The sequence below is a fragment of the Fundulus heteroclitus genome, chromosome 24, assembly GCF_011125445.2.
Source record: "Fundulus heteroclitus isolate FHET01 chromosome 24, MU-UCD_Fhet_4.1, whole genome shotgun sequence".
NCBI classification, from domain to species: Eukaryota; Metazoa; Chordata; class Actinopteri; order Cyprinodontiformes; family Fundulidae; genus Fundulus; species Fundulus heteroclitus.
The window spans coordinates 27,858,721-27,930,445 of NC_046384.1; the positions used below are offsets into that span (position 1 = coordinate 27,858,721).

Sequence of the window (71,725 nt, forward strand, 5' to 3'; positions counted from 1 at the left end):
TATAAATACAACTGAATTGAATAGAGGGACAATCTGCACATCCATATCAAGTTCAGTACCAAAGCTGTCTCCGACTGGAATTGATTTTGTCAAAATGTCCCAATGCTGCCAAATAAGCTACAAAAGTTGGAAAACATTGTAAACCAACTAAACCCCTCCTCTTGCTGTCTGGGTTTAAAGAAACCCACAGCTTTCTTTCAAAGGAGCAATGAGTGAAATCTCATTATTTTAAATAAAAAAGAACCCGAAAATAGCGATGTGAAGAACTGAAGGTAGTATTTCAGATGAACTATGGTATGATGTCACTCCGCATCTCTGCTGTCCTAAAATGCCACCGTTAGAGCAGCAGAGCTTTGGAGCAACATGGCGGAGAGTACCCCCAGCATATTTCTTGCTAACAGTATTATAAAATTATGAGTTACTTAAGGCTCTCACATACATTGGGCATACTGTGAGCTGTATGCTCGAGTAACTGTGGTTACTTTTTAACCTTGCAGATATGTTCTTAGGAGGCGATGGTTGAGAAGGGAAAGCAGGGGCCGGCTTGCAGCTAAAGTGAAAGTAGAGAGAGGCGTGGGTTATTGTAAGTCTTCTTTTGGTCTACAGACAGTGCTCAAGCACCACCTGGTGGTGAAATATGGCGTGTTGCTCCTTTAAAAAAAGTTTTGTCTTTGAGAGTGTCTAATTTGATATGAGTGAAAAACACACCCTTTTTGTCAGGTGTCTTCCGCAGGACATAAAAACAGCAATCATCTAACCTTGTTCAAAAAGAACAATTTGGACAAATTACTTCTGCAGAACTACAACCCCACCTCAAACCTCACCTTTATCTTTAAGATTATTGAAAAAGCTGTGTTTGAACAATTACAATGTCCAGCCGTCTTCCAGTCAGGTTTCCGTGCTCACCACAGTACAGAGATCGCCCTGGTCAAGGTGTTTAATGACATCCATATAAATGCAGACTGTGGAAGAACGACAGAGCTAGTATTATTAGACCTCAATGCAGTATTCAATGCTGTTGATCACTCTGTTCTATTGTAGCACCTGGAAAAGTGGGTCAGCCATTCTGGTACTAGACTAATTTGAACTTTACTTAAAGGACAGGGACTTTTTATGTCATTAGGAAACTTTACATCAGAGACCACAAACAAAACATGTGTGGTTGGGGCTCCTCCTACTCTATCTAAATGCCCCCCTAGCACAGATTATAACAAACAACAAGATACTTCATCATAACTATGCAGATCAAACACAGCTTCACATCACAATGTCACCAGAAGACCAGAAACCCATTCAATTTCAGGGTAAAATTAATAGAATAAATCAATGCATGGATCTGGCATAATTTTCTTCAGCTGAATAAAAACAAATCTGGTATAATTTATGGACCAATAGAAGAGCGATCAATAATTAGCACACATTTTCAGTTGCTATAGCTAGATACCACCGATCAGGCCCAAAATCTGGGTGTAATGAAGGACTCAGACCTGAACCTTCGAGGCAAAGTCTGTCTTCTATCACCTCAAAAACATTTCCTGAATTTTTATTCCGATTAATGTCCGAGCAGGATCTTTAAATAACTCATCCATGCTTTAATCTTTAGCCCAACTGATTATTACAAGGGTGTCTTCACAGGTCTGTATAAAAGGTCGATCATTGGGCTGCAACTGATCCAGAACACTGCTGCTCACGTCCCCATTAAGGCTTAGAAAATAGAGCAGGGACTCCCCCAGCGTATTATAAGCCTGGCAGACCACCAGGCTTAACTCCCCTCCCTCCCCACCCTGCCAGGTTGTCTGTTTATTTTAAATCCACTATCTGCGTGCACACTTCCCAGAGCCCACAGCGACACCTAACGGCAGGATTAGCCCATTTTCTGAGGGAACCCCTGTAGAGCATATCAGCCCAGTTCTAAAGTCCTGACACTGGTTCCCTGTAGCTCAGAAAATAGGCCATAAAATATTTCTGTTAGTCTATAAATTGCTGAATGGCTTAGCACCTAAACACATTACAGATTTGTTATACAATAAGTGCATCAACCCTCCAGACCACTCAGTTCTTTTGGTTCAAGTCTACTTTGGACACCAGAACCAGAACCAAACATGGAGACGCAGCATTTATTTCTTATGTTCAATTTATCTGGACCAAACCTCCAGAAGACTGTAAAAGTGCTGAAATTCGATGTTCTTTTCAGTCAAGGTTAAAACCCTGTTTGTTCACAGTTGTCTTTGACTGTTCTATTTAAAGCATTAACTGAAACATCACTCATTTAAGTTTGTAGTCCAACTTTTCTTTGCCTGGCTTTAATATGTCACTGCACAGTAAATTTGTTGGAGTAAGATTTATTTAATTTGAAGAAAAGTTACAGTGAAAATTATGACATTTGGTCCTTTTAAAAAGATTTGTTCAATTTGAGTAAATTTTACTCAGACAAATTCCCTGTCTATAATGGACTTTTTTCTAATGTTCTATTTGTGCAAAGCACTTTGAATTGTCTAGTTACTGAAATGTGTTACATTAATAAACTTGCCTTGCCTTGCCTGATACAGAAATGGCTTGTGTGTCACTGTTTACAATTTATTCTCAGAAAGAAGTTGAATCAGAGCTAAAATTACTTTTAGGAGAAAATTAACAAAAATACATGCAGTCCACTCTGTGCCTCACACATATCCACACAGATGGTGTTTGTATTGAAAAAAGCAAGCCCTCCTCCTGTCTTTCCCAGAATCCATTGTTGGTTCTCCCAGCATGCCTGCAGGTTACATGTAGAAGGGGGCGGCACTAAAATGTCAGGGGTCGCTCGACAAATTTTTTTTTGCTCTTTCCACCCTCTGCATCCTTCTATCATTGTAGATTTTCACGACCCCCTCCTCTTTGATTCTTGCCAGACAGTCACTGTTTTCTTTTACAGCAAAGGAGAAAGGGGTCCCTAAGCATGCACGTGCAGTACAACATGCTATTTCGAGTCTCAAAGCCTTGTTTTAGAACTACAATGTTTTCATAAGTTTTTAAAAACTTATTAGATCACAAGGCATGTTATTATGGATTTTAGTTGTGCAATGACACTCTAATTATCACCAGTTGTGATAAAGGTTCTTTAGCCAGACAAATTAGGTTTTGGCACAAATTCAGTTTCACGTCAAATCTTTGGGAATGCAATTGATTTCAAAACTTCTTCCATGAATGGATTTGTCAAAGTCTAATGCGGTTTACTCAACATAAGTATTTCAGTATATAGTCTGAGTAATATTTTACTGATTTCTGAAATATTACATTATATTATATCTCAGGGACCTAATGGGTCAGAGTTATTAAGCTTTGAGGCCAAATACTCAAGCTCATTCTGTCTGTGGTTTAGGGATTCAACAATGGTAAATCTTTAGCACCATCTTATGGAGGAAAATACCATAAAGCATACCACTCTTTGGGTTTTACTTATATATTTAATAATATGAAGGTTATTGACTATTTCAAGTACTGTTTCATGCATTTCGTTTTGTTCGTCTTAAAATGGATTCAAATGCCCTTCTGTCACATTTTCCAAATTAAAATGTAAGAACTAGTTTTTGAGAACTCAATGTTTCCCCTACTGAGGTTTCCAGAATCCCTTGTTTAGCAATTAGTAATAACAAACCAGGTACGGTATGGCAAATGTGCAAGCAATCCTAGAACAGAGGGTCATATTTTCTTTGCAATTCACTTTCTTTTTGGGCTAAAGTGTGTAATTTAAACCAGGTAGGGTGGGTGGCTCTAGACATAGCCATGTTCAGGAAAACCAACTTGCAGTGCAGTGGAGATCTTATATTGTCAGTATATAAGAATTTAGGTTGGGTTCTGCTTATCTAAGATTGGGTCAGAAGGGAGTAAGAGATCCAGAAAGGAAACCCAGATATCCTTCCCCCAGCAAAACTTACCTACTCATTCAGGGTGGCCCCAAGGTGTTGCCAAACCAGAAAATATTTGGTACCTCCAGCAAGTTCAGGTTCAGCTCTGAGAAATTCCTGGAAAACCTCTGATGGGATGCACTCTAGGTGGTCTCATGAAGGAGAAGCAAAGGCGCAGCAACGTTTTCAACACAGTTTCTACTTAAATACATCCACAGAACCCGCAACAAAATGTCTCGAGTTGGAGGCATTCCCCAGATCCATAGCCACCAGCCCCCCCAAAAACCACACAGCTACTATTAAATTTGAGCTTCAATAATGGGTCAAAGCCTTGTTTCCAACACCCTGAAACAGTGGTGTCTAGACCTTTTGTCATGTCATTTTATCAAAATTGCCCTGTAAGTGAGGGACCAAACAATGTTTAGTTGTCTAAAATCCAAAAATGTTTTGGGAAATTTTACAATTCTAAAAAACAGTTTAATGAAACACAGTGTATCTATTTTTTTAAGTGATACCCTATTAAAAAGGTACACATTGAACTAAATAGTTTTTGATCAGTTGTTTTCCATTTTCTTGGTTTAGATTTTTTTTGTTTCACTCTCAAAAACAATAGGATAAAAGGTCACACCTCATTTGAAAACTCATACAGTTGTGGCTGTCACGCGGCTGGCCTTAAGCGGTTGGAGTACGTGGGGTGTGGAAGGATTGATGCAGAGATGTCGTGGTCCACAATTTTTAATTATTTGTTTTTTTCTACTACCTATTTACAAAGTGTAAAGGAGGTTGAGGGAGCAATGTGTCTTCTCCAGCAGCAGCACAGTAAGTGAGGAAACAGGCGCCTTTAAATACTGTCTGACTAACTGGTTAAAACCATAAAACTCTCCCAGGGGTGTACATTTAAAGATGACATCCTAAAACTATCTAAAACACTCTATAAACCATAACAACAACCATAAACCATGTAAAACCCCAAGCTATCTACATAAAATCCTAAACCAAACACCAAAGATAAATAGAAACCTCATAACCATATAAAAAGCTAAACTTGGCTCCCCTATACATTTCCCTGCCTTGGTCCAGTCCGGAACCTTCTTAAAGGAGAAGTCCGGTCAAAATCAGAATTCAAACTGCTGAAAGTACTTTAAATATAAAACTACTACATACTGTGCAAAAAATTATACGTTTTTTTAATTATGAATAATTTTAATTTAATCATGTTTATGTGGAGGAATCCATCTTGGTCAAGAATAGTACTGTCACCTCCCATTTTTTGACGTCACTCGGCGGACCCGCAGTTGAGCAAGTTTCAACGCTCTGTTTGTCACTGCGCACTATTTTCCAACATGGCAACGACTGGTGCTCTGTACGAAGCAGAGAGTGATGAAGTACTTAGTGACAGTGATGAGAGTTCAGTGGAGCTATCATCATCTGATAGTGATATGGATTTTTTTAGAAGAGTTTCTTGACAGAAACCGGACTTTTGACGGAATCCAGCGTACCTATTTCCAGTGCAAACTCAGTCGGGTCCTACAGTATATATGTATACACGCATGTGTGTGTGTGTGTGTGCGGGCTCCGCCGCAGCACGGCTTTGCCGGCGGAGCGCACGCAACCACACACACACACACACACACACAGCGGAGGAGAAATCGCGCTGAAGTGACTTAAGTAAATAGGGCAGGTGGTCATTATTGTATAAATATTAAAATATAAAAGCGTTCCAGCACATGCTGGGGCGGAGGGATACCACATCACATGTGGTATCCCTCCGCCCCTCTGCTCGGTGACCATCCCCGCAAATTCTAAATAAAAAATTCTAAAATAAAAAATAACTTACCAAAAATCCTCGCTCTCATGTCATGTTCAAAACATTCTTCTTCAAAATGGTTGCTGCATATGACGTGTTTTCTCTCTGGCCAGAAGTTAGATGGCAAATCCGTTCTCTTCAAGTTGGCAATCCAGCAACAAGCCCGGTGGCTCATGAATCGGGAAGTTGAAATAAGCAATGTTTTTTCCACTTTTACCAGTTGGAATCCATCTTGGTCAAGAATAGTACTGTCACCTCCCATTTTTTGATGTCACTCGGCGGACCCGCAGTTGAGCAAGTTTCAACGCTCTGTTTGTCACTGCGCACTATTTTCCAACATGGCGACGACTGGTGCTCTGTACGAAGCAGAGAGTGATGAAGTACTTAGTGACAGTGATGGGAGCTCTGTGGAGCTATCATCATCTGATAGCGATATGGATTTTTTGAGAAGAGTTTCTTGACAGAAACCGGACTTTTGACGGAATCCAGCGTACCTATTTCCAGTGCAAACTCAGTCGGGTCCTACAGTATATATGTATACACGCATGTGTGTGTGTGTGTGTGCGGGCTCCGCCGCAGCACGGCTTTGCCGGCGGAGCGCACGCAACCACACACACACACACACACACACACACACACACACACACACAGCGGAGGAGAGATCGCGCTGAAGTGACTTAAGTAAATAGGGCAGGTGGTCATTATTGTATAAATATTAAAATATAAAAGCGTTCCAGCACATGCTGGGGCGGAGGGATACCACATCACATGTGGTATGTGTTGGAACATCCGATGGCCATGCACGTGGGCATTGTTGCTTTAGAAAAAGCTCTTGGGAATGTCAGTGGTGAAGTCCTCTGGAAATCCGAAAAAATTATTGATGATCGCAGCTGTGTAGAACGGCTCCTATTGACTTTGCATGGAAAGCGGAGAGAAATGCTGTCGCCGCTTCCGCTTTTCCACGCCCCAGGATGTGATGTCAAACGCCCCTTACTGCCCAAATATGGGCAGTAATGTCAGCCCCCATACACAGTGATTCAGACGACAATTTATGTTTTTATTTTCTTATTGATTAAAGATAAGTTCATTAAATAACCACAAACGTATTAGTTTTAGTTATAGCTAATGATACCCTGATTTTTCCTTGTTGACCGGACTTCCCCTTTAAGGCAGTCGTTTCAGCCCCGGCCTCTTTAAGGGGACGGACCTGGACACAAGGACAAGGTGAGTACAAACCAAACATTTCACTTCCACATACAACACTAAGGATAAAATAGATATTGCACACATGTTGACATTCTAATTTTGTCACCCTTCTTCTCCAGGGCCCAACCACTCTACTATAAAGTGCTGCAGTGCCACTGGATCTAAAACCTGGAAAAAGGAAATGCATTCAATAAACACTTATACAAGTAACTGTGTGCAATCATTTCTTAAATGTGCAAATATGCATCCTTAAAGTGCTGTATGCTATCTAAAGTGCTAAATAAAGTGCTTAAATACAAAGTTAAGTGTATATTCTTAGATGTAATAAACGGCTGTTTGTTACAGTGGCCAAGATTAATGAAAGTGTGTCTTAAAGTATACTGCTGAATAAGTTACTGGGTGTGTGGAATTCTTTTTATTGGGTTAGGTTATTAAATTCAAGAAAAACTGTGGTTAAAAAAAGACAAATGCTTTGTGTTGTAGCATTTTTCATGTCCAAGGGGACATGAAAAAAAAAAAAAATCATTCCAAGGGGTTCAAGAGGCCCCGTGGCCAAACTTTGAGCACCTCAGTCCCAGAGTAAACTTTCTTAGGGAGGCAAAAAAACCCAATTGCTGAATAGTTGGAAGTCATTCTTCAATCTGCTTTCTAACAAAAACTGGAATTGCTACCGTGGAATCCCAATCCTCCTGACAACACTGTCAACCACAACTCAACAATACCCAGAGACTGCAGTGTCTCTCTACTTTTAGTCACAAAAGGGAGATTTATAGCTCTGACTGCAGCTGTGCTATAGCCACTGGAATCAGGTGGGGTTTGTTGTGTGAACGCTACAGTCTCTACCAATCCTCTTCAGCTTTTCAATCTGATACCCGATCTCAGGACAAAAAGCAGCCCTGTCCTTCACATCAGTGACATCACTCCAAACAGCTGCAAGGGTGACAGCAAGCATGACAATGACAGAGAGACTGTAAATGGAAACATTATTGTAGTTGTGGCTCATCAAAGGGCTAATATAACACATTTTAAACAAGATTAATAAAACATTTTCTCCTCGACATTATCCTGCTCTCTTTTTTTAAACATGGCATTCCAACTAGATTGAGTGGATTTTTCCAGAGGGAGTGAAGTTATGTGACCTGCACTAAAGGTCGAAGATCTCTGTCGACAGTTTGCTGTGCATATCAGGGGCTTTGCTATCCAAAACACTTGAAGCGATAGCTTGAAGAGCAATTGTCTGAGGATGCAGGCAGGAAGTGTTTAACACCAGGAATACGATCGTTAACTGTACATGCACTTATGCTCACAACGGAAACTGATAGAAAAACTTTTCTAAATTCATTCATTCTGGTCATAACCTGGAGGGCTAACCATTCCTCACTTCTTTTTGCCTGCTTTTGAATTCATCTCCTTTGGTTTGGTGTAACTGGAGGACAAATGGACACATTTCTTAAGCTTGCAACTATCTACAGGAGAGGACCAGTGTCTGGCACTCATGCTGATAAAAACCCAGGAACCTGGAAAAAGTTGAGGAAGACCTGACACAGGTCTTTAGAGAGAGAGATATTTCATCATTTATTCTAGTAGTTGAAAAGTAATCCTGAATTGGATTAAAAATTTGCGAACAAACAGCAACATCCAGTGGAAACATTTTCAAAAAGCGTGGAAGACAACTAATTGAGACCAGTTGAACAACTTGCACTGAAGTCTAGCTTCCTCTATATGTAACAAAAAGGGAGTAACCTTGACTACAGACTAATCAACTATCTTTTTTACATAGAGAGGCTCGCACATAGAAACACTGAGCAAAATATGGCTGCCTTCGTTTTAAACCTGTTTGCTGTTACCAGATAACTGAGGATTTGTACAGGCATACTTATAGAAGGGGTGGGAGTAAGAGGGGGAGCGCCAGAACAGAATCTGAGCAGATGATTCCACAGGTTCAAAACCTCTTCGGAACTTTGAGACAGGTGAGTGCATCCATGCACACAAAACTGTGACAAAAACAGGAGATCCAAAATTTGTTCAAAGCAGAGAGACGAAAAACTTACTGGCAGGTTTCTAAGGCTTGGTCAGGGCCACATTGTACAACGACTGGTTTAAGGCTCTGGCATCTTCCGTGTGTCTGCGCTCTGCTTAAGAAGCCAGAGCGCAGACAGATTTTCATCCTTTCTCTGATGAGCCGCAGGTGTGAGGCACGCCCCCTCAGCCACCACCTGTGGAGGCAACCAGAGCAGGAACACAAACAGAACCCTGACAATTTGCAGTATTTCCGTAGTCAGATTTCCACATTTTTGGGAGGGTATATTTTAAAGTCCAGGATGTTTATCCAACACTTAATTTAGATTCTTTTAAGAATGATACTTGATCTGAGATATCATTATTTTGTTTGTAATAACCACAGATTTCAGATTTCAATGCTTTTGAACTACAGATTCAGTTTAAAACCCGAATCTACAAGGATCTCGATGCCAGATCTTTGTAGATTAGGATTGCAGAAAATGTAGTGTTTGTCAAAATTTTGAATGAGTGTACATTTATTTGTTTTAAAGGTGTATGATTAAACAAGCTTACCCTTCTTCCTGCTCTTTTTTGAAAATGTTGAGTTTTTGTTTGTTATTGGTATAACAGTTTTTGGAGCAATGTGTTATTGCACACGTTCAAAGTAAATGTCATTAATTAAGTAATTCATCTGTGGCTTCTGCCAAAACCAAAATAAAAAACCAAAATAATCACACAAACTGGACCAGAGCTGTGATATTGAAAATCAAAAAGAAGTTGTCTTGCAATAGGAAGGTTGTGGGTTCAATTTCAGCTTCCCTATCACATTTCGATGTGCCCCTGGGCCAGGCACTTAACCCCAAGTTGCCTACCAAGCTGCGTATTGGTGTATGGATGTGTGTGCGTTAGTGAGGGATTTGATGAATGTGGCTGTAATGTACAGTGCTTCGAGTGGTCAGTATGACTGGAAAAGCGCTAGATAAGTTCAGTCAATTTACCAATAATAATAAAAAAAAATCTACCTAAGGTATCAAGTCTGAAATTGCACTACTTTTTACAAACTAGATTTGCTTTTCCACATTTCTGCAGATTTTACTGATCTGTATACTGAGAGTGTACCGATCAGTACAGTGCATCTACATTAATATTTGCTATATTTGATAACTATATTTTATTTCTTAGGTTTAATTATTACAAATTGTAAAGACTTGCTTGGGAAAGGCTCCAAAATTTAAACCTAAGATGTGGACATATGAGGTTGAACATTTCCTTGGACATTTCAAAACGTTTTTCAAAAATGTTTTATCTTACAAAATCTCAGAATTGCTACCATTTCAGAAATTTTTAAAGAACATTGCTCTGCAATGCTAACAGGTACCTAAACCAAAGCAATATATAAGACAACCTCTCTATTCTTTCCAATAGCTTTTGAAATGGTATGGCGGCAACAGCTTTCTGCTCCCACTAAACATATTCAGACTATGCTCTCCTTAATAATCACAGTTTGGTGTAAACAATGCTTTAATGATAAAAACTGAAAACCTATTTCTGTCCTTCTGTGATTACTGGCACAAGGAACTCCAGCCGGGATGGGGTCCTTTCTCTTCCAATGTTTAGCTAAGGATATCTTTTGAGCTGAGTGATCCAATGCAGGACTCTGCCTTGCCCCTATCTTTAGTGGGCCACACTCTCTGAATGGAAAGCCTAACTTTATCTGACCCTGCGTCATAAAAGCTGTTGGTATTTTTAGGGGGGGGTGGCTTGCAGTGGCAGCAGCTGCAAACACATTTAATGCCTCCCTGCAAACCCTCCAGTCTGACCCTGCCTCTGTCACTCTGTAGCTTTTGGACAATGACTGAATCGGAGCTGAGGCGTGCACCACGCAGTCAGACTAAAAGCTGCGCTTACTTCCCTTTATGCCACCTCCAGCCTTATGCCAACAAGCACGGAAATAAGTGAGAAATGACAACTGCAACTTTGAGCCAACAAATGTGAATGGAAGATTTCTTTTTTTTTTTTTTTCTCTCTGCTGTAGAAGCTAAAGTGAGTTGAGGGCGTATTGCATACGGTCCAGAATTTATTAACGTCAAATCAGGAAGAGAAAGAACGCGGGATTTCAAGAGGAGATGAATGTCATCTGAGCACTTAAGAGAAAGCAGCTCAAAGACGGCGGTGAGTTCAGATTATTTTCTCAGGTAAACACAAAAAGCTAACCTGTTTGGGGTTTTTATCATTTCTGTAAATATGTCCACTAGAATAAAGAGGTAACAAAGTTGGCTGAACATCTCCAACTGTGATAACTCCAGGTCTTTACGTAAAAAAAACATAAACTAAGAAAACAAGCTCATGACAACATGCAGCATCCTGGTAAAGATGTCTCAAAAGACCTTACCAAAAGAGGGAGTAGTGGCCTAATGGTTAGAGAGCAGGGTGCTTGTGTTCTGGAGAGGCTGCAAGTTTTTGGGTCGAATCCCGCAGACTGCCATTCTGGGTACCCCGAGCAAGACCCTTAACCCCAGAATGCTCTCCAAGCACCGCACAGCCCACTGCTCCCTAAGGGACGGGATAAACGCAGGACACATTTCATTGGAATGTACAGTATGTTTTAATGACAATAAAGATTCAAATTATTTCAAAGTAAAATGATCTTATTGGACCCAACATAAGCTTACATATAACTATTTTTAAATACAGCTTTTAATATTAGCCAATCTCTTCAGCGTACAAAGAGTCACATGTTAGGAAAGGATTATATTTTGTAACTTGCTGTTTGCCAAAAGCTAAGGACTGAGTCTTTTAATTTAATTTTTCATATGGTTCAGCGATGGTTCACACGGATCTTTGACCAGTCCTCATGCCATAATCTCCATAGATCATCCAGAGCAAGCATGGCCAAAGTGTGCCCCTGGGGCCATTTGTGGCCCCTGTAAAAATTTTGGGTGGCCCCACAACTGTATTTCAAGAAAGATTTGGTCCACCAGCACAGGTGGCTGATGCAGATGGAAGATTTTAGTTTTTAATTAGGGCAAATTATTACATAAAAATGTAATCTTACAATTGAAAATGTTAAGCACAACAAAAAGTATTTGTCTTTTAATTAACATTATTTTGACATTCTCTTTAATTTCCTAGTAATGTTTATCCAATGACATTTTATTACTCAAATGCAGACTTTGGTGCATCAAAAACTGCTTTGCATTCAATTATTAAAATTGGCTAGTTACAGCAAGTGTTTTCAAAGAACAACTGACCCAAATACTGTTCTTATATTGCTAGACCAAAAAGAGTAATGTTTATTATTGTTAAAGAGTCAAATTAAAATATTCAAAATTATTTTCAAACTGAATGACCATCTTTTAATACAACAAATGAGAAAAACCCTTTTTTAAGTTTTGGATCTACAATGATTTACACATTCATTTCCTACCAAAAATCTGAAAAAAAAATTATTTATTTAAAATTATCATATTTTGTAGAGCAGGTGAAAAATTAACATAATTTTTTTGGTTTAAAAAGGTTGTGTTCATATTTTGGCCCTCGAGTTCCTTTGACTTGACAATTTTGGACACCCCTGATCTAGAGTCTTCAGCTTTGGACACAGCTTTTCTATAGAACTTAGATCTGGGGACTGAGATGGCCGAGGATATGGTGTCTGGTCAACCATTTCTGCGTAGATGAGATGTTTTAAATATTCCAGTTAAAAGACCCAATAGCAACAGAGTTCATGATACCATGTATTCTAAACAAGGTTCCCAGAGCCTTTTCTGATTAACAAATCAGCCCGCAGTACCACAGATCCTCCACCATACTTAACAGTGGGCATGTGCTGCTTTTCCATATTTTCATCCTTTCTTTCAGGCCAGACCCAATTGGAGTGTTGGAGTGTTGAACTTCTTGAACAGTGACAGATCTTTTTCCATCTCTTAGCATCCTTTTGTCAATGCTTGGTGGAAAAATAAACATTTCGTCATGCATCCCTGCTTGTATAGTTGTTCCGAACTTCTTAATTATTGCGCTGACTGCAGATATGAGTAACCTTAGGTGAGTAGCGAGTAGTTTATGGAGATCAATTCAACAGATATCTTCCAGAAAATGAATCCAGTGTCTTTTTGTCTTTTCTGGTTTTTAAAAGAGTGTATGTGCCAGGCCATATCTATCAATCAGGGAAATAGCAACTCGTGTTTTACTAACAAATAGTTCCTGCGTACCCTGATTGATTCTAAAACAAAAAGAGATGATCAGAATCAGAAATACTTTAATAATCCCAGAGGGAAATTGCTGTTTCAGTACATCCGCCATAACATAACAAACAAACAAACATCACAAACATTTCAGGGGGAGACGATTTACTGAAGCCTTGCTGCAGTTGATATTAATGATCTGTACATCCATGTGTTGATTGATATGAGTCAGTTATATCCTTGTTTTTTTGTACTGTGACACGTGGTCTCCTGCATCTTATTTTGGAGTACTTTATAAATACACCCGTCAATGAGCTACAGCAACAACTGTGAGAGAAGCATGGGCCAACTGTGTTTACTCAAAGTCTAAGCCACTAAAACATGATGCAACTGAATATACTTAATATTTGTTAGCTTCAATAGCTCCAATCTCCTTTTAAAATTTTTTTCAACAGCCATGGCATTTTTAAAATTCTTGATTATATCCATTGTAAAGCACATATGAAAAAAAAATCTATAGATTTGTAACTTTGACAGAAAAAAACTGCAACCTAGGCAAAAAAACCTCTATAATGCTGTCTTCAAGGAAGTCCATTTTCAACTAAAATGTATTTTCTTTCTCTAACAGCTTTTCACCAAAGACAAGAAGCTAACTTTGTAAGAAAAAAAAAAAACGGCACCGCTTCGTCAAAGCAAGACAAAAAGGTGACTTTACCATGGATATTCTTGGTGGTGCGCCTCGTGTTTTGGGCTATCCACGCCCTGTTGTGACACAGTGTGGAACAGATGCAATCCTGAGGTGCCAAATTGGCGGAGACCCTCGTCCAAATGTCATCTGGGAACGTAAAAATGTTCAAATTCTGTCTGAAGGACGGTACAAGATTTCAGAGGAAGGAAAAGCATACTTGTTGACTATTGCTAGAGTTACACAAGAAGACGCTGGTCAGTACATCTGCAAGGCTAGAAACAGCATAGGGGAAACCTATGCAGCAGCCTCACTCAAAGTGGAAGAGCTTCCTGGACATAATAGGGAAATTATACAATTCAAGAAAAATGGCATAAATGAAAATGGAGACTTTGGGGAAAGTCTAAACGGCTACAACATGATGGAAAATAGTGCAAACAAGAAGGAAATGAATGGAGAGCATAAGGGGAATAGCCAAGCAAATGACCCACTACAAGAATTTGATTTAACATCAAATGATAAGCCCCGATTTCTAATCAAGCCTTTGTCCCTGCGTGTGGATCGGGGAGAGGATGCCGCTTTCTCCTGCAAAATCTGGGGCACGCCTTTGCCTGAGGTGACTTGGGAGAAAGATGGGAAAAAGCTCAACGACATCTTTGAGAGCTCACACTTTAGTGTGAGCATTCAAGATGGAGGCTGGTTTCAGCTCAAGATACACATGACGCGCATGCCAGACAAAGGTGTTTACACCTGTAAGGCTGCAAACTGTCACGGTGAGGTCTTGGCAGGAGCCGTCCTTCTTGTTGAGCCCATTCCAGAGCGAGGCGAGAGTAAAATGTCTTCAAACAGTCACATTAGCAGCCCGAGGTTACCAAAGCACAGAAGTGGACGGTTCAGTTTGTCCAAGCTGACAGAGGAGCCGCCCGTCAACGTATCCAAAGTCAAAAAGTTTGTCGTGACAGAGGGGAAGCATGCCAAGTTTCGCTGCTTTGTGACGGGCAAGCCCAAACCGGAGATCATCTGGAAGAAAGACGGGGTTCCCTTGGAACCCAACAGGCGTCATTTGGTATTTGAGGACAGAGAGGGTTACTACACACTGAAGGTTCTCTACTGTAAACTGGAGGATACAGGGCTGTATTTATGCGCCGCATCTAACACTCTGGGAAACACCCTTAGTGCTGTTCATCTGACTGTGAAAGGTAAGTAAGCAACCCTTTGTAAAGTATTTATCAAAAAGAAATGTATTTTAGGATTCATTCAAGGAAAAGAGAGCAGAATGTAACATGTTACAACTTTGAGGGATTAAAAATTATGCCAAATGAAGTGTCCACGTTTCCCCCAATCTCCTAAATGGATTGCAGATATTACATCTCGAAAGGATACACAACAAGGTAAGTAAGTATAGACAATGTGAGGCACGTACACAGAGATCACTGGAAAGATGTCATGTTATGAGCATACTGATCAGAAAAGGCAGGGTGGAGTTCATCAATGTTGTCACTGTGTACATCGACACACTCAGACCCCCTAAGGATGACTCAAATTCAAACTTTAACGTTTTTATGAGAAATCATTACGAGATTCCAGTGCTGGGTCCTTGCTGCCCACCACACGAGTTCCAGCAGCAAAACGAGGCAGAACAAAGAAGTATATTTCTCTCCTCTTCCCCCATCCTCCTTCTCTCCCCCCTCCCCTTTTACTGGCTGGCCTTCTAACATTTGGCCCAACCCCAAAAGGGAGAGTGCCTCCTCACATGGGTCACCACTTAGGTGCTTATCTGTATTTGCATCCTTATGTGTGCTTTAAGTGTCTAAGTAAATGCACACATCTAATCCACACGGTACAAATGTTCCAATAATCAAACTCACTTTATCCTATGATCAATAGAACCAATTTTTATTTTTAACAGACAAAATAATGCAAACATTTAATGAACAAATACTTAAACATAAAACAGTAGATTGTGTCACAAACCATGAACATAAGAACATAAACAACATCTAGAAAAGAAAGGGAATTTAGGAGAAAGCTATCTAACAACAGCACATTTAAGGAAGCATGACAGATTCTGTTGTTCATATGAGCTTCCCTCTATTAAGAGTACAAATTGAGCATCCATCTCTGCAGAGTAAGAGATTAATTTCATCCCCTACTGTAGAATATGTTTTCTGATCCCCAAAACTTCCAAGAATGCTGCAGAGCTACCGTTGGCTTGTACATAATATTGGGTGATGGCATAGTCCATGCTTGTTCCACATACACCAAACCACAGGGACATTTCAGTAAATAGACTACATTTGTGATATTACACTTTATGAAGCAGTCTTAAATATAAATGAGAAATTATATCACCCTGAAGTTTACATGTAAATACAGTGTACAGTTAACTATAACTCGTCCACTTTTAGAGGTCTCTAATTTTTTCTTTTTTGATGCTTATGGTATTTTTTTTTTTTTTTTTGCTTTTTTATTGTTTGTCAAAGTAAACAAACCAGTTGCAAGTTGTGAGGAAATTTATCTCATCACTCAATATTTAACAATATTGCAAGTTCATAGTTTCCTAAGATTGTGCTGTCCCAGTGGAAACCAAAATTATCAATGGGTTGGTCAGCAATGGAAGCAGTAATGTTGTCAGTTATAAAAAAAGAACATCTTGGTAATATGTTCTCAGTTTTGCACAGTACACCTTTACTAGCAGACTTTCTGACCACTACCATTTATTTATAAGTCATTTGATAGACCCATGCTTACCTACCCTTATTCTCCCTACCTGAACTCATCATTCACTCCTCCTGAAGAAGCATAGAGCCACAGGGACAGTCGTCTGCATTGTCCATAGCTTTGCAGCAATCCCTCATACGGAGCAAGCATGAAGCAACAGTGGAAAGAAAAACTCCCCTTTAACGGGAAGGAAAAACCTCCAGCAGAACCAGGCTCAGTATGCCTCGACCGACTGGGGATTAGAGAAGACAGAGCAGAGACACAACAAGAAAGACAAAAAAGCACAGAAGCACACATTGATCCAGGAATCTGCTCTACATTATATGGTAATAGTGGGTGATAAGTCTTCCCTGGATGATGTCACAGCTAACAGACTGCCAGACCAGGTGTACCTACCATGAAGAAAAAAAGAGAGAGAACAAAAAGTTAAAAGCTGAAATGACGACAAGCAAATGTAAATTGGAGAACAGTAGGAGAACTCAGCAGAGTGAGAGAAATAGACCCTGATGTCCTCCAGTAGCCTAAGCCTATAGCAGCATAACTACAGAGGTAGCTCAGAGTAACATGAGCCACTGTAACTATAAGCTTTGTCAAAAAGGAAAGTTTTAAGCTTAGTCTTAAAAGTAGACAGGGTGTCTACCTCACGGACCAAAACTGGGAGTTGGTTTCACAGGAGAGGAGCCTGATAACTAAAGGATCTGCCACCCATTCTACTTTTAGAGACTCCAGTAGACCTGCAGTCTGAGATCGAAGTGCTCTGTTAGGAACATATGGGATAATCAGAGCTCTGATATATGATGGAGCTTGATTATTAAGGGCTTTATACGGGAGAAGGAGAATTTTAAATTTTATTCTTGATTTAGCAGGAAGCCAATGAAGGGAAGCTAAAATTGGAGAAACATGATCCCTCTTGTTGATTTTCATCAGAACTGTTGCTGCAGCATTTTGGATCAGCTGAAGGCTTTGAACTGCATTTTGTGGACTTCCTGATAGTAAAGAATTGCAATAGTCCAGACTTGAAGTAACTAATGCATAGACTACTTTTTCAGCCTCACCCCTGGACAGAATATTTCTAATTTTGCAATATTCCGGAGGTGAAAAAAGAAAACATAATTTTTTATTTTTTTTTGTAATTTGGTTTATATTTTTTGTCCTGTCTGATGTATTAATATAATTATGAAACATTTTGAATTAAAACAAAATTTCAGGACATGAAAAATTTGAATTACAAAAATATTTCAGGACATCATGTATCAATCCATAGACAAAGGCATTTAATTGTTGAGAATTCAGATTTGGGTTATTTAGCAAGTGAAAGAATAAACCCAAAAGCCATCTGATAAACATTTTACCAATGTGCATTTTTTAAAATGTATTCTTATCTTAACTATTCTAGATTGTATGCGTAGCTACAAGCCACATTGTAAATACTATAATCAGTACAGAACCAAGTACTTCCAACTTTCCATGTTCCTTAGGGCCCACTGTGCGATTCAGACGCCCATTGAAAGACGTAGATGTAAAGGAAAGGGATGTCGCCGTGCTGGAGTGTGAGGTGCCCGATGAGACGATCCCAGCTGCCTGGTACCTGGAGGACCAGAGGCTGATGCCCAGCAGTAAATATGGCATGGAACAGAAAGGAACCAGGCGAAGACTCACCATCCATGATGTTGGAACGGATGATGATGGGGTTTACCTTTGTGAGATGCCAGATGGTGCAAAGAGCATTGCTGAACTGGCAGTAAAAGGTAGGATGCATGTAATGTCAGTAAGCTTATTCAAAGTCTGATAAAATATTGGATTGGTATTTCAACTAACCATTGTTCAAAAGCTGAAACAACTGTTGCATCTCTTTTTGAATATAATGTACAAAGAAAAGCACAAAAAAATGTTTTCACGCCTACAGGCACAATTGTTCGTAAACTTCCTCGGAAACTGGAGGTGCTGGAAGGTGAGAATGCTGCATTCTGTGTGGAGGTGGAGAGTGATGACATGGAGGTCCACTGGTTTAAAGATGGTCTGAAGCTACACGAGACACACCAGACTATCCTCAAGTCTTTTGGGAAGACTCACATCCTGGTCTTTGTCAATGTGGCCTATCATGACTCAGGAGTTGTGACGTTTGTTGTAGGAAGATCTAAAAGCTCATCACGTCTCAAAGTCAAAGGTACAGTCCAGATGTGAAATACTAGCTAGGTCTACTGCTGGAATTAGATTATGAAGAACTGAAGGGAATTTCATGTCCATGTACAGTAGATCTTTAGCTCAATGAAAATATTTAATTACTCAAGAAAATATTACTTAAGAAATATTTTTCCATTTCTGCTGTTTATGAAAACAAATGTTTTCATAATTTCATATATGTTTGATGTAAGAAATTGTTGATCTCCTATTTCCTATACGATCCAGGGATCCTCTCAATTCCTGCTAAGAGACAAATCCTACGCAGGAGCGATTATTCCACCATGTACTGTTTTTTCTCTCTGTCCTACAGCAACCAGACACTGCCCCCCAATTTGTCCTGTTGGTGTCAAAATGAGCGTAGACACACCCAACTGTGCTTTTCTCACCTGGATGCCTGCGTCCAACAGCCAGACTAACACCCGCTCCATGTTTGTCCTGGAACACCAAGAGGTTGGTTCTCAGGAGTGGCAGAAATGCTTCACCTCAGAGACCACCACCTCAGCTGAGGTTTCTGGAGACAGTGTTCCGTGTGAAGGTGACTATCGTTTTCGTGTCTGTTGCATCAATAAATACGGACGCAGCGGCCATGTGGAGTTCCCCAAAGTGGTCCATCTTGGTGAGTAGCACACTTAAAATAGTATCAATTATGTAGAAGCCGATCAATTTATCTATTTGAGCAAAAACTACAGATGCAGGTAATGACTAATATATTTTTACGTTTTTAGTTCCAGGGCCCAAGATTCACAAACATCTCCAAGGCTGTGAGGTGATGGAAGGAGAGGACGCTCACTTCTTCATCGAATTGTCTACACCAATGGTTGGAACCTGGTTTCTGAACAGCTCCCAGCTGCAGCACGGTGGAAGATATTCAGTGCAGCAGAACCAAGCAAAGCATTCCCTGGTGATCCACGAAACTAGAACCTCTGAAGACACAGCAGAGATCACATTTATAGCCAACGGTGTGAGGGATTCAGCTGTGCTCAAGGTTAAACGTAGGTATAAAAAGCTGCAATATTGGTTCACCATTTGGGATCCTATTTCATGTGTTCATTCATCTGCAGCTGCTGTGCTCAAGTTCATCCCCCAGTCAGAGCTGGACAGAAATAAGAGAGTGGAAACTGGTGATACCATTGTGCTCTACTGCGAGGTCACCCATCCCTTCGGAAAGGTATCTTGGTTTAAAGACGGTGAGGAACTCCAGGTGAGCGATGGGCTAAACATCCAGTCAGATGGAAATATGAGAAGGATTGTGATCCAGTCTGCTGAAGCATCTCATTCTGGAGTTTACACATGTGAAACTTCAGGAGATGTCATCGAATTCAACGTAGATGTCAAAGGTTATTCCCGTTCTTGCAAATACGTTTCAGGAAATGCGTTACCTTTTGTTCCAGCAGCTGTAATAATCCATCAATCTCGTGTTGTTCAGGACCTCCTGTAGAGTTCAATCCAATGTCAGAGGAAGAACTGCATAAGAACAGCATGGAGTTGGATCCTGTGGTTTTACTTTGCCATGTCTCCAGAGATGATGCTGAAGTTACTTGGTAAGACAATTAAAACTTTAACTTATAAAATAAAACAATTCCAGCTAGTGTTCTGTTTTCTAGATGTTGAAGGAAAACAAAATCATAAAACGTCAACAAAAATATCAGGAAGAGATTTAGAAATCTCAAAGAGTCTGGGTACAATTTCCAGATGGGTTAAAGTATCACATTCATCTGTTCAAACACTAATGGACAATTATGATCTCTATGGGAAAGCCATTATCCCATTCAAGACGGAAGAGGGTTCTTTCTCCCATAAACATGTTTTAGTAAGTCAAAACACTAGAACAAAAGCAAAAAGCTTCAAGAAGATGCTGCCTGAAGCTGATAGGAGAGTGTCATTATTCACAACAAGGAAGCAGCCATCACTCCTGAAGCACCATGAAAAGACAGATTTCTATATGTGAATGCAATCAGAGATAAAGATTGGAATTTTTGGAAAACATGCCCTGTGGCTTGATGAAATTTAAATTGAAGTGTTTGGCCACAGTTATAATCTTTGAAGAATAAAAGAAGACGTGTACTTTCCCAACTTTATCATACGATGGTGACAGTATCATGTTGTAAAGATGCTTAGATGCAGAGGAGGGCTCTTCAAAATAGATTTCATTGCAAGAAAAGGACATTATTTGGAAACATTTAATAATAGAAGTCAGATCTTTGGCACAAATGGGTCTATGACCCCAATCATACTGCCAAATTAGTGAATAATAACAAATGTTGTTCGAACTACAGGTTTACTTGAGGAGTACCACAGGGTTCAGTCCTTGGGCCAATTCTCTTTACTATATATATATATATATATATATATATATATATATATATATATATATATATATATATAGATAGATAGATAGATAGATAGATAGATAGATAGATAGATAGATAGATAGATAGATAGATAGAGATTGGTAATATCATCAGACAGCATGGGATTAACTTTCACTGTTATGCTGATGACACTCAGCTATATTTATCCATAACTCCTGATGAATCCCATCAACTATTTACTACAGGCATGTCTTGATGACATCAAAACCTAGATGACCTTAAATCTTCTGCTTTTAAATTATGTCCTTAAAAAATAAACTTCTTAATCAATCACCTAATCTGGATGGCATTAAATTGGTCTCTGGTAATAAAGTAAAAAACCTTGGTGTTGTTTTTGACCAAGACATGTAATTTAAATCCCATATTAAACAGGTTTCCAGGGTTCCCTTTTTTCACAGACGGAATATTGCCAAAATTAGAAAAATTCTGGAGTGCTGAAAAATGCTGAAAAACTAATCCATGCATTTGTTACTTCAAGGCTGGACTGTTGTAATTCTTTACCATCAGGAAGTCCACAAAACACAGTGTAAAGCCATCAACTGATCTGAAATGCTACAGCAAGAGTTCTGATGAAAATTAACAAGAAATCATATTTCTCCAATTTTAGCTTCCATTCATTGGCTTCTTGTTAAATGAAGAATATAATTTAAAATTCTCCTTCTCATGTATAACGCCCTTAATAATCAAGCTCCATCATATATCAGAGAATATATACAGAATACCACACATGTTCCTAACAGAGCACTTTGCTCTCAAACTGCAGGTCCATTGGTGATTCCTAGAGTCCCTAAAAGTAGACTGGGAGGCAGATCTTTTAGTTATCAGGCTCTTCTCCTGTGAAACCAACTCCCAGTATTTGTCCGTGAGGCAGACACTGTGTCTACTTTTAAGACTAGGCTTAAAACTTTCCCTTTAGATAAAGCTTATAGTTAGAGTGGCTTAAGTTATCCTGGGCTATCTATGTAGTTATGCTGCTGTAGGCTTAGACTGCTGGAGGACATCGGGGTCTATTTTTCTTACTCTGCTGAGATCTCCTAATGTTTCCCAATTGGCATTGTTAGTTGTTATTTCAACTTTTGACTTTTTGTTGTCGCCACATTTTTCTCTTCATAGTAGGTACACCTGGTCTGGCGTTCTGTTAGCCATGACAGCATTCAGGGGGGCAGATCATCTGCCAATACCATATAACATAGAAAAGTTTTTGTTACTCTTCTCTGTTTTCTCTAATTTTCCAATTGGTCAATGTTCACACTGAGCCTGGTTCTGCTGAAGGTTTTCCTCTCCACTGTCGCTTTATGCATGCTCAGTATGAGGGATTGCTGCAAAGCCATCAACAGTGCAGAAAACTGACCTCTGTGGCTCTACACTCTTTAACGAGGAGTGAATGCTGCTTGTCAAGACTCAATGCAATCTGCTGGATTTACCTAGATAGGAAACATTTTGACCAATCTGTCTCTATGATTGGATTGAATTTGACTTTGTAAAGTGCCTTGAGATAACGTGTGTTGTGAATTGGCGCTATATAAATAAAATTGAATTCAATTGTAAATTTGCAAGACATTGCTATGGAGTGGCCATCATATAGTTGTGAACTCTGTCCCATTGAAGATGTGGACAGAGCTGGAAAGATCTGAAGGAGCAAGGCAACCTTCAAACTCTACTTGGTTATATGTATTCTGTGAGGAAGAATGGGTCCAAATTCCAGCAAATTATTTTGAGAAGTTTTTTGAAGGCCATTCAAAATACTTGAACCAAGTCATACAGTTTAAAACGCTATTCTATCAAATCCTAAGGAAATGTATGTAAACTCCATACACTGAAAAGGTTTTTAAAAATATGTAAGCAACAATCTATCTAATTATTCTGATATTTAGCAATAGAAATATCTTTTGTATTGCTTAACTAAATCAAGAAAAACTTTGGAAAAAAAAGTTGTCTTTTAATAGCGTTAGTAAAATCCCAATTTCACATGCATTTCCCAGGTATAAGGATGGTTGTGAGATCCAGCCAAGTGACAACATTACCCTGCAGGCAGAGGGGACCATGAGGAGGTTAATCATCCGCTCTGCAGAAGCTTCAGATGCTGGAAATTACACCTGTAATTCCGGGAACAACAGCATAGAGTTTATAGTCAATGTCAGAGGTATACCAACTTCTGCTGCATGATGAAATGATTGAATCCATTTTACTTTGTATGTCGGTTATTAATCAGTTCACCCCTATTGAGAAGACTGATATACTTACATATATAGTTTGTGCTGCTTTTCTCTACTACAATAAACTAGAACCTCCAGTGACGATTGTTGAACCTAACAACGACATTGTGATGACATATTATGTATCGGAGGAGATCAACTTGCAGTGTGAGTTATCTCGGTCCAAAGGGAAGGTCTGTTGGTTTAAGGATGGTCAGGAGGTGCAGGAAAGCGACATCATCCAGATAAAATCGGAGGGTCCTTACAGAAGACTGACTATTCCCTGTGGCTCAACGGTGGATAGTGGAGAGTATGTCTGTGAAACAGATGGAGATTCTGTCTTTTTCCAAATAACTGTTACAGGTAAAACTGTGATTAATACCTACCTAGAAGATTAGCATAAACTAAGTTTGAGCTGTTTAGTTTAAATATCTTTTCTGTTTCAGAGCCTCCTGTAAGAATCCTTTCTCCCAGTCAATCTGAAGTGGAACTCACTCACCTTACAAAAGAGAGGCTGGAGCTGTGCTGTGAAGTCTCCCAGGTGGATGCTCCAGTTCGGTGGTACAAAGATAACTTGGAGGTTGAAGAGAGCCCTAACTTGATACTGGAAGTTGATAAGGCACAGCGACGGCTAGTTATACCTCTAACAACTGTGAATGACACAGGGGAGTATATATGTGACACTGAAAATGATTCAGTGACTTTTCTTGTTAATATTACAGGTATGTATCAAGATACATAGTTCAAAATAGGTACTACCTCTGAAGATTTCATTCTTAACATACTTACTTGTTCTCTATTTTATTTAGAGCCTCCCGTGACCCTAAGTCCACTCAAACCAATGCTGGACAAACTAGAAGGTTTTGCTGGTGAACCAATTATTCTGGAGTTAGAGGTGTCTCGTCCAACGGCAGAGGTCAAGTGGTTACACAAAGGCAAAGAAATAGAACAAAGAAGTGATATCACCATCACCGAAGATGGGGTGTTGCGTCGTTTGACCATCAACTGTCCCACCCCAAAAGATTCTGGGAAATACACATGTGATGCTGTTGATGATACAATGGATTTCCAGGTGGCAGTTTCAGGTGAGAAGCATAAACTGACTTTGGTATTATTTGGTCAGTAAAACTGTTTTAGACCACACTGTTGCTCTATTTCTACAGAACCACCTGTGAAGATCTTGAAAAAGCCTGAGATCAAGAACGATCTAAAGTTCCTGGTTTCAGATGACATTGTGCTGGAGTGCGAGCTCTCTAGAGCCAATGGCAACGGCAAATGGTACAAGGATGGCTGTCGAGTTCAGGGTGACGAAAGGTTCTGTGAAGAAGAGGAAGGTGCATTCCGGTCACTGGTAATCCTTAATGCAGAACTAAATGATTCAGGAGAATACTTCCTAGATGTTGGGGATGACAGTATCAGCTTCAAGGTTACCGTAGAAGGTAAAATTTAAATAGATGTTGCCTCCTTTTAAACTATGTTTGTTATTAAAACCCCAAAATTTTAAAAAAAGTTTTTTGCTTTTAGAGCCTCCAGTAAGAATTGTAGGAAACTCATATGACCCTGATTACCAAGAATTGATGGCAGGTGATGACCTGATACTGGCCTGTGAGGTGTCCCGTTCTAATGCCCCAGTACAGTGGTACTGTAATGACAAGCTTCTCAACAGCAATTCCCGCACCTTCATTGAAAGCTGTGGAACTCTGAGAAAACTTATCATTTCAAACATGCAGCCCGCAGACTCTGGAAAGTATGTTTGTGATGCAGTAAATGACAAGTTGATCAATATTATCCGGATTCAAGGTAAGAACAGCACAGGTTATTAGGATCTATGGGAATGGGAAAATGCTTTTGTGTAACCGTTTTTTGGTCTTTTCTTTAAAAACAAAGAACCACCAGTTACATTTGTCAACAAAGAGGATGACATTGTTGTGACGGGTTACGAAGCAGAGAGTGTGACCTTGACAAGCTATGTGTCCAAAGAAAGTGCGCTGGTGCGCTGGCTCAAAGACTGGACACCAGTTGAAGGTGAACGCTTTCGAGAACTCATGGACGGCCATAAACGCAGTCTTACCATTCAGCCTGTAAGGCGGTCTGATGCTGGTGAATACACCTGTGATGCCAACACTGACCAGATGCACTTCAGTCTACTAGTGAAAGGTAACAATCAGTGTTTCTAAAAGCATTTGAAGACAACCTCTTTTAGACCTAAAAGCCAATAAAGATAATACGATTTTTTTTTATTTCAGAAATGAGAATAAAATTTGTCCGACCCCTCTATGACACCGTGGCTCATGCTGATGGCATGGTGACCCTTCGCTGTGAGGTCTGCAAACCAAAAGCAGATGTCCAATGGCTCAAGAATGGCGTAGAAGTAGTTGGAAGCAGAAGATTCTCTATTCGGGCAGATGGTGTTGAGCGAAGCTTGACCATCCACCGCTTAACTCAAGAGGATGCAGGGCAGTATGTCTGTGAATCCAGAGACGATCGGACTGCTGCAGTGCTGAGAGTTGAGAGTAAGCTTACAGCTTGAGTTTCTGACTTTTTCACCTGAAATAGCACCTTCATTCACAGCCTCTTCTCTCTTCAGTGCCTCGAGTTGTTGAGTTTCTCACTGAACTTCACAACACAACTGTGCTGGAAGGAGAAGACGCCACCTTTAAATGTGTTGTTTCTCCTGAGGATGTTCGCTTGGTTTGGCTCATGGACAACGAGCCAATAGTTTTAGGAGATCGCTTCCAAGCGAGTCGAAATGGCCTGTGCCACACCTTGGTGATAAAAAAGTGCCAGATTATGGACTCTTCCAAGATCACAGCAGAAGCTGAAGAAAAAATTAGCAAGGCCAGCCTAAAAGTTCAGGGTATGACTAAAACAATGTTTAGAATGTTGAAAAATGTTCAAGTGAGTTTCAGTTCTGGTTCTTTAAATGTTTCAGAGGCTCAGGTCATGTTTACCAGGAAAATGGCAGCTGTAACAGCAGAGGAGTTTGGAGAGGCTACCCTGGAGACAGAAATCAGCCTGGAGACCGGTGAAGTCCAGTGGATGAGGCAAGGGGTGGTTATCCAGTCCGGTCCTCGACATACTCTGACCCAGGATGGCTTTAAGAGAAGCCTCACAATCCACAACCTGACCCTATCGGACCGAGGAACCTACCGCTGCGAGACCCTGCATGACCGGACACAGGTCAAACTCAATGTAGAACGTAAGTGGTCAGTGTTAAGGTGTGGAAACCTTATTACCCTTCTTAACGACCGACCTAATCTTAGTTTGAAAAGCTTCTATAAACTTGAATCTGAAAAAGGCTCAAGCTGCTTCTTTAGGCCAATTTATAATCAAAGCTAAATCCATAACTATTTGAGGTGCAACTGTTACCTATGTTTATTTTTTACTGATTTAAAGTAAGGAGCTCACCTTGGAAAAGTAAAAAAAAAAAACATTGCATGCCTGCAGATTGAACCGAAACTGGTCCACTTCTCTGCAACTGGGAGTCGTTAAGGTCATTATTGGCCTGGTTTACAGGAACGATGTTTTGATCACCCGTATGAGGGTGAGGATTGAGGAGATGATTGGCTGGAATTAACACTATAGCTGTATTATAAGTTTTTGACAGTTGGAACCTAAGTGCTCCTCCTCTGTTTAAGGTTGGCTTTTCGGTTCAATCTGAAGGCATACAGTGACTTTAATGACTCCCCATTACTAAGGGGGTGGACCAGTTTCGGTTCAATTTGCATGTTATCTAAGCCATTACAAGGCCTTTGTTGGGCAGTAGTATAAAGCTTGCAACTCCACATTACTCCAGACTTTTTGAATTGAGAAAGCTTCTGAGATAGGTAGCGAAACGCTTCTGGTATAGCTGGAATGCTATACCAGTGGACACTGAGTGACACTGTTACAATCGACTACTACAGGAAGAGGCATTTTTGTAATCCCAGCAATGTTTATATTTAAACACATTTTTGTTGTCTTTTCAGATTAAATGTGTGAGCTTTGTCATAACATCAGTTCAAGCCCTAAATCATTTTTTTTTTCTGAATATGGTACATTATCTCTTTGACATCACTCCACCACACGCTGTTCTCTTACAGCACTTCTCTACCTTTAATCTAGCCCGGAAGATCTCCATCCGCAAAGGCCTAACAGATCAAGAAACCTTTGAACGGGAACCAGCCTCCTTTGAGGTGGAGCTGTCCCACGCAGATGTGGAAGGCATCTGGCAGAAAGATGGCATCCGGGTAAAGCCAAACAATCAGTTTAGGGTGAGCGTTAATGGGCTGGTACATAGCCTCACCCTGACAAACTTAACTCTGGAAGACACAGGCACCATAGTATTCTCAGCTGAAGGGGTGCGCTCGACTGCGAGGCTCACAGTCAAAGGTAAATACAAGCTGGCGAGGTTTGAGTTGACATCTTTAGTAGGTCAGAACTGCAAATGCATTAGAATGATTATCGTTGGGTGCTGATTGGTTAATCAGACTGACTGAATTGACAGAGACGCCTGTAGCTATCCTGAAGCCGCTGGCTGATGTTAGGGTGGAGGAAGAACTTCCAGTTACTCTTGAGTGTGAATTTTCCAGACACAATGTGGAAGTCAGATGGCTTAAGGTAAAGAAAAATCAATCATTAATAGCTTAGATATGTAACAATTAAGGAAAATGTTTTACAATCTCTTTTTTGTAACTCAGAATGGGTCTGAGCTGAAGCCAGGGAAGAACCACCGGATCTACTCCATGGGTCGAAAGCGATTCTGCCAGATCCTTCAGTGCTCTGTTGCTGACTCTGGATCATACACATGTGATACAGGCGAAATAAGCACCTTCTGCTCACTGGAGGTTTATGGTAACTAAATCAAATCCTTTCAAAACCACATTAGCAAATCTCTTGATCTCCGTATTTATTAAGATGTTGCGATCCAAGATTATTCTCAGTCATATTCTTCAATGAAGCAGTTGGATATATTGCATTCGTTGTCTCCATCTAGTGGTCATTCTTTTCAATTCCGTCACTATCTTCAGAGCATGAGTTGAGGATAGTACAGGATCTTGAGGACCTCTGCGTCCAAGAAGACCAGAATGCCGTGTTCATGTGCGAAGTCTCTCTGGAAGATGTGCCTGGGGAATGGTACAATGAAGGTCACAAGATCAGACCCAGTAGTACCGTAAGGATCCGCAACGAAGGTCAGAAACAGAACTTTGACTTGTGTAATCTACATAATTACTCAACTCTTTCTGTAATCCCGAGCTGGAATTAAAATTTGCTTCACCTTACAGGGACCAAACACTTCTTGCTCATGTGCAACGTTAAAGCTGAAGATGCTGGAGAAATCCGTTTTGTAGCAAGAGATGTTGAATCAACAGCCTACCTTGAGGTAGAAGGTGAGAATTTTTTTTTACTAATGTACGTCTTTAGTGTTACCAACATTATTTCCCCCCTTTATGAATCTCAAAATTGATCTACAATCTTCAGATCTCCCAGTTTCCATTGTAAAACCACTGCGAGACAGAACAGCCCTGGAGAAGCACCGTGTGATCCTTGAATGCACAGTTTCCTCCCCTCGCTGCAGTGCAACCTGGTACAAAGGCAAAGAGGAGCTGGATTCTTCAGATAGGATGGAGATTATAGCAGAAGGCTGTTCCCATAAACTGGTGATACACCAGGTTGCTGTGGAGGATGAGGGTACTTACAGTATTGAGGTTGGGGAGCATACATCCAAAGCAAAACTACTGGTTGAAGGTAAGCTGGAGAAATTTGTACAAGGTTTTAAATAAAACTTCCTCCTAATGATTTTCTTTCTCTAACACTAAGTTGCTTTATGCTGCTCCAGCCCAGACTCTTGTGATGGTGAAAGAACTTGAAGATGTTGAGGTGATGGAGCCAGAGCCAGCCTATTTCCAGTGTGAAGTCTCTGTCGCCATCAGTAAGCCTCCAGTTTGGACTTTAAATGGATCAACCCTTCACTCAGGCCCTTCTGTCCGCCTGGAAGATCACGGGACGGTCCACAAGCTCACTCTGAGGGACACAAACGTGGACATGAGTGGAACCATCAAGTTTACTTTGGGCAAGGCAAAGAGCAGCGCCACGTTTACGGTGATTGAAAAGTAGAAGGAGCTAGAAAGTAACACATGAAAGTAAGCAGAAAGCAAACAGGCTGATCCAAGGAATCAAGCTAAAACCTACCTAACTGAATGGCCGTTACTTATTCCTTATGTGTATTTATGAGATGGTGTGAGGCTAGAAAGAATGGAGAGATATGTCAATGTATCATTTTTACAGTGTAGATACAATTTACTGTTCAGTATTTTTAGTTGACCTTACAATAAACTACTGCATTTCCACCAGAATAAAACTATTGTGATGGTGATACTCAAGAACCCATATTGTACCAGTGCCACTTTGTAAAAACACCAGAGTCCTGATGTAAACTCAGTCGTTGCTGGTAAATGTTGGAGTTTTTTTTTTTTCTTTAGATGTCTATTACATGTCCATAAAGCAAAACATTTGATTTGTCCTTTTTTTAAAGAAGCAGTTTATATTGCAGCATGCCAAATTATAAAAAAAAAAAAAAAAAAAAAAAAAAAAAAAAAAAAATAAGTTATGCTACTGACTCTCACAACAGTTTGAAAATGGAGGCTAGTTGCATGACTGGACAACACTGCAAAAAGCAAAGTCCATAAGCCATGGATGAAACAGTTTTGCTTGGAAGAAATTGTAAGGTCAGATCTCAACTTCTCAGCAAACTTTTGTGATGAATTAGTGAAAAGACTGCAAGGCAGACCACGTCATCCAACATTTGTGTGTCTGCTCTCACAAATGTGCTTCTGGAAGAAAGGCCAAAAACTACCATAAACACATCCCTAAAAAACCTTGTAAGTTCATTTAGATTTTAAGCTTTTACAGCCACAAAGGGTAAGGCTGGGCCATATTAAACCTTTTGGTTAAAAACAATCAATAAGCATATATTGAAGGATCAGCTCATTGGAAAGACAATTTTTTTTTTTACTGCTAACGCACCTATAGCAGCAGAGTATTTAGTCCGTCAACTGTAGCTACTCCTAACAGCTTTTTATGGTGGCTGCTAGCACTTGCATTTAGCTCACATAGCTAACTGCTAAACCCGACACATTTCAGTCATCAAAACATGCGTTTAACAAAACACTTAACAGTTTCTAAGCTCAATATCTGAAACGACGTCTCTTCTAAGGAAATATATTCCCTGTATTCCAGTTAAAAACAATTGTTTGATGTGGTTTGCCTTCCTGTTCCCGACCTGCTCAATTTCTGTAACTCTTTATATTGGCCTCCATGGTGTGAAAAGGTAAGAAAACACTTCTCAAAGAGTAAAAGGAAGCAATATCTTTAAAATGGCCATTTGTGTGCATTAAGAGAAAATTTCATTTTCAAAGACAATTCAGTTACTGAATAATGAAATAGAGAAATTGACAAATGTATTGGCCAGTTAGGGCCAGAAATATTTGAACAGTGACACAATCTTCATGATTTGGGCTCTGCATGTCACCACATTGGATTTAAAATTAAACAACTACAATGCAATTTAAGTGCAGACTTTGAGGTTTAATTCAAGGAGTAAAAAAATATATATAATTAAAGATGTAGGAATTGTAGCTATTTTTATACAAACGCTCCTCATTACTCAAGAGTAATTGTACAAATAAAGATAACCTAAGTAAAATGTTACTTTTCAGTATTTTGTTGAAAATCCTTTGCAGGCAATGACTGCCTGAAGTCTGGAACCATAGACATCACCAAACGCTGGGTGTCCTCCTGCATTGCCAGGCCTTTACTGCAGCTGTATTCAGTTGGTGCTTGTTTGTGGGTCTTTCTGCCTCAAGTTTTCTCTTGAGCAAATGAAATGTATGCTCGATTGGGTTGAGATCTGGTGATTAACTTGGCCATTGCAGAATATTCCACTTCTTTGCTTTAAAAACTCTTAGGTTGCTTTTGCAGTATGTTTTGGATCATTGCCCATCTGTACTGTGAAATACTGTCCAATCGTCTTTTCTGCATTTGGCTGAATCTGAGCCAAAAGTATATCCCTATACACTTCAGACTTCATCCGGTTGCATCTGTCTTTCGTCACATCATCAATAAACACAAGTGATCCAGTGCCATTGGAAGCCATGCCATCACACTGCTTCCACCGTGTTTTACAGAATATGTGGGTTGCTTTGGATCGTAAGCTGTTCTAATTCTTCTCCAAACTTTCTTCTTCCCATTATTCTGGTACAGGTTGATCTTAGTCTCATCTGTCTTTGGACAGATGAGACAGATGAGACTAAGATCCCAGTGCTGTTCCAGAACTGGGCTGGCTTCTTCAGGTGTTTTTTGGCAAAGTCAATTCTGGCCTTTTTATTTTTGAGGCTGATTAATGGTTTGCACCTTGTGGTGAATCATTTGTATTTAATCTCATGAAGTCTTCTTTTTATGCTAGACTCAGATACTGATACACCTACTTCCTGGTTCTTCGTCACCATGGAAAGGATTCTGCGATGGTCCACCACTGTTGTCTTCAGTGGATATCCAGGGCTCTTTGACCACCCATTACCCCTTAGTAATGGGCGGTCCACTAAGGGGTGGACCTGTTTCAGTTGTATTTGCATGTTATCTAAGCCATTACAAGGCCTTTGTTTGGACAGTAGTATAAAGCTTGGTACTCCACATTACTCCAGATTTTCTGAATTGAGAAAGCTTCCTGGAGAGGAAGCGAAACGTTTTCAACTACAGGAAACAAGTCCAGTTGCTTTGTTTTTTACTTTTTTTGGAATGACCATGACCTGGATGACTGAGAATCTTCAGTCATGTCTTGAACTTGTTGATAATTATCGATATTGATCAATATGATTTTCATTTTATCGATATGCTTTTTTCCCCAATATCATCCAGCCCTACAATTGACTAACAAATGCTATGGTAATGTGTATTCACTTTTAGATATTCCTATGCTGAGAAGGTGGAATAGTATGAAATTTGGTTTCGAGACAGTTCAAACATTTATTCTCATTTCAAACGATTTGGCATTAAAACTGCAATTTCCAAAACTATATTCATGCAAGGGTGATCCTTTATCAGATTTTAGTCATATTTTTTGTTTGAACTGTACCAAATTATGCAACACAGTTCTGTAGATTTCAATTGTCTTTGGAGCATGCAGACAATAAATACCAAAAATAATAAGATGTACAGCTGATTTTTAGTATACATTTATATTTAGAGAGATCAAAAGAAGCCCAAAAAGCACAGCGAAACATGCTTTCATGCTGCGAAATGGTCAAAATTGAGTTTTACAAGATGTGTGCTTTAATGTTCCTCTCATCCTCCTGAAGAGAAGACAGATGCCTTACAAATCAGCACTTGGACCATCTTTAAATAAGCATTTATGGGAGAGAAAGAAAATGGCAATATTACATACAGTCATACATTATTTGGTATGATTAAACAACAAAAGTCAAACATTAGGTTATATCTATTGAATCATGAGTACAGTACAATGAATAGTCCATATATATTAATGAAATTTGTTTGCTTTATTACTGTGCAAAACAACATATACATACCTATTAATCTGTAAGAAGTACAGTATCAGCAAATGGGCCCCTATGGTACTCATAAATGTGATCAGATGACAAAACGACTTAATGTTCCTATAAATACTTTAACAATGAACTCAAAACAGTGTTGTTTCTGATTCTAACACACGTGACAACGGCTTACATGGAAAAGATAGTTTAAAACAATTACCCTGTTATGTGCCTAAAACGGTAAGATACTAGATTTGTAGTTATCTGCTGGTGGTTCTGATCCATATTCAACCTACCCTACCAATATGTGAGGTATCCAACCAACTCTTGCGTAAAAAGAAGAGCAAGGAAAAGTCTGATTGGAAAACATATGACAAGTATTGTATCAGATGACCACTCCTGGGCGAATTAAGAAATAAAGTCGGTAAGTATTCAAAAACAAGCTAATTTGATTGAGAAGAGTTTTACATAAAAAAAATAATTCAACAGCTGTTAATCTCCCTGGCCCATCACAAGGCTCATAGTCTAACCCACTGTTTTCATTCATCGGTGTCAGATCAGGTCATTGTCATCGCAAATGGGCAACAGCACACTGTTTGAGATCATTTTTCTGGTCTGTTGAGATGAAGACGATCTCCAAGAGGCACGAGATTAGAAAAGGTCAAATTCCAGCCCTAACCCCCCATCTACCTTGTCAGGAATTGTGTACGCAGGGATTCCCTACACTTCTCACAATGCCTTTGGCAGCGCTGGATAATAATAATAGTAATAATAATAATAATAAAAACATGAGTGAATGCGGTTGTTGTCAGGAATATGGTTTTCTGTGATTATATTTCAAATCCAAAGAATGTTAAATGTTACCATGGCTGCACTTATAATACAGTTAGCATTACATCCATTTATGTCCAAAAGATTCAAATTCTCAGCCAAGTAACAAAACCAATAGTGTTGAAGAGCTTCAAGGTGGATTTGACCCCTAAATCTGGACAAAGCCCAACCATTATTTGCTACTGATTGCTTTGCTCTCCCCAAACATGCATTTTCTAACAGAGTCCAAAACTTGCCTCCAGACTACAAGTACCGCTTAGGGAAGTAAATATTAAGAGCGAAACTGACAAGCCAACTGCTTCACTATAACTGAACTTTATCCCATCTTTTAAATACAGTCTGATACATGCAGTTAAATAATAACTATTAAAAAGTTCATGATTTGTGTGAGGCTTTAAAGCAAGGAACAAATCAGACACAGTCGTGATGCACCATTAACAGCGAATGGTGTCCCGGTTTGGTTTGAAAGGCAGTCCTGGTCCTCGTAACTCTGCAGTCGTGACGTTTATCGACACGGGGGCATAAGAATGAGTGTCTTTAAACTGCCCCTGGAAACCCCGACCCAACCAGCAATGACAGCTGCTCGTCCTCCTGCACTGACGTTCTGTTTGATCACATCAAATCTGGGGCATTACCTACTTTTGCAGGCGCTAAATATGTCAAATTTGTATTTGTCATGCTGTTTTCTAAGCCACGTTTGTGCACGAGTTGTGCAACACTAATCCATTTACACATTGCAGTGAATATTTGCACTATAGACTACACATGAAACATTAAAGTGCTGTCCAATCACTTGTTTTAATATATTTACCTCTTACAGCTCCAGCTGTAGTTAATTTGAATAAAATTATTTTATAACACTGTCTTGATTACTCAAAAACACCAAATTGCTCTAAAAAAAATAGGGTGTATTATTAATGCTGATCAATACGTTTAGAAAACACTAACATTGTGCAGTGCATATATACCGCCTGCTCTTTCAGTGATGGACCAAGTGTGTTTTCATGTAAACCATCCCAAAAATTCCTTTCCAATGAGTTTAAAGGCGCATTCTGAGGAGAGAACTGCATCCAGTACCCAGGTAGAGTCTAGAGGACTCGTGGCCACTGACCTCTGCTGCGGTAACTCTGCTGCAAGTTCTCCAACACTGTGGAAATGTCATTAAACATTCATTAATCATTACACTCGCATCAGCTGACGTGAGGCGCAGTTCTGTGTTTGACCAGAGGGTGGCAGCGTAGCTGCTGTCAAAGTTGCTGTGAAGACACCCAATCAAGTTTGTTTGACCCTGGGGGGGGGTGGAGGCTCTGTCCGCTGTGAAGCAGCGCTGTGTTCTGGTGGGCAGTGATAGCTGGAGCTCGAGCCTCGTTGATGTGTGCATTTCTGTTCGCTTTTCCACTACTATTTATTTCTTTTTTGTTTCTATGCCGTTTTGTTCGGAGCTGAGATGAAGATTGGAACGGCGTTAGCTTGGGGTCCCTTGTTGTTTGAGGACTGTGTAGACGTTGTCCACTTTGCTCAGCCTTTCAAAGAAGGGGATGAGGTCCAGCAGCTCGGTGTCGGACATGTCGTCAAACCAAGAGGCCACGGGCACCTTTACAGAGAAAACAGAGAGCATATTTCAGATATATTCTCACATGCAATCGCTTTTCTTCCTCAATACCTCAAAGTCTAAAGGAGAAATCACCAAACCAGGGAATCAATCCAACTTTGATATTGCCATTTGAGTTTAAAGGAAACTTTAGAACTAATTTGAGCTAAAATGACTACTTAGCAGCTGTCACAGCTAAAAAAGCGATTGCCATTCAATTTCAAGAAACAGATGAAATGTCATCAGTGTTATCTTCTGTTCTGTGTGCACTCACAGCGTTGTCGGGATGGAAGATGTAGGAGGCGGGGGAGTTGTCCACGATAATGACTTTGTTGAGATCGCGACCCAGGCGACTCAGGTCCTTGACATAATTACCTCGGTGGAAGACGCACGACTCCCTAAAGAGGCGGCAGCGGAACGCACCCCACTTGTCGAGGAGGTCAGAGACTGGGTCTGCGTACTGATGCAATGACACGGGTGACAGGATGCTTTAGTACAGAAGGAACATGTGTATTGGAGGAACAAGGCTGTTGATGGTAACACAATGCCAAGACAGAAAGGCATCAGCAATGTCCTATGTTTGTTTTCACCCATTTAGAAAATGTCTATGAAGCCATTTCCAGGGAACTTAAAGTTCCCCATTGTAATGTGACAGTATTCACAAGTTAAAACATTTAAGGCAGCAGCCAATCGCGTCAGGACTGGACGAGCCAGAAAACTGCCCACAGGATCGGCCCGGGAGAAAGCATTTTACCACAAGAAAGTAATAATGTCCCAAAGGGGTTTAGCCTTGAGGGAGATTTGTATAAACAGGGCCCGCAGACCTGAATGGACTAAACCAAAAACATAATTCTTGGGATTGCAACAGAAACAGGTCCGACAGGCTGTAGAATCAGAGGTTGTGCTTAAGTTTTTCAAACATGAACTCATCAGTCACAAATACATTTTAATTTAGTAAATTAGGTGTATAATATTAGACTCAAAAATGAAAATAGCCTGGTTTTACACCATCTTACATCACCTCTGCTTGTAACAATTTGGAAATGTTCCCTGTTCCAGCTTGACAACATTATTTCAAATGCTTAGTAGTCTAACAGTGCCACATTTGTCATAGTCTATTTACTGAAAGGACTTTTCCACCCATGTACACCGTCTTCAGTGTGGTCCGTTTCAATCCTTTAAATGGTTTGTCTTCTAATTCACAGAACAGAAACAGATAAATCCTCCTAAATGGTCGACCCATACCTTTGCTAAACTGGCAGTGAACAGGACACACTCGAAGAGTTCTCCCATCCTCTTCAGGAACTCGTCGACGTGCGGCCGCTTCAGAACATAAACCTGGAAAAAAAAAAAAAAAAAAAAAAAGAGGATCCAGCTCATTCACGCCTCTGTTTTTTTTTTAAATGCAACATGTTTCAGCAAAGTGAAGGTGCCAGAGGGTATACTGTAAAATGTTTTAATTTAGTGCTGAACACAATATTACAGCATGCTTGACTCTAACAGACAGTTTAAATATGCAGAAATGGAAAGTTTAAGGTTTCCCAAACGTTTGAGGGCAGCATTAGACTTGCATATGAAGCTGAATTGAAAGGTATGCACGTAGATCCATGCCAGGAAAGCATCCGACTTCTTGAGGCTCTGCCGTTTTGCTCCTGAATGTGGCGTCGTTGTTTGAGGCCAGCGTTCCTGAGCCAAGTCATCCGGAACAGGCTGCGCTTGTCTGAACAAACCTATCCTGGATTACTTGAATCAGGCCCAGAGCCATGAGGTATGTCATCCCACTCTAAGCAACCTTCCTTAAATCCCTTAAGCACCGACGACACCTACAAACCTGGGTCATTTCGAGGCGACAGTCAGCATATGATAGCGGAGGAGGACGTTACCTGGTGTACTGTTCCATCTATTTCCACGGGAATGATGAAATCTGCATTGTTCACAGGCTGATTAAAAAGACAGAAAAGTACATTTTAAAATCGAGACACTGATAATTAAACTTCTAACTTCACTTAAAATCTAGAACACTGTTTTTGACAGAAAAAAAATAAGAGTGGCTTTTACTGGTTTGTAGAAACCAGCTCGTCAGTGTTGTTGTAAATTTAGTCATGTAGGAAATGATGTGTTTAAATACAATACAAATAAATGATACATTTAAAAGGCTTTTTGAATCTAGTAAACTTTAGAATAAACAAGAGTCAATGAATGACAGGCCAAGGTTCTGGAGCTCCAGTACAAGCCCATATCCTCGTACTTCTACCACCGTGTTCAACAGAGGATTCTGACATTTAAAAAGTCCATACTTTTCCGAACACAACCTTTCAAACGTCATCTTTACATCCGATTTTCCATAGAGCTAGACAAAAATCTAATTCCACGCGTCTCCAGACTTTGCAGGAACCTTGCAGATGGCACGATGCAGTTCTGCTGTGTTTGATTTTCTCGAAAAGCGGCGCTGAGGTTCATGTCCAACTTCTTGTTGAAAATCATGCTGCCGTATTCTCTTTACACTGCAAAACAGATCTAAAAATAAGTAAAATGTTCTTAAAGCTAGTGTATTTGTCCTTGATTTGAGCAGGTAAATAAGATTATCTGCCAATGGAATAAGTATTTTGACCCCTAAAATAAGATAATTAGAAAGACTGCACTTGAAATAAGACGATGGAGATGAGCTGTCCGTCCGTCCGTCCGTTGTCTTCCGCTTATCCGGGGTCGGGTCGCGGGGGTAGCAGCTTCAGTAGGGAGGCCCAGACGTCCCTCTCCCCAGCCACTTGGGCCAGCTCCTCAGGAGGAATCCCAAGGCGTTCCCAGGCCAGCCGGGAGACATAGTCCCTCCAGCGTGTCCTGGGTCTTCCCCTGGGCCTCCTCCCGGTGGGACGTGCCCGGAACACCTCTCCAGGGAGGCGTCCAGGAGGCATCCTGACCAGATGCCCGAGCCACCTCAACTGGCTCCTCTCGACGTGGAGGAGCAGCGGCTCTACTCTGAGTCCTCCCCGGATGACTGAGCTCCTCACCCTATCTCTAAGGGAGAGCCCAGACACACTACGGAGAAAACTCATTTCAGCCGCTTGTATCCGGGATCTCGTTCTTTCGGTCACGACCCAAAGCTCGTGACCATAGATGAGGGTAGGAACGTAGATCGACCGGTAAATCGAGAGCTTCGCCTTTTGGCTCAGCTCTCTCTTCACCACAACGGATCGGTACAGCGCCTGCTTCACAGCAGACGCTGCACCAATCCGCCTGTCGATCTCCCGCTCCATCCTCCCCTCATTCGTGAACAAGACCCCAAGATACTTGAACTCCTCCACTAGGGGCAGCACATCCTCCCCAACCCGGAGAAGGCACTCTACCCTTTTCCGGTTCAAGACCATGGTCTCGGATTTGGAGGCACTGATTTTCATCCCGGCCGCTTCGCACTCGGCTGCGAACCGCTCCAGTGAGAGCTGTAGATCACGCCCTGATGAAGCCAATAGGACCACGTCATCCGCGAATAGCAGAGACGCAATCCTAAGGCCACCAAAACGGATCCCCTCAACACCTTGGCTGCGCCTAGAAATTCTGTCCATAAAAGTTATGAACAGAATCGGTGACAAAGGGCAGCCTTGGCGGAGTCCAACTCTCACCGGAAACGAGTCCGACTTACTGCCGGCAATGCGGACCAGACTCTGACACCGGTCGTACAGAGACCTGACAGCCCTTATTAAAGGGTCCGGTACTCCATACTCCCGGAGTACCCCCCACAGGATCCCCCGGGGGACACGGTCGAATGCCTTCTCCAGATCCACAAAGCACATGTAGACTGGTTGGGCAAACTCCCATGCCCCCTCAAGAATCCTGCTGAGGGTGTAGAGCTGATCCAGTGTTCCACGGCCAGGACGAAAACCACACTGCTCTTCCTGAATCCGAGATTCGACTATCCGACGGACCCTCCTTTCCAGAACCCCTGAATAGACCTTACCAGGGAGGCTTAAGAGTGTGATTCCTCTGTAGTTGGAACACACCCTCCGGTCCCCCTTTTTAAATAGGGGGACCACCACCCCAGTCTGCCAATCCAGGGGAACTGCCCCCGATGTCCACGCAATGTTGCAGAGCCGCGTTAACCAACACAGCCCCACAACATCCAGAGCCTTAAGGTACTCAGGGCGAATCTCATCCACCCCCGGAGCCTTGCCACCGAGGAGCTTTTTAACAACCTCGGCAACCTCAGCACCAGAGATGGGAGAACCCGACCCAGAGTCCTCAGGCTCTGCTTCCTCAATGGAAGACGTGTTGGTGGGATTAAGGAGGTCTTCGAAGTATTCCGCCCACCGACTCACGACGTCCCGAGTCGAGGTCAGCAGCACACCACCCCCACTGTAAACAGTGTTGGTACTGCACTGCTTCCCCCTCCTGAGACGGCGGATGGTGGACCAGAATCGCTTCGAAGCCGTACGGAAGTCTTTCTCCATGGCCTCTCCGAACTCTTCCCACGCCCGAGTTTTTGCCTCGGCGACCAGCCGAGCCGCCTGCCGCTTCGACTGCCGGTACACATCAGCTGCTTCCGGAGTCCCACAGGCCAAAAAAGCCCGATAGGACTCCTTCTTCAGCTTGACGGCTTCCCTCACCGCTGGTGTCCACCAGCGGGTTCGAGGGTTGCCGCCACGACATGCACCGACAACCTTGCGGCCACAGCTCCGACTAGCCGCCTCAGCAATAGAGGCGTGGAACATGGTCCATTCAGACTCAATGTCCCCCGCCTCCCTCGGGACGTGTTTAAAGTTCTCCCGGAGGTGGGAGTTAAAGCTCCGCCTCACAGGGGACTCCGCCAGACGTTCCCAGCAAACCCTCACAGTGCGTTTGGGCCTGCCCGGTCGGACCGGCTTCCTCCCCCGCCATCGGAGCCAACTCACCACCAGGTAGTGGTCGGTGGAGAGCTCCGCCCCTCTCTTCACCCGAGTGTCCAAGACATGCGGCCGCAGGTCAGATGAAACGACAACAAAGTCGATCATTGAACTGCGACCTAGGGTGTCCTGGTGCCAAGAGCACATATGGACACCCTTATGCTTGAACATGGTGTTTGTGATGGACAATCCATGACGAGCACAGAAGTCCAACAACAAAACACCACTCGAGTTCAGATCAGGTGGGCCATTCCTCCCAACCACGCCCCTCCAGGTCCCACTGTCATTGCCCACGTGAGCGTTGAAGTCCCCCAGCAAAACGAGGGAGTCCCCAGGAGGGGCACTCTCCAGTACCCCTTCCAAGGACTCCAAAAAGGGTGGGTAATCTGAACTGCCGTTTGGCGCATAAGCGCAAACAACAGTCAGAACCCGTCCCCCCACACGAATGCGGAGGGAGGCCACCCTCTCGTTCACCGGGGAAAACCCCAACGTGCAGGCACCGAGATGGGGGGCAACAAGTATGCCAACCCCAGCTCGGCGCCTCTCACCATGGGCAACTCCAGAGTGGAAGAATGTCCAGCCCCTCTCAAGGAGACTGGTTCCGGAGCCAGAGCGGTGCGTCGAGGTGAGTCCGACTATCTCTAGTCGGAACCTCTCAACCTCGCGCACAAGCTCAGGCTCCTTCCCCACCAGAGAGGTGACATTCCACGTCCCAAGAGCCAGCTTCCTCCTTTAAGTGCAAAAATCTAATTCCATTGGCAAATCAGCTTACTTACCTGCTCAAATCAAGGAGAAAAACTCTCATTTTAAAAACATTTTACTTTTTTTTTAGTTCCGTTTTTGCAGTATAGAGAGAAGAGGCCTCAGCCTAAATGGCTTTTGCTACTGTCTTTTCACCCTGGTACAGAGACAAGACACACATGAAAGCTCCAGACTAGCAAATCACCAAAGCCTCTTGGTTTATAGAGGTGAAGACACTCACTGAGGATCAGCGAGGAGTACGCTGGTTGTTTTTGTAGTACACATCTGGTTAGAGTCACACAATTCATCTCTTGCTCACCTTAAAAGAGCTATGAACTAATGTCTCATCCAGGTCTATAACCACACAGATCTTCCCAGCATCTTTTGACTTGACCGGAGGCAGCAGTGGCTTCACCTGGGCCCACAGCAGTAACAGAAAAGATTATTTGGGGATGAAAAGACACAGGTTGACTGAAATTCCTAACCATTCTTTGATTCGGTTAAAAAATGCAGCCACAGAGGATGTAGCCGTACCTTTGAGACAGTGCCATTCTCCTCCACTAAAAGGGGGGTGTTGTTGTTGACAGGCGAGGGTTCGGGATGGTCCCGACACAGGCAGCAGAAGAGGCCGGAGAACAGGCCTCTGCTTCGCGGCTTCTTGGACGACAGGGAGGGAGAAGAGCCTGCAGAGAAGACCGTAATCCTTAAAGTGAGTCCTCGATAGTTTGGCTGAAAAAGGGGAATTTTTAGGCATAGATGTTGACTTCATTTAAATTTCTTCCTAATTCTATCTTGAGCACACCCCCTCCAGGAGGTATTGGTCTGCAAGGAGCTGACGCGTAGCTCCATCTCGTTTGATGCCAGCAGAAAACGACCACTAGCTCTTGACCATTTCTTTAAAACCACATACTGTACAGCGGTGTGGCACTGAGAGCGCATTAGGAGGCTGTGAAGGAATGCGGGGCGACTACCTATTCATTTGAGCGTTTTCTGCTTTGGGAAAGTCAGATTGTTACCATGCTTTCTGGTGAATGACATCAGCGAGGAATTGCTAAGGTGAGGCGAGCTGCAGATGTACTCTGGTATGAGCGCTGTGTTGTCAGTCAAATGAAGTCCAACTGCTCTCGCAAAACAGCAGATGAGGAAATGCAGTGACACACCCTCAATAAAGTCAACTGGAGGCTAAAATAAAACGTACCTTTTAGTAACCTTTGCCCAACTGGGAGCAAAAACAACAACAAACAGCCGTTTATATTTGTTCTCGGGTCATGTGACGCTTATAACTAACTCTCCGGGCCCTTGGCATTCTTGAGCCCGGGGTGTGCTCCCCCCCCCTGGCTAAAGTGACCATGAGAGTCCGGTCATGTCTCGAAATAAAATATTTTACAAAAAAAAAAAAAAAAAGATTATTCAGACTTGGAGAATAAATGCAATGGAAAAAAGTTATTATTACTTGGGTGGCCTGGTGCCAATCCACAGACCAGTACCGGGGTTGTGGTCTCAATACACTGATCTCAATATTTAGTCGGGGCTCCTTTTCCCCGGATTACTGCAGCAATGTTGTCCATCAGTCTGTGGCACAGCTCAAGTGTTCTGAGAGCTCAGGTTGCTCTGATAGTGGCCTTCAGCTCTTCTGCTTTGTTAGGTCTGGCGTATCTCATAGAGTTTCTATAGGGCTAAGGTCAGGCAAGTTTGCTGGCCAATTAAGAACAGGGACACAATGGTCCTAAAACCAGGTACTGGTAGCTTTGGCACTGTGTGCAGGTGCCATGTCCTGTTGGAAAATTACATTTGCATCTCCATAAAGTTGGTCAGCAGCATGGAGCAGTGTGTGTGTGTGTGTGTGTGTGTGTGTGTGTGTGCAGATTCCTGCAGTAGATGCATTGCATCTTTCTTTTCTGTTCCTGGAATGTTGTGTTTCAAAACACTGCAAAAAGGGAACTAAAAATAAGTAAAAATGTCTTTAAATGAGTGTATTTTTCCTTGATTTGAGCAGGTAGATAAGACTATTTGCCAATAGAATGAGATTGTTGCACTTAAAACAGGAACAATTCATCTCTAAAATAACATAATTAGACATCCTGCACTTGAAATAAGACGATTGAGATGAATTGTGCAAAAATCTTATTCCATTGGCAAATAGTCTTATTTACCTGCTCTAATCAAGGAAAAATACAATGCAGTGCAACTGATAGCCCAATACATGTTTTTTTTATTGTATTTCTTTTAACATAGTACATTAATAAAAAAAGACCTAAATATAGGTCTTTTTTTATTAAAATATCCATCCAAATATTTCCATATCCATATCCTTACAGGCTACTTTTACTGACACATCACAAACAGAGGGCCTACTTTTAAAATTGAACTGTTATTAGAGCAAATTCATAAACTATTGTTTTCAACAGCAGACAAACTAAACTAAACTGATGCCGATGTCAAACAGGTCTCACGTCAACAGGAGACGTCAACTGAAATAAGAATAATAAAAAAGAACACCTGAATTTAACAGACATCAACGTATATGTGTTGAGCGTTGAATGAGAAGGTCGAGTGCGCGAGCAGAGATGGCACTGAGCACGAGGACAGTGGGTTGAGATGAGTTTTTAAGAGTTGAGCGCGCGCCAGACCGGTTTTGAGCGGGCGCGTGTTGTCTCACTGCGCGCTTGTTTAGCTTGGTGGATACGCGTCTAGCTTTATCGCTTCTACCACTCTGAGGATTTGTTGACTTTCCCAACACGATCCAACACGTGGTCAAATCAACAGGTAACTGGTTCACCTGACATAAACTCAACCTTCTTCTATGGCCATCTCAGTTGTCAGACCTAAATTATATTTCAGATCTTTGGAAGACCCAGGACTCATCACAATCTGGAGATTTATGTAATCCAAGTACCCTCTTCTTCAATCGGTGGACTTAAAGGCTGACCTCCATATCTCCCACAGGGACAATTGCAGGGTAATTGAATAAATCAAGGCTTCCAGTAAAATGCTTGGAACTTTTAATTAGATTTACAGCTAATTATAGCCAAAGTATTGTTGGTTTCAAGCCACGACTGTTCATCATATCAGTTACAAAGTTTCTTCCTCCTCCTACCATCCCTTCTCACTCTTTTCTTTCTCCCATCAGACTTTGTTTCCGTCTCTGTTCTCTCGTTCCATCCGGACGTGACCGCGTTACTAACGCACAAACCTCTGTTGTGGAGCTCTCGCGCCTCTTTCATTCCCTCCTCCTCCCCCTCCATTTGTGGATTCAAACCCTGGTATGACCCTCCGTCGGCCTCTTCCGTGTGCAGGCCAAAACAGGAAAAGGAAACAGACGGGTATCACTGGGAGGAAGCTTCTTGCCAGGGTGTTTTAACAGGAGCGACGCTACTACTGTCCATGTTTTCATCGTTTGGTTCCCTCGTCATGTCCAGTTTCTTTCAATTTCTTCCATGTGTGTGAAATTACAGATCCGCAGAGATGTTTTGTTTTCCTCTTTACCCCAAAAAAAGCAAAGCTAACTTTAATTTGCACAAAAAAGTGTCTAATGTCATAAGAAACACATACAGAAAAACTCTTGTTTTCTTGTTTCACTACTTCATGTCCTCAGGATTTCACTCCCATGTCCTTATTTGCTCCCAGGAGTCTTAATTTACTTCAGTGTTCCAGTCTCCCCCCCCACCCCATCACATGCCTTTCTGCAAGAAAAATGTCTAGCTGGGTGCTGACTGTAAAACAAAGAGCATGAATGAACTTAGAAAAAAGGGACAATATGAATATGACAGTGAACGAGCTAATATGGTACATACTGGAAGACGTATGCGAAAAAGAAATACTTCCTCTGACTGATGAGTAAACAACAAAAGCTCTAAATCAGAAATGTTCTCGATCGCCATTTTCTGTGAGAACCTTTCCCCTCTTAAAAACGGCACAGTTATTTCCTCAGTTTACTCTTTTCATGCTAAGCAAGGAGTGTTTTTCAGTAGATGACAAGGTTTTTTTCTGTGGCGTTTTGTTACACATCATCTTCCACTTCACCTGTCATGAAAAATGCTAAATAGACAGAGAATTGGAATTTCAAAGTTTTATTTCTGTTGATGCGTTATGGTCTTATACAATCAGTAGGTCTTTATGGACAGTTTTATTCTGAAAAGTTATCGCTTGCTCTTTGACCGGCCCTTGCCTGATTCCTGCTCAGCTAATCTGCTCTTTGCAATCTGATATATTTAAATATTTAATTAAAATAAATTAATAAATATTACCACTATTTTTATTTTTAGCTAATAATAATAATAATAATAATAATAATAATAATAATAATAATAATAATAATAATAATGCCAGCTGACAGCTTTGCTAGGGCCCGGGACCTGCTGTATATCAGCCAGTCCCTAATAATGTTTTCCTTTCCATTGCAGGAGGTAGAATATGTTAGATACTTTGGGAATTCTCTGCCCTCTGAATCTCTGAGAAAGGCTTCCTTTTTGCCATTAAAAACGCACAACATTCATTCGATCAGAATCAGTCAATTTGTTGGCCATAACGCGGGATCATTGAAATTAACGATGTGATCCATCTGTGAGCCACTATGCTCAGACTATCCAATTGGGCAGCAAACCTCTCCACCTGCGCTACTTCTTGATAGATAAAAAAAACTAATTTATCCCACATATTTTCACCCAGTACTTAACTTTGTCGGATCATGCTTTGGTAATCTTAGACCTTCATTTTAGTATGAAGCCAATGGAGGTTAAATCCTCTCTTTTTAGCAGATGCCAGCTTCTTTAAGTATATTTCTGAACGGATTACTTCTTCTTCAAAAAATAACAAAAATTATGAAACCTCCCCGTCCATATAATAGGACACTCTCAAAGCCTACATAAGGGGCAAAATTATCTCTTTCACTTCTCACGCTAATAAATTAAGCAGATCTCGTCAAAAAGAGCTGGAGGAGACCATTGAAAATCTAGACTCCTCCCTCTCGACTGCAAATACGCTGGATTTATATAAAGAAAGATTAAAACTCAAGACAGAAATCAATCTACATCTCATTCTCAGACCAGTTAGCTCCGCTATTACTCGAAATTTTCAACCATGCAAGCTTCTATCTCCGTAATTCATAAGAAGGGCAAAGATCCTCTGAGCTGTGCTTCTTATCGGCCAATATCGCTTCTCTCGGAAGATGCTAAAACACTTGCTAAAATCTTGGCTCGGCAGTTGGAATCTGTCATGCCTCAGACCATTTCAGAAGACCAGAAAGGATTTATAAGAAATTATATACCAACACAAGAAGGCTTCTGGATGTTATTCTCTCTCCATCCTCTGCTAATGTCCCAGAGGTCATAATCTCTCTCGATGCTGAGAAGGCCTTTGACATGGTGGAGTGGGCTGATCTACTCTTTTCCCTAAGACAGTTTGGTTTTAATGCTGACTTCATTTCATGGGTCAAACTTCTCCACTCCTCTCCCTGTGCTTTAGCACAACTCTCCCCAACGGGGCTAAGGACTGGTGCCGGTCTGTGGGTCAATTGGTACTGGGCCACATAATAATTTGCTCTGGGGACTAAATTGTGGAGTTATTGAAACTGCTGTTTCTTTGGAACACCAACAGTCTGGAAAGTAATGAAAATTCAATTTAAGGGAATATTCAAGTGATTATCAAAACTAGAGGGTTTCCACCACAGTTAATCAACTGGATTGGATCCTTCCTTAATAGGAATGCATTGATATAAAGATTTGGGCTTATATCAATATCCAATTCAATTCAATTCAATTTTATTTATATAGCGCCAAATCATGAAACATGTCATCTCAAGGCACTTTACAAAATCAAGTTCAATCATATTATACAGATTGGGTCAGATTATACAAATTGGTCAAAAATATCCAACATCAATATTGCTGTTATGGCTGACAGCCATTGTTTACCAGTGTTGTATATTGTCCTTACATTACTTGTTTCTGCACAGCTTTCTTTACACCCCACCACAATAGTACAGCCTTGCTGCAACCTGGACTTTGACTGGGACGTTGCTACACACTGACTATCTATTCTAATCATTCTGTTCTCAATTTGCTGCTGTGTTTATGTCCAACTTCAGCTCACAGATAACCTCGTATCTGATTCAAGAATACTTGAGTTCTACTGCAAAAAAAGAAAACACCACCACCCCTCCACCACCATGCTTGACAGCTGGTAAGAGCCTTTGCATTAAAGCCAAAACCTTCCACACACGCTGTCTGTTCAGTCTTCTTTTCTAAATGCTCCAGGTTTTATGTCATTTCGTAATATTGCAAAGTATGACTTTCATGTGAACATGCAGAGCCGTCCATTTAAGGAAAGATAACTGAATAATCAATACAGCTGTTTAGCTGCCTTTTGCTGCAACTAAACTCAGAATTCCGATAGTAACACAAACATTGGACTTCAATGTAATTTTGGGATAACGGAGTAAAACAATTATATTTTATTACTTTCCAAAAATGAACAGATTTACTTTTTAAATCATTACTGTAGGTCTACAAGCTTCACCTAAAATAAGTAATTTCTAAAAAAAAAAAAAAAAACAGCAGTAGCCAATTATGCGCAACTACTACAACTTCTCATTTAAATGCTGCTTTATCGAGTCAGAACTCGAGTGCCTGTGATTAAAATGCTTTGTTGGATTAGATCGTTTCCTGAGCCCAGCATGCACTTATAAAGCCTGTCAGCGTTTTCCTGTAATAACCGCATCTTCCCCCTCATGTTATTGAGCATTTCTGCCTCTTCTTGCAGCTGAACTTCAGTCAGACAACAAATACTTAAAGTGAGTTTCAAGTCTTATGAGTTTGATGTTGGTAAAGACAAAACTAATGGTGCATATCTGAATCAGCTTTAATGTCTTAGAAGAAACCTGCTCTTTGACAGGATTCTACTGCTATAAAAGGCAGCTCAAAAACAGCGGGGAATGTAAAACTCTCCTACACAAATGAAAATAACTCAATAAGTCTTTAAAGTTAGGCTGAACTATGAAACCCTTGCAAAAGTAAAAATTATACAAGGACCTCCAAGATCCTGTGCTAGTGTATATCCCCCTTATCAGTGTTGGTGGTTGCTTTTGAGCATGTTGAGCAAGAAGACATTACCCTAGAGTTGAGAAACATTCACTGGCAACAAAAGAGGCTTTTCTAATGACAGGATATTCATTTGTGTGCATTCATAAGCTGAAATCCTGACAATTTTTTGAAAAACATAAAGTTGTCTACCAAACAGTTCAAAGCTGTAAGGGTGTGAATGTGTGCGTGGGTCTGACTGTAGTGTAAAGCACTTTGGGGTCGTCAGACTTGATAAAGTGCGATACAAGAACAAGCCATTTACCATTTACCATGAATTGATGCCAAGTATTTCTACAGTTGACCTGCTTTAAATATCATCAAGAAATACAAACATGAATTTAGAAAGGAAGAAAGGTAGAAAATTAAGAGGAAGGAAGGAAAGAAGGAATGACATCAACAAAAAGCAAAACAATGAAGGGGAGATGGACGAAAAGTTAGTAGGAAGGCTACAAAAGAGAAAGGAAGTGAAGAAGAAACAAAGAAGGAAAGGATGCAAGGAAGGAAAAGAGGATTGAGGATAGGACACAAGGGAATAGGAGAGGTACACATGAATGGAGTGAAAAAAAGAACACAAAGGTAATTTTTACACCTGACAGTCTGGTGCACTTGGTCCCATCGGAGACCAAAACTGAAACATTGTTACTATTCTCAGCTGGTGTGGTTTGCTTTCATGCTGCCCTTTGTCAAATGAATGAAACCTTGTGACCGACCTGTTCACCCCCTCGCCTGTGGTGGCGCTGCACCAAGAACCACTAGAAGAAAGAGGTTGGTCAACATACAGCACAACTTCCTTTTCCGCAAAACGTAAACAAAATGGAATGACAACAGATTGCCATAGCCAAGGTACTGCAATGCTGTCTTTTGGCAAGTGTGCCTGACAAGCACAATTCAACAGTGGGCTCAGCCTAAGTGGAGGATGAGGCAGAGGGCCATGGAGAAGGTTAGATTCTACACAAGGCAGGTAAGACGGCTCCGTATGAGGTGGTGCCGTGCAAGCATGGGTGCATACAACTTCATTGCACTGATGTCTTTCTTACGCAGACGTCGAGCGAAGGGCCGGCCAGCCAGACTTAAAATACAGTGGGGGAAACCTTGCTTGTGTCGGGTAGGCACATGCTCAAAATTAACATGAGAGCCCTGTGACGGAGGGCCAGAGAAAAGTTTCAGAAGAAAATGGAATTGATCTCAAAGGCTACGTTCACACTGCAGCCTGAAGTGACCCAATTCCGATTTTTTTTGCCCATATGCGACCTGTATCTGATCTTTTTATGTCAGTCTGAACGACACAGATCAGATTTTTTCAAATGCAACTCAGGCCACTTTGATATGTGGTCCTGAATCCGATACACATCTGATCTTTTCACATGCGACCTGTGTCTGTACGGCCGGGTCGCATTTATCCGACCTGTGCATCACCGATACTCGACAAACGTCACTATTCTGCGTCCTGCTATGCAGAAACGGGAAGAAAGACGACACCCACAGCGGACTACAATGAGGAGAGCAGTCAATGGAGGCAAAACTCCGGTTAGAAAATAAATTAATGACCGCAAAATGCGCGTCAGCATTATAATCCATGTTTACTTCCGCAAACACTGAGCACGCTTGCTACGTGTGACGTCATCGCGTCCTCGAGTGCGCATGCGGGACACTTAGGTTGAACGCATTCAGTTCACACAGGAGATCACATATAAGTCGCATATATTTGGAAATGTGAACGACCACGCAAAAAAAATCCGATTTCACAAAAAAAAAATCGGAATTGAGCATTAAGACCTGCAGTGTGAACGTGGCCAAAGTGTGGGAGTTTTTTTGGATTTAAGCCAAATGATATTGACCGCCTGCTTAATCTGTCTGAGCCGGTAGGTCGAGAGGATTACTTACGTTATCATATTAGTTGAAAAAGGTCTTCAAATGACAGAATATTATAGTTTACTGCAACTATTTTCTGAATTTATTGTGCAGCAAAATTTGTTATTGGCCAATTTGGACCACTCCAAAGTTCCCTTCAACTGAGCTGAGACCTAGGTTTTGATGCCGACCTGAGTTTGCTTCGTTTTTCCAGATCAGAGTTTGATTGCGCATCCACACCTCCACAAACGACCCGAACTTTCTGATTAAAGAAACCAGAGTCCAATTAAATTTGACTAAACAGGCCTGGTGGGAATGCATCCAAAGTAAGAGGGGAGGTAGGACACATGGAAAGAGACACTAGGAGAGAAAGGTAGGAATCATGTATGGAAAGAGGAAAGGCAACAAGGAAAGGAGGACAAAATGAACAAAGAACAGAATAAGGGACAAGAATTAGAAAATTAAGATATATGCATTGACTCAAGGATTGTACAAAGTATATGATGAAGAAAAGGGGGGGGGGGAACAAGGGAAGAAGGTCATGGGGAATAAGATGATGACAGAGGAATGCAGGCAAAGTTATGTAACAGATTCTGCTGCTGCAAACCCTGAGCCTTTATTGCCAAAACATGCACTTGTGCAGTTTAGGAACTCCAGACCAAGGTTCTCAGCTGCTGTTGAAATGTCAGCGCTGTTGTTGGACTGGGACTGACAGATTACAGTAATTATTCAGTAAACTGCATTTGCACAGGTTTGTGTACAGGTTCTGTTCCGGATGGAAGTTAATGTTCAATCGGGGAAAATGGGAGCCGTACAGTGTGGCGTTTTATTCTGTTGGAAGTTTAGTTCATTGTTGCAGCACAGATTAGTCTCTTGTTTTACAACACTGTACGTCTACCACAAAGGTTTTGCTTTGTCAATACAAACAAGAAATTTAGTAAAAATTCAAATTGGGTGCAAAGTCGTGATCGGAAAGTCAAATTTCCCTCCATAAAATAATCTGTTTATTAAAAGGTGCAAAGCCATGTTATTTTACTTTTTTATTTATACGTCAGTGGCTCACTCTGGTTGCATACGAAGTGTTTATTGAAGATTATTACGCCCTGCTTGAGTCTTAGTTGTTGTTTTGGTGTTTACAATGATAACAGAAGTACATACTGCGCATGCGCAGCAGGGGTTAAAGCAAGGAAGCTGCTAACTGCTATTAGCATCTCCAGGTGAAACAATGCAGAATGGTCAAAGATCTAGTGAGAAAAAAATGAAAAAAAGGATATGATACCAAGCTGGAAAAGACTGGAAAGTGGCTGGGAATACAGTATGAAGGTTGGTGTTCGCTGAAGTGGACACTAAACCTGCCGATTGCTCAGATGTGACCGCAGAGTTGATTGACGCGAGTAAACATTCTGATATGAGGCTCTTAAAGTTGCTGTATTTCGGTTTATTTAATTAATAACGGTCGGTCTTCGATGACGCTGAGCTGCCGCTTTACTGCAAGGTATTTCAGAGGGTCAGGCTTGCTCCAGCATTATTTAATTTTGATTTGGCATGGGTTAAAGCAAAAATAATCAGTTTGACTGAATTTTTTTTTTGAGTCGGCTACAATATTCCCGGGACCGTGGAAATAATGCCACATTAGTTCGCTCACTTGCTTATTGTGCAAAGTAAACTTTAACCAAATCTGGTAGTTTTACAATATGTATTGACCATTCCTGTCTCTGTACCACCTTTCAGCTTCAGAGCCTCGGTGTCATCCCGGACAGCCCTCTCCATCATCTCCTTCACTTTCCACATCCATAACATCACCTGGTTAACTTTCACATTTGCAGCATCAAGTTCTTCCTTCACACTTTTGCCAAAATGGTCCACAGTCCACTTCACAGTTTCAGCTCCCTTCCCTCCATAAACCTCCATAAACTACAACTAGTACAAAAGACAGCAGCTTGCATCATTACATCATCTTCTTTACACCTGTACATTAACTCCACTGTATAAATTAATCCTATGAACATACAAGGTCAACCACAACCTGGACAATGCAAGACATAAACAACACTATGATGTCATACATTTTAGTTTAACACAGATCGCACATTAGAATAATCACTCTCTGCTTTGCCAGTTATTGCTCAACAATTAATTATCACAGCTCATGAGTTTATAAAAGGCATTATTTAGCTTTTTTGAAGTTTAATAAAACTAGCCCAGTGACTGGAGACTGGCACCCACAACCCCCACGACCCTGTGTGACGTCGAGCTGCGTTTCCCCATCAGATACGGCTTGACGTAACACCTGTAGGGAAAAGCCGGTATAGAAAATCCATAAAGGGTGGGATGTTAAACTTTTAAGAAGTTTAATAAAATTGCTCAAGGTTTATCAGAAAAAAAACATAACTTGCTTTTAAATATGAATATTTATAATTAGCAAAATGTTATTAATGTATTTCGTAAAGTTAAATATTGTTGGAGGTAATCTTGGCTGCAGTACTGTCTGTCTGGCAGGTGTTTTTGGGTCGGAGTAAAATGAGTCATAAAAGCTCTCTGAGAATCATCTCTGGCCTCATCCAGTTAGAACCCGCTCTCCAGTCCATGTTGTAGCTGCAGTTTATATTTTTTTTGATGTAGTTTCCTTAATAATCAAAATCAAAATCTTTGTCATTTTATTAAGAGTGTCCCGGCGCGCAGCGGCTCATTAGATGAACGCTGTTTATTGCCTGACCGCCGCTCTGACTGCAGCTCTGCCTTCTTTGGTTCAGAAAAGCGCAGGAGAAATTATTTATTCTATTTTATTACTTTTTCCAATGCGGACCTAGTCAAATGTGGGACATTGTTTCACATTCAGACCCATCCTCAAAAAAAAAAAGTGCGTCATGCTAAATTAGCCTGAGCTAACGCTTTACTCTTCGAGTTTTAAATAAAACATAACAGTGAATCATGAGGAGGTTCCTGGTTGGTCGCCTCGTTTATTAGCCAAATTGCTGGAAGCCAGTGAATAAACGCTGAAAGGTGACATGGCCACAGGTGGAAATAATTCATTACCTGCAGGAGCAGCGACAGACTGCTTACCGATGGAAGTTGTTGTCAGATGGTCAATCCGCTCCGCTTCCTGACTGCTGGTTTGCATAAACCCAAAGAAAACTTTTGACCACCGCTACTGTCATTCATGCATCTGTGGTCAGTTTGAGACGCTGTTCCAAAAGTTAGAATGATTGAGCACCGATAAAGCTCAGATTGGAAAATATCCGCTTTGCAAAGACCCGCCCTACTCTCTTTCTGATTGGCTAATGTTCCGGTTCTGCCATGTTTCATTGGTTGAGGGCAGCTTCAGTTTAAAACCTTGAATAAAAAGTGTAGACGGAACAATTTGCGCTCATTTTCCAAATGACGGAAATCCGTTGCAGCGACGGATAACTTTAACCCCTGCTCTATGGTCATTTTCAGATGTCCTACAAAAATGCCATTTGCTTTGATTGTCGCAAATCACCACAGGTCTGTCTGTAGGAAACACAAATCCACCTTCCTGAGTCCATCCCTGACAACAGATGGCTGCTTTATACTTGGAAAACACATTTTTGATGCTTGATAGACCCCATGAATGTATAAATTTACACGATAGAGACAGAAACATAAAATGAGATTTTAATGGACATACATTCCAGGAGAAACACTGCATACCATTATGTGAAAAGAGAGAGGGGTGCCGCAAGCTGTGAGTAGAAGGTGAGTTTGTTAGGTAAGAAGGTGAGTTTGTTAGGTAAAAAGAACTGAGGGACAAGAGAAAAAGCATCTGGATGCAATTTAAAGATGTTGGGGAAAACAAAGCAGAGCTCCTTCACTGCAGAATGAAAATAACTATAAAAGCAGGTTCCATTAAAAACCCTCAGACATATTGACAGAGCTGTCAATTTAGAGAAAGTTTGGTTCTGGTGTCTTTGCAGTTTTCCGTTAATTTATGCAAAAAAAAAGTTTGACTAATATATTACATTGTTCTGTAAATCAACTGCTGATTTTTCTTAATTTTTATAACTTGAACACTTAATTTTTATCTGAATGTGCCTTGTTATCTATTAAAAATCGCATCCCCCCCTTTCTCTTTTGCTGTACAGTTTAACTTTAAATTTAGCTTTTTTGATATTTATTAATCTTATGGGTAAGTCTAGCGTCTAAGCCCACCTGTTTTTGCCACTGTCACCCGTAAATGTCCCCTCTATGGGACAGTAAAGGTATTTCTATTAAACCTATTTAATTTTGTTACCTATTAAACATAGGTAGTTTGAACTAAACAATAGTTTGAAAAAAATGGCAGTATTTAGGCAGTATTTATTATGTCTGAATTTAAATTAGCCGTTTACCTTTTTGTTGAATGTGTAATTATTTTATTGTCTAATTGTGGACTAAAAAAGACGGAGTCTACAACCCAGACAAGTGGCTCAGGCAGTGCAGCTCATCCAGGATGGCACATCAATGTGAGCTGTAGCAAGAAGGTTTGCTGTGTCTGTCAGCGTAGTGTCCAGAGCATGGAGGCGCTACCAGGACACAGGCCAGTACATCAGGTGACGTGGAGGAGGCCGTAGGAGTGCAACAACCCTGCAGCAGGACCGCTACCTCCGCCTTTGTGCAAGGAGAATCAGGAGGAGCACTGCCAGAGCCCTGCAGAATGACCTACGGCAGGCCACAAATGTGGATGTGTCTGCTCATATGATCAGAAACAGAGAGTGAGAGTGGTATGAGGGCCCAACATCCACAGGTGGGGGTTATGCTCACAGCCCAACACCATGCAGGATGTTTAGTATTAGCCAGAGAACACCAAGACTGGCAAATTCACCACTGGCGCCCTTTGCTCTTCACAGATGAAAGCAGGTTCACGCAGAGCACATGTGACAGACGTGACAAAGTCTGGAGACGCTGTGGAGAACGTTCTGCCTGCAACATCCTCCAGCATGGCCAGTTTGGCAGCGGATCAGTAATGGTGAGGGTGGCATTTCTTTGGGGGGGCCGAACGGCCCTCCGTGTGCTCGCCAGAGGTAGTCTGACTGCCATTAGGTACAGAGATGAGATACTCAGACCCATTGTGAGACCATATGCTGGTGCTGTTGGCCCTGGTTCCTCCTAATGCAAGACAATGTCAGACCTCATGTGGCTGGAGCGTGTCAGCAGTTCCTGCAAGATGCTATGGACTAGCCCGCCCGTTCCCCAGACCTGAATCCAATTGACCACATCTGGGACATCATGTCTCACTCCATCCACCAACGCCACGTTGCACCACAGACTGTCCAGGAGTTGGTAGACAAGGGAGGACATCCCTCAGGAGACCATCCACCACCTCATCAGGAGCATGCCCAGGCGTTGTAGGGAGGTCATACAGGAATGCGGAGGCCACGCATGCGACTGAGCCTCATTTTGGCTTGTTTTAAGGACATTACATCATAGGGCTGGACGATAATGCAATAACAATGCATATCGATCGATAGACGTGTGGCGCGATAGGAAAAAATAGGTTAGATAAAAATTCGATAGAGAGTTTTCCTTCCTTCCTTTCAGCCTATTATATTAGTTGATGCTACAGTCACTACTTCCTCTCAACCAATCGTAATCGCGGACCCAGGCACGCTGTCACTAAGCGCCGCCCTCTCAAACCACAACACAGAGCACGTGAATATGTAGCAGCAAGTAGCGGCGGTTGGAGGTCAGAGCGTGCGTGCGTGTGTGTGTGTGTGTGTGGGTGGGTGGGGGGTTTAGAGTGGAGTTGGGGGTGGGGGGGGGCGTTGCGTTGTTCACCCAGGGTGCCAAACAGGCTAGGACTGCCCCTGGCCCCATGTCACAGTGATGTTAGAAAGACTGTTACTAAAAAGTCAGGGCGTAGTCAGTGGGTACAGTAGTTGTTGTCTTCCAATTGGAAGGACATGGTTATCTTCCTGTTATGTGACAATGTGCCCCTGGGAAAGGCACTTAACCCCAAGTTCTCTATCGATCTGGGTATTGGTTAATAAACGTGTGTGCATTAGTGTAACTGGGTGAATGTGACTGCAATGTAAATCTCTGACTTGAACATCGCTATATAACTTCAGACCATTTACAGTCAGGAGCATGAATTAGATTGGAAGGCATGAAGTGATTGGGACATGCCAAATTAAGGATTTTATTGGGTGAACCAACACTTTTGACAACACAGTGTACGTATGTGTTGTCCAGTCTAGCCCATGCCCAAAAAAGGCCCAGCACCGTTTCAGCGCACTGGGGATAGAGTCCTTACCTGACTCCGCCAGATAGATTTGCTCCGCATATCCATCTGGAAACCTTCCGTTGAAGTAATTTTGGGAAGGGGCGAAAATACTGGTTAGCTGATTGGCCTGTGTTGGTGATAGACGGGCCAAATGAACCAATCAGATTCGTCGTCGCTCTGTTACGAGCGACGACGAAAACACAACCACAAGCCAAGCTACTCTTGCTGCTGCAGGTAAAGGCTCGTTAGCTCAGCAAAGAAATACTCTGTAATTCCGATAAAACTTGCTCGATAGCCACGCTAACGCTAGTTTCATCGGCTGAAGCCGCCATGCTGTTAAGACTGAACTGACGCGCTTCCCGTTGCGTCACACCTCAACCCGCCTCAAAGCCAACGCTGATTGGACGTTCGTTTGGTGAACGGCTCCAAATTTTCTTCAACGGAGAGTATCCAGACTGATCTGCGAGTGAAACCTTGAAAGCTCGCGAGATCAGGATGGTCTCACGAGGCTAATAGAGTCCTGCAGCCTGGTCAGTTGTGGGTAGAGATGCACCGATCCGATACCCGGATTGGATATCAGCTCCGATATTGAGCAATTACCTGGATCGGATACCGGATGATTGATGCCAATCCAGCATTCCAATCCAGTCATTTCTTTTTTATTAATATCATACACAGCAATACAGTTACTGCGATCTAGTCACTTCAATTCAATGCTTGCAATGGTGGTTAGGCAGAGCTAACCTGACTCTAGCCAGATTGATATCGCTCCGCCTAGCTTCACTCACATCCATCTGGGACCTCTCCCATAGAGAGTGATTTCTCCAACCAGTTTTATTGTCCAGCCAATCAGGACGCAGGGCTGGAGTTTCATAGATGTGACGTAGTGGAGAAGCGACCGTGACGTGAGACTGTTTTGATAGCAATGGCGGCTCGTCGAGGAAGCAAGCGTTAACATTGATGCTGCTATTTCTTCCGTGTTGTCCAATCTACCTAATATTGTTTCATTAAAAGAACATCAGAGAACGCCTCTGAAGGTTTTTGTTGGTGGAAACGATGTTTTCGCCCTTCTCCCGACCGGATTTGGCAAGTTTTTTTTTCCGGGGCGCGCCCGTGGCGGACGCGGCGCCCGTGGCGGAGCGGTTAGCGCAAACCATATTAGGAGGCCTTTAGTCCTAGACGTGGTCGGCCCGGGATCGACTCAGAATCGCGGCGCTTTGCCGCCTGTCTTCCCCCCCTCTTCCTGTCAGCTCACTGTCAATAAAACGCGTGCCACTAGAGCCGCAAACACATTTAAAAAAAGAAAAAAAAAAGAAAACAAGTTTTTTTTTTTCTGCGTCGCTCTCAAAGTGTCACGGGTTGGCTTCGGTGTGAGTGGTTGAAATAGCACGTCAATAAAGATGACAGACAGGTGGTTTATCCAGTCATATGCAAGGATTTTTTATAAGGCCCAGCCTTCAATAAAGGCAATTCCTATGGATCAGTCCCAGATGGTTGTGAGTGGAGCTAGGCGGAGCGAAATCCATATGGCTAGGGTCAGGTTAAGGCAGAGCACAGCAGCTAGCAACGAGCAAACTCAAAGGAACATGGGGCAAGTGTTGGACCAAGCCAAGTCTGCTATTTTGAAACATTTAAAACTCCCACTGCAACATGCAGCATCTGCAATGCATAAGTTGAAAGTGGGAAGTTAAGGTTGGTAAATTCAACACCACAAACTTAAATAAGCACCTCCAAAAGCACCATGCTAAAGAACATACAGAACTTTTTTAACAATGTCTATTTCAAGCCTGATAACTTCAGTCACATAGCAATGTCGGAGCAGTATCGAGTATCAGCAGATAGGCTTAGCCCAGGTATCGGTATGGAATTGGTTCGGAAAAATTGGATCGGTGCATCTCTAGTTGTGGGAATACAAAAAAAGTTTAAGTAAAAAAAACAGGAGACCAGGCATTAGCAGATAAACTAGCAACAGGATTGTTTCAATCTGATGTAGGGGGATCGTGTTGGATTATATGTGGACGACATGAGAGATAAAATGACAAATCTGCAACTGTGTGTAGGCACTGTGCAACATGTGCAACTATTGTTCTTGGCAGCCTGCATTTGCCTGCTCACCTGACAACACAAGCAGTAAAGATTTTACTCCCTGATGTTTCATAGCCAAATACAACGTTTATCTTATGATTCACTTTATGTCGATGCCTTTCATCTGTAATTTGGTCATAAAAATAATAATGTTTGAGTTGTTCGGTGGGCACTAATGTACGAACGAGTGCTAATAATCACAAAACACCAATAAAGTTGACAGTTTTGAGAACACAGCCTATAAATTTGAGTTAGTCCTCATGTGCTGATCATCCACCAAGAGTACTGCATATAAATATGGCATTAAAGCAAACTTTAGCATTAAGAAAGCTTTTCCCTTTCAAATAACACTGCTTTATCCACAAGGTCTTGCCCAAATCCCAACTAATTTTGACTGATTTTGCATGACAAGACCTTACGAATGTCTGATATCAAAAAACCTGTAAATACTACATTATCTATTACTGATGTATCGCCTTTCTGGAGAGCTCCCAAAAAGGCAGCATTATCCCATGTATAAATCTGATTTATTAAACTACACTGAATGTTTTATTTATTTATTTAATATATATATATATATATATATATATATATATATATATATATATATATATATATATATATATATATATATATATATATATATTTGAATTTTGTAACCTATTCCACCTCCTAAATCCTCAAGATAAATTTTTAAATTATGCAAATGGAAATAAAGTCCTGTGATGGTTTCCTGTCATCTTATAGTTAAGAGTGACTGTAGATCAGCTGAGTAGCCAGTTTGCACTAAAACCAAAACTCCCTGGTGTGGACGTTATTAGTTAGCTAAGTACTTTCAGTGGGATATTGAAATATAAATGCACAGGATGGAGAAAAAGTTCAGAAACCCATCTTCCACTCTTCCTACTCACAAAAGCGTGTGCTTAGTCTGCATAGTTTATAGTTAGTAATGGGAACCATACCAATCAATCTCTCAAATCGCAATATTGTTTAAAAAGTTGAATACTTGTGGTTTAACAAAAAACTTGAGATCAGCAATTGGAAGCAAAACTAGTAATTTGTATATTTCTAAAAAATAATAACATAAATACATATGCTTATATATATATATATATATATATATATATATATATATATATATATATATATATATATATATATATATATATATATATATATATTTTTTTTTTTTTTTTTTGTAAATATAAAGCATCTGCAGGTTTAAAGAAAAGCAAAGCTGAAGCAATAAGCTGCAAGAAAATTAAGTGTTTGAAGCTTTTAAGTTTGACAAATATCACTTTTGTGTTGTTTAACAGCTAAAAACGTATAATGGATTTTCTCTGAATAAATTAGAAACGTTTGTCCATACAAGTCTTTAATTTCATTTGAGCTCGTAATTTTCCGCGTTAATTAAAACACTGATCTTGTTTATAGCCACATTAATAAATTAAAATGAGCAAAACAAAAATATATATATATATATTTTTTTATTTTAGTTAACTCTTTTGGGCTTGTTTTAAACGCTTTTATTTGATTAGACCAGTATTTTCCTCCTAAACCCAAATTTGACACGTTTGGTTGAAGTGTGTAATCAGACAGCCTGACGTCACTTCCGTCACTTTTATCCCAGGCCGAAGGGCCGCCACAATCTCTCTGTACGCACAAGCAGAAACATTTACGGTTCAAAGTACTGGAATTTGTTTTCTCGCTCTTTTCGTGGGAGGTTATTGCAGCAGAGCCGTCCGTAATGAGCCGGAAGCAGATTACTGCGTCGGCTCGCAGAGTTCTGGATGTTGAACTCTGACCAGGCAGCTGCAACAGAGAGAAAAAAGTTTTCCTAACATGACAGCAGAGGACAAAAATGAAAACGCTCACCCCTCTCTGACGGCGCTTTACTCCCTTCTTCATCCCGGCTAACTTGGGTGATTATTGAGGACGGGTTGTCCATCACGTCCAGGTCCGGACCTCACGCTTTAAACTTCGGGATTGTTTCGCCGACTCCGGTGCTGCTGCGTGAACCGAACATGTACGAAAACAAAACCGAAAGACCCCGGAAAAGTTGCAAAACAGTCGCCTACAGCGCGTCCATTACCCCAGCCGTAGGGTCCGCTCGGTAAGCCGCTGACGTGGGAAGTTATAAAGTTACCAAACATTAGTTTGGAAGAGTTGGCAACTTTGATTCAACATGGTGCTCAAGTCCCGTTCGCAGTTTCAAGATCCAAACATGGAGGTTTCAAGGCGCCCCGCTTTCACTTAAAGTGGCGCAGTAAGAGGGAACGGCTGTCAGCGACACTCCGCCTCACTGCGGCCACACATTTAGCCACGGTCCCTTAAAGGCAAACAGGACAAAGTTGCTCCAAAAGTTACACCATGTTCTTTTAAGTCCAACGTGTTCCCTCTAACGCCATAAAAAAGTAAAACAAACAAAAGACAATCATTTTACCGTGTAGACTGGGTAAAGTTAAAGCAATGGGTTACGATCTAAACGTGATGTCAAAACACAATTATAGGTAAATAACGCTAAGAAAGCAAACTCATCTTACGTTACCGTCAGTAATGTTTTTTTAAGGCTTAGGTTGCCGTATGTTGCAACTATAATCGCCGGCGGTAAAAACAACCTCGGGCATTTTTTTCTTTTTTAAACTTTTTTTTTTTTTTTTTTACTTTGAAAGTGGCAGCAGCAAAGAAACGCCCAGTTTGGGCCTCCTTGAAACTGCCTATACTAAGGGAGCGTCGCGAAAAGTGTCTGTTTACTGTCCTCGTAATCAGTTAGTCTTTTTTTTAAATAAACAAAGACAGAAATATCGAAAACCCCGTGTTGCTTTTTTGATATGTTTGAGCAAAACACTTTCCCCCTTTGGAATTAAAAATTTTAGGGTGAAAAAGTTTACTAACTAACTGTCAAACAATAAAGGTAATATTTTTATATTTATAGTAATCATCTTTATTGTCATTGCAGCATATATTCAAGTGAAATTTGTCCTCTGCTTTTAATCTATCCCTCAGGGAGTTGTAGGCTGCGACTGTGCCATGCCCGGAGAGCATTCTTGTTGATGATTGATTACTATTAAGTTACTTCTGCTTTAATCTTTTCTGCTCGTTTCAATATATTATTGGTAATTTTACCCCTTTTAAAAAGTTGTTATCAAGTCTCAGTATATTTTTTGTTTTAAATGTATCTATTGTTATTAAAGTAATGTAAGAAGGTAAATTGAATTTAAATGGAAAATATCAAGCATCCCTTGAAGGTGTCACAAGATTTTAAACCTATGCAATCTCATTTAACTCTCTCTTACCTCCATTATGCAGCATTACACAAACTGTCTGATTACCATGTACTAAAAACATAAGCAGATAAGTTCTTTTCGGTACATCTAAAGTATTTTCAAGGAATTATGGGATGGCCATAGAAACACACAATTCTTCCATATAGTTCAAACAATTGTATGGCATGTTCCGAAAGCTGTGTATTAGAATTTATTCATATTTATTTTGGTTCTGATCCCAATTGGAGCCCATTGATTATTTTAATGAAGGACAGTACACAATGACACAGATTAAGAAAAGCTGAATTAATTCAAAATAAATTTATTTTTGGTATGGAAAATGGACAAAAGTTTGTATTAGTTTTGTATCAGTGTTAGTTATAATGAATGGGTGTGAGGTCTAGACTACAGTAAGACTCTCCTTGAGCGATGTGGGAAAAAAACTTAGCTAGGAGGGTGCTTGTCTCCAGCAAGCAACACATTTGACCGGGACAACGCAGTCTTTTTTGGCCCCCCTCTACACCTGCCACCACACAGACACTGGCATGCACACACACACACACACACACACACACACACACAGTTAAGGGCAATTTATTCATGTCCTTCCTGTGGGAGGAAGCCAAAATATCTGGAGAGAACCTATGAATGGTAGTGGAGAACATACAAACTTCACACAATAGGATTTGAATCCAGGACCTTCTTGCTGCTACACAGCCTTGCTACCAACTATACCACCTTGCAACTTAAATCTACATGTGAATTGTCTGGTATCTACTTTTCTGTGATTTCTTGATCTTTGTAAATATGATAAAACAAAAGACGTTAATTCCATTTTGTACTACCTTGGGAGCCCCCGCGACCCCATGAGGGATTAACCGGTTTGGAAAATGGATGGATGGATGGACTACCTTGGGAGCATAGTTGAGATGTGAGGACCCTGCCTCGATGTGCTTTTGTACATGTCAAAGCATATTTCATACTGTAACTTATATGTGCGGTGTAATTCATGTTTGCTTGACTCTGGGGAGAGGTTCTACTGAAATGGGTTATGATACAAAATATTTATGAATGGGTAAAATAAACCTACCTATAAAAATTACATATGAATTGATTTTTTACTACACATACAGTTTGGCCCAGAAATATTTAGACAATGACAAATTGTCCAAATATTGTTTATAAAAACATATTCGGGATAACTTCAAAGATCAACGAAAACAAACATTTTGATGAGATTAACTTGCCTTATGTTGGTCTGTGGGCTTCCATAAGCCCAAAAACTACACTTAAAAACAGCTAATATTTCCAAATATTTTATTACATACTGTCTCATAAAAACATGTCAATCTTTTTCCACATATAACCACTGCAAATAGGTACATTTACAAATCTTGAACCATTCGAGGTCATACAAAAAGGCTGGAAGAGCAAAACACAAGACATTCAGATGTTACAAGAAATCCATGTATATTTGCCAATGTACTGTATGCACAAATGAGTTGTCTCTTGTAACAACCAGATACTGCAACCAGCTGATGAAGACACACATTGAAGATCAGCATCTTGACGTTTATTCGAGGCACTGGCTGGACGACCATGATTTAAGCAACCAGATCAACCAAATTTTTATACAGACAAAACACTGCAACTATGCGGTACGTTACATTTTAGGGAAAATCTACTGTTCACAGCTGGATCACGGTTAAAGAGTCGAGGCCTGATCACAGAGCAAGAAGCTGTAGGACAGATTCCCGTATATTCCACAAACATGTTCCTTATTCAGTTTTTGTTGCCTCGCTGCTAAATTGAAAAGTGACTCAAAAATGCACACACACACACACACACACACACACACACACACACACACACACCATATCCACGTTTAATGTACATAGTGAGGACCGTGCCTTGTCTTTCATAGACTTCCATTCATCTACAAGCCTTTCTGTGGCCTAACACTGACCTTATCTCTGACGCTAACATTTACCGGTTTATACCTAGCCCAAACCGTAACCTAAACTTATTTGACACCTTAGCCCTAAACCTAACCTCTAGCTCACAAAAAAAGTGAGGACTTTTTTTTGGTCCTCACTTTACATTAAAGTCCTCATTTTATTAGTAAAACGAGCAAACAACTATCTCACTCAGCTGCATGTACAAGAACACACACACACATGCAAATAAATTAACATGAAAAAGTAAACATTTCAAAAAAGAGAAAACAATCTTTTGGGGGTTCTAAAATGTGAATAAATGCTAAATACAGTAGGTAAGGAGCTTCAATCATAGTACTTTAATATGAAGTTTACTAAAGAACTGCATGGCAAAAACAGATTTTTTTAATAAAACTACATAAAGATAGCTTGTGCAGATTGGAACCTCACACCGACTCTAAGGCAAATAAAACTGTGCACTGTCAGAATGCACAAAATGACTGAGAGGCTGCGCTGTCAAGAAAAAAACACAGATCTTGATATAATTTTAATACTTGAGTAGTTTAATACATGAGTAGTTTGTGAATGAATCAATTCTGACGGTCAGCATTGCAAGATGCAGCACCTGCTGATTCTTGAATAGTTCCAAAAGAACACGTGGACTCCTGTGTGAGTCCACCTGTACTTTTCCTCAAGTTTCTATGGATCAGTAGTTCTTTTAGGGGCAGATCCGACTCTACAAAATCCAGCCTGGCCATTCACTGTGGGCTGGATAAATGTGGTGAGGTGCCAGACAGAGGGCTGCGTGGTGAGCCCTGGTATGTGCGCAGCAGCACCTTGTGCTTAGTGGCACTCTCCATGCGACGACTCTGCTGCTCCACCAGGAACTCCTTCAGTCGGCTGGATGTGAAGGTGAGCGTCTGCCTCCTAAGCTTCATCAGGTAAGAGTCCTGCAGCCAGCCCTGTGTAAAGCAGTCTCGTGTATTTGGACGAGCCCTGAAAACACAAAAAAGGTCATTTTAAACTCTTCTTACTTATAAATCTCTTTGGTTTTTATCACACTTTACTAAAATAAATTAGCAGTCACCATGGATAACTGCTCAACATCTTCTTGAGAAAAATGGAGGCACTTTGGGAGACATTTGGGTAGAGTTTGGTTGGGTCAAACTCGGCTGCCAGAATTTTAGATTCAACTCGTCGAGGATCCTTATCTTCAAAAGGCTGTCGGCCGCTAAGCCTGAATGAAAAAAGGAACAAACAATATTAAAAGTTTGATAGCAGCCACAGAGCATCCCATCACACTGAGCCATTAACAGTTTATACCATAAGGTGGGTTGAGTAACGTAAACGGACAGAGGTAAACAAAGTTTCTTTAAAATGTCTTTCAAAACTGTAAGTGGTTTTGCATCTTACAGGTTTTGCATTTGACTGTTATTTAACTGGTTATTTGCTTTTTCAGTCAAATGCATTCCAATAAAGATTAAAGTTCCAGACTTACATTTATTTACATATTTTATGGATGGACTGATGATTTTTTGTTCTAACTAAGTGATGAAGTACTCGAGGTATCTTTAGAACATGATCTATGATTGGACTGTTTTGATGTAGTTAGTGATATTAGCTTAATCTAAACCTTCAACTAGTATATTTAGACCCAACCAAATGATTCAAGGAAGTGTTTCCTATGTTCACTGTCCCCATTTTAGGTGTGATCAATACTTAAAATGATTTGGAAACAGATATGTCCCATAAGCTTTTAAGGTAATGTTGTGGTATTACATACTATTTTAAGTAGTATAATAAATAACTCTTGGTCTGTTAGGTATTGTCCTGTGAATGTCAGCACAAACAGCTGATATCAGGACAGCAGTTGAAAGGGTGATTCAAGCACTAACATTCTTTTAACAGCAAACTCTGCACACATATAGAATAAAGCAGGGACAAGTTCAAGAATTTATTAACATAAATAAAATGAACATCCAGAGAACATCACTATATAATGTTGTTTATCTGAATTAACACTGTATTTCAATCAACAAATCCTCTCCACTAGGCTAGTGAAATTTAACTAAACTACTAAGCAAAATTAAGATAAAAAGATGCTAAGAAAATATGTACACAAAAGAAACAAAAAGGACAAAAATAAGAGTTGAAAACCATCATCAGCATGATTCAGAGAATCCTGATTCACTGCAGATCTAAGTTAGAGAACTAAAGTTAATCTTAAATAATATGGAATGAGATGAAACTAGCTTGACTAATTTAGAACAACATTTGGTATGTGTTTCAACCCGTTCACAACGCAAATCCCGAGTTAAACAAAACATTATTTGAGGAAATAACATCTTAAAGAATGATTTGCTTGGTAAAAACAATAGCCTATATGACACTTGATTTTATTAATGCAATTATTCCTCCGGGAATCTAGTGGGCGCTGTAGCAAATGGTCGCTTGATGGGTTAATCCTAAAGTTTTACAAAACACCATTAAATTGACTTTAATGTTACATATTAATTTGGTAATTGTAGCACTATTGAATGATGCCGGAGCAAAACGAAAACAAGCCTTATATCTACAATGAACCGTAGTTGCATTGACTCGATGGTAGCACTAATGTTATCCGGGAAGCTAATAGCGCTATGCTAGCAGACATTCGGTGCTAATTTAGACCTTAAGCTCCATTTGGTCGGAATAAGCGGACCAGAAAACACAAACATTAATATTCCTTAAAAAAAAAAACTTATGGAAATAAAGTTTGTTATAATTGTAAAAACATACTCATACCACATCAGCAAAGCTTGGTTTCCAGGAAGCTATCGTGTTAGCTCCAGGTGTAAAACACATTAAGTAAACCACTATAAATTTTCTCTGTTTATTTCTCTGCCAAACCTCTGACGTTGTCTCTGGTTGTGATGACAGGACGCCCGGTTGCAGTTTATTACCACCATGTAACACACACATTTCCCTGCCTTCACGCGCACACAATTTTTTCCCTTCCATTGCAGGAGGTAGAATATGTTAGATACTTTGGGAATTCTCTGCCCTCTGAATCTCTGAGAAAGGCTTCCTTTTTGCCATTAAACGCACAACATTCATTCGATCAGAATCAGTCAGTTTTGTTGGCCATAACGCGGGATCATTGAAATTAATGATGTGATCCATCTCTGAGCAACTATGTGCAGACTATCCAATTGGGCAGTAAGCCTCTCCACCTGCACTGTCTCTGTTATCACTAGGGATGGCTCTTTCTGTCTCCTCCTCAAACACACGCTGGGTCAACAGTATCATGAAACTGTTGACCTTTCAGGTTTTGTGATTTTTATTTTATTATTACAATTAAATAATAATAATAATGTTATGTTCATAGTGTTTTTTTTCTAATCCACCTCTTATATCTTTCAATCCTTATGTAATTTTGTCTGTGTTGTGTGCACCTGCCTGTTGCTTTTATCCTATAAATTTCTCCGTTGTGGGATAAATAAAGGATTAGTTAATGTTATCTTATCTTAAATAACACTTTTTAATAGGATATATGTACTGGGTTCTTTCAAGGTCTTAATTACATTTTCTGTGTGGGCTTCAGTAACACATGATAGATAATATCTACTTTGAAAGTTAACATGAACTGCTGCTCAAGATGACCACTCTTATCTACCTGGATGTTCTCTGGAGGACTGAAACGCCTCAGTCAGTGATGTCAGTCTGTGGGTCTGGGTCTGTCAGGGCAATGAGAGAAGTTTCATCTCCTCTCTCCATTTCTGTTGCTTGACGTTTTCTTGATCATGGTTTTTCGCGTGCTTAGATAAATTTGTTGTGAGCTGAGTGGGCGGGCCAGGCTGAGCCTGTGTGCTGATTGGGTGGCGCCGCTCAGCCATGTACCAGAGGGGAGGGGGAGCAGCAAAGTGCCGTGACACAGACAGCGCACGTGCTGACTGCAGCAGACGCAGAGACGTTGGGGAAGCTGCTGCAGTCGCGTGCGCACTGACTGACACTCTGACCATTTGTCAGAGTGTCAGTTCTGACCCGTTTGTCCCCCCCTGTCGGCGGGGGTTTTAAGGGCTGCGGATGATCAGTTCACAGAGCTGTTTCGGCTTCTTTCACGGCTTGTGGCCATCAGTAATTCCTACTGCAGTTAATGTTAACAGAGGAGCAGGAAGAGTGATCAGAGTTAAATCATTTTGGTCTTAACCAGTGGTGAAAGTAAGCCGGTTCGGTCCAGTACTACGTTCGCAGGAGGCAAGAGGGGAGAGCGGTTGCCATATAAAGCCTTCATTCAAAACCAGTAATGGCTGCACGTTGGATCATAAAACAGATCCGCTAACCAGATGCAGTCCAAAACACCACTTAGTCTATTTATAAGTTTCTTTTTTATTCATTCTGAATTGTTTCTGAAGTATATGTATGTTGTGGTGGTGCTGCTGAGGGCAGCTGTCACCTTGCGCTTGAATTCAGATGGGCATAATTAAGTTACATGTAATTGAGGTGTGCACTTTTAAGGGACTTGGGGAAAACGTTGGGCCATATAGGCTTGATGAAACTCAGTCTCATTCACCAATGAGACCTACATTGATAAACAAACCCGTTGATTAATGATAATCGGTAGTGTTTTCATTGCCAGGATGTGAATCTGTGCCTTTTATAATCAACTACAATATTTTCTTATTAAAATCAGAGAAAAAAAGATTGTGTAGGCTGTTGAGCTGTTTTTGAAAAACGTCTATTTGCTAAACAACCATATTTCCCCCTTTTCTAAAACTATAAATATTCTCAACTCAACATTATTTATGCAATCTAAAAAAATAGTAATTCAAAACACAATAAAAACTTCAAAAGCTAACATCTCAAACTGGGGAAGAAAATGTTTTTTAAAAGAATATTAAACACAGGAAGTGAAATGGCTTGCCTGATATGTAAAGTTACTTAAATCCAGAGGTTTGTGCAATGACAGAGCAAGTGTGGTTATCTCTTTGCACTCTTTGTTTGTTTATCAGATGACTAAAAATGTATCTGCAGACCTGAGCAAACAAGAGGGAGCATGCATATGCAGGAGGTCTGACAGATCCTGAAGAGGAAGCCACGAAGACATTTAAAAATAAATAAAAGAATTTTAAAATCAATCCGAATGCGAACCAGTAGCCAATGAATTGCTGCTAAAACTGGAGAAATGTGCTCTAATTTTCTGGTAGCAGTTAAAAGAAGAGAAGCAGCATTTTGGACCAGCTGCAGCCAAGCCACAAGAGTTTTGTTAAACCTAGAGTAAAGGGCAGTGCAATAATCTAAGCAAGTTGTAATTAAAGCATAGATTAAAATATTTAGTCAGCTGTCTTAGTTTGAAAAAACTGGACCAGACCACATATTTTAGCTGAGCATCAAAGTTAAGATTACCGTATTCTCAAGTCTTAAACTCAGGTCTGTTGCAGTCAGTGTCAGATACTGACTTTAAGGTTCCAGGTCAACACTGATGTTAGAGAGGTCAATGCGCCCAAACAAAATAAATATTTGATAAGTTTATTTTTAGAGCAACTATTTTCCTTTTTAGTGTCATAAAAGTCTGACTGTCTTCTGCCTAGAAATTAAGGCTAATAACTGGTTTCTTATAACTGACTCCAAAGGGATAGGGTAAAGAGAGAAGAGGCCAAGCATGTAGCATTAAGGCAGTCTGCATGAGTGGTACTCTGTAATAGAAAAAAAATAAAAAAGCAGTTCTCCATTCTTAAAAAAAGGAATGTACTGTAATAAAATTACTTTATTACTTTATTCAGTGATTATTTGTACATTTGGGGTCTGTTTCATTTGATCCATTCTTGGGAGTCTATCTAGAAACAAAATATATTTTACAAGAATAAAGCAGACAACTGGAATGGACTCAGGAATGTGGAGTTTTGGTGGCAGCAAACAGCATTTCTGGAGATGAGGGACAATCAGAATAAATGGCATTTTCATCAGAAATCTGGAAACAACCGTTTATTTTTTTGAGAAGGCGCAGTATTGAGTGTAAATGTTGTGAATGGAGTTTAAACAAGTGATTCTCCTCATATTAGGCAGTATTGGTATGTAGAAACGATCACGGGAGAACAGTTGTGTTTTATCCCACTAACTGAACAATAACATGTTGATGCTTCTCTTTCACTTTTCAACAAAAGTAAAACATGTCTACTTGTAAAAATTAAATCCAAAAAACACTGTGAACACTAATAATTTGATTTGGAGATGTGTTTTCTTTATGTATTTTACCTTTGCAATGTGATTTGTAATTTTATAGTACTTTTATATGGGTCTTAAATTTGTAACTTTGAATTCGCACAAGCATATTAAAGTTTTTAACTTGTTCTTGTCATGATTTGTCTTGGATGAACCCAGAACACAGCACACACACAGAGCTAGTTTCCAGAGTTTATTGAAGCAGCAAGAAGTGTATGATGAAAGCCAGAGTCATTTACCAGATGGAGGTTGCAGGGGTACAGGAACTGTCAGACGGGAACATACAGGAACAGGAACAGGACACGAGCAAGAACAGGACAGGCATGATGTTCAGAGGATTGGAGACGAACCGGTCCCTATGGACAAACTGAGGTGAGTTCTTATAGAGATGTAAGCAGGTGGAATGAGTCCATGGTGATTGCAGCCTGACAGGTGTTCCCAATCAGGGCTGCACTGTGAAAGGAGCAAGAACTGTTCAGAATGCAGCCTTCAGGCTGCATCATGACATTAACCCCCCCCCCCCCCCCCACCTCGAGGTCGGCCTCCAGACGACCAATAGCCTCCTTGCCTGGGCGGCTGGAGGGGGGTATCCGGATGGCGGGCAAAACCTAAACGAAAGCTGCAACCCATCGGGCGCAGGAACCTCACAGGCGCAGAAACTCAGGAGCGCAGGATCCCTTGTCGGCGCAGAAACCAAGTGGACGCGGGGAAGGCGTCGGAACCCATGAGCGCAGGACCCTCTGTAAGCGCAGAACCCTTGAGAGTGCCGGAACCTTTGAGAGCGCCCGAACCAGAGGCGGGCGTCACAACAGCGATCCCGGCGAGACGAACCAGAAGCGAGGCGTCGCAGAACAGCGACCAAGGTGAGAGGAATCCAGTCCTGCCAGCTCCTGTATCAAGCTCTGTGTGTGACTGAGTTCATCCTTTGCGCGGTTCGTTCTGTCATGATTTGTCTTCGATGAACCCAGAACACAGCACACACACAGCTGGTTTCCAGAGTTTATTGAAGCAGCAAGAAGTGGATGATGAAAGCCAGAGTCATTTTACCAGACGGAGGTTGCAGGGGTACAGGAACTGGCAGACAGGACCAGGACACGAGCAAGAACAGGACAGTCATGATGTTCAGAGGACTGGAGACGAACCGGTCCCTATGGACAAACTGAGGTGAGTTCTTATAGAGATGTGAGCAGGTGGAATGAGTCCAAGGTTGATTGCAGCCTGACAAGTGTTCCCAATCAGGGCTGCACTGGGGAAGGAGCAAGAACTGTTCAGAATGCAGCCTTCAGGCTGCATCATGACAGTTCTCCTGGATCAAAAGCCTGACCAGGGATGGGGGCTGCAAATTAGCATTCTTCTAAAAGCTCAATGTACGCTGCATCAGTTACCCATCGGTAACAATGTTTTAGTTGTACTATCTCTGTTAAAGTAAATTAAATTAAATTAAATGACTTTTCCAGTGGCCCGTAGTTCATCTCATTTATTAGATGATTTTCTTTCAATCTGCTTTAAAATTATGGAATTAAATAGATTCCCCCTGGCTAGTACAACATATCTGGAACCATTTTTCAAAGTTCACGTGTCTGGAATCCTGACTGACTTTTCAAATTCAAATTATGATCTTTTAGGGTATTTAAGTAGAAGTAACAAGGCCAAGATGAAACTTACATGATGTAGGTGACAACTCCAACGGTCCAAATATCAGCAGGAGGACCAACAACTTCACCCTTTACCATCTCAGGAGCTTATCAGAAAGAAGACATTTTATAATCAAATATTATTGGCTTTTATTTTAAAGTGTGAAGCAGATGTTCTAAAATGTATCCTTACCCATGTACTCCAGTGTTCCTGTTTCTGTGCCCCGGGGTTCCAGGTTAAGAGGGTTAAAACTCTGAGCACTGCCAAAGTCTACTAACTTAATGACATTTAGGTTGGTCACTAAGATGTTTTCGGGCTTGAGGTCTAAGTGGAGGACTCTGCAATTATGGAGGTACTCCACAGCCTGGAGAATCTGAACCAGGTAGCCAACCACATCATCCTCGGAGTACCGAAACCTGAAGTAACCACAAAATGAACATTTCAAAAGGTGCCAGAGTCTATGCATTTCAGTTTGATATATCTTGTTTTCTACCTGTCAGTGAGGCTGTACAGCAGCTCTTTGCCAGTGCAGTACTCAGCCACCAGCACAAGGTAGCGAGGTGTGACGTAGGCCTCATGGAGAGCCATAACCTTCTCATTATGAAGCGACTTCAGGATCTCGTACTCCTTAAGCACTACCTGCTTGTT

At 41.0% G+C, this 71,725-nt stretch overlaps 3 protein-coding genes across 7 annotated transcripts in view; 1 reads left to right on the forward strand and 2 right to left on the reverse strand.

Moving 5' to 3' along the window:
* Nucleotides 1-10,696: 10,696 nt before the first annotated feature.
* obsl1a (obscurin like cytoskeletal adaptor 1a) lies at nucleotides 10,697-29,730 on the forward strand. Of its 5 annotated transcripts, none has more exons than XM_021314498.2 (25): nucleotides 10,701-11,070; nucleotides 13,708-14,963; nucleotides 17,964-18,233; nucleotides 18,392-18,652; nucleotides 18,980-19,285; nucleotides 19,395-19,661; nucleotides 19,731-20,006; nucleotides 20,096-20,210; nucleotides 23,024-23,184; nucleotides 23,327-23,599; nucleotides 23,683-23,958; nucleotides 24,046-24,321; nucleotides 24,400-24,675; nucleotides 24,761-25,036; nucleotides 25,124-25,393; nucleotides 25,483-25,749; nucleotides 25,824-26,093; nucleotides 26,169-26,435; nucleotides 27,341-27,607; nucleotides 27,723-27,835; nucleotides 27,916-28,069; nucleotides 28,246-28,407; nucleotides 28,501-28,605; nucleotides 28,697-28,963; nucleotides 29,036-29,202. In XM_021314498.2, the coding sequence occupies exons 2-25, from the start codon at nucleotides 13,796-13,798 to the stop codon at nucleotides 29,083-29,085; spliced, it is 6,393 nt and encodes a 2,130-aa protein (XP_021170173.2). In that variant the 5' UTR covers nucleotides 10,701-11,070; nucleotides 13,708-13,795; the 3' UTR covers nucleotides 29,086-29,202. The 5 variants fall into 5 exon arrangements, with proteins under 5 accessions (XP_021170181.2, XP_021170173.2, XP_021170168.2 ...); XM_021314493.2 differs by having other exon boundaries at nucleotides 10,703-11,093; nucleotides 29,055-29,730; XM_012858979.3 differs by having other exon boundaries at nucleotides 10,703-11,070; nucleotides 29,055-29,730.
* A 2,689-nt stretch (nucleotides 29,731-32,419) lies between these two features.
* LOC105923047 (carboxy-terminal domain RNA polymerase II polypeptide A small phosphatase 1) lies at nucleotides 32,420-60,323 on the reverse strand. The gene is made up of 7 exons (XM_012858970.3): nucleotides 59,914-60,323; nucleotides 41,338-41,486; nucleotides 41,123-41,218; nucleotides 37,072-37,128; nucleotides 36,434-36,526; nucleotides 35,463-35,648; nucleotides 32,420-35,191 (listed from the first exon to the last, which is right to left on the reverse strand). The coding sequence occupies exons 1-7, from the start codon at nucleotides 59,984-59,986 to the stop codon at nucleotides 35,063-35,065; spliced, it is 783 nt and encodes a 260-aa protein (XP_012714424.1). The 5' UTR covers nucleotides 59,987-60,323; the 3' UTR covers nucleotides 32,420-35,062.
* Nucleotides 60,324-63,775: 3,452 nt separating this feature from the next.
* LOC118557814 (striated muscle preferentially expressed protein kinase-like) overlaps nucleotides 63,776-71,725 on the reverse strand; it is a 10,982-nt gene continuing 3,032 nt past the window's right edge. Inside the window, exons 3-7 of the mRNA XM_036128208.1 lie at nucleotides 71,571-71,725; nucleotides 71,270-71,493; nucleotides 71,108-71,183; nucleotides 64,329-64,478; nucleotides 63,776-64,237 (exon numbers count right to left, since the gene is read on the reverse strand). The exon at nucleotides 71,571-71,725 is cut by the window's right edge and continues 85 nt beyond it. Coding sequence (XP_035984101.1) covers nucleotides 64,000-64,237; nucleotides 64,329-64,478; nucleotides 71,108-71,183; nucleotides 71,270-71,493; nucleotides 71,571-71,725 — 843 coding nt within the window. The 3' untranslated portion in view covers nucleotides 63,776-63,999. The remainder of the gene's footprint in view (nucleotides 64,238-64,328; nucleotides 64,479-71,107; nucleotides 71,184-71,269; nucleotides 71,494-71,570) is intronic.

Excerpts from the sequence above, each read along its gene's own strand:
- obsl1a (XM_021314493.2), top strand. The coding sequence starts at position 13,796 with ATGGATATTCTTGGTGGTGCGCCTCGTGTTTTGGGCTATCCACGCCCT. Across the intron at positions 27,608-27,722 it reads TGCGAGGCTCACAGTCAAAG|AGACGCCTGTAGCTATCCTG; the intron begins GTAAATACAAGC and ends CTGAATTGACAG. Across the intron at positions 28,606-28,696 it reads AGCCTACCTTGAGGTAGAAG|ATCTCCCAGTTTCCATTGTA; the intron begins GTGAGAATTTTT and ends TACAATCTTCAG.
- LOC105923047 (XM_012858970.3), bottom strand. The coding sequence starts at position 59,986 with ATGGACAACCCGTCCTCAATAATCACCCAAGTTAGCCGGGATGAAGAA. Across the intron at positions 36,527-37,071 it reads TAGATGGAACAGTACACCAG|GTTTATGTTCTGAAGCGGCC; the intron begins GTAACGTCCTCC and ends TTTTTTTTCCAG. Across the intron at positions 35,649-36,433 it reads TCACTGCCAGTTTAGCAAAG|TACGCAGACCCAGTCTCTGA; the intron begins GTATGGGTCGAC and ends TCATTGCATCAG.